Raw genomic sequence first — 60415 nt, 5'->3', positions numbered from 1 at the left:
GTGCTGGGATTACAGGCTTGAGCCACTGTGCCTGGCCCCAAAGTCTTAACGCATTTCAACATTAACCCAAAAGTCCACAGTCCAAAGTCTTATCTGAGACAAGGCAAGCTCCTTCCATCTGTGAGCCTGCAAAATCCAAAGCAAGCTAGTTACTTCCTAGATACAACGGAAGGTATTGGGTAAATACAGCTGTTCCAAATGAGATAAATTGTACAAAATAAAGGGGTTACAGGGCCCATGCAAGTCCAAAATCCATTGGGGCAGTCAGATTTTAAATCTCTAAAATGATCTCCTTTGATTCCAGGTCTCACATCCAGGCCATGCTGATGCAAGAGGTGGGTTTCCATGGTCTTGGGCAGCTCCACCCCTGTGGCTTTGCAGGGTACAACCTCCCTGCCAGCTGCTTTCACAGGCTGGCATTATGTATCTGTGGCTTTTCTAGTCAAACGGTGCAAGCTGTTGGTGGATCTATCATTCTGGGGTCTGGAGGACAAGGGCTGTCTTCTCACAGCTCCATGGGGTGGTGCCCCAGGAGGGACTCCATGTGGGGCTCTGGCCCCACATTTCCCTACTGCACTGCCCTAGCAGAGGTTCTCCATGAGCACCCTGCCCCTGCAGCAAACTTCTGCCTGGGCATCCAGGAATTTCCATACATCTTCTGAAATCTAGGCGGAGGTTCTCAAACCCCAGTTCTGGACTTCTGCACATTCACAGGCTCAACACCACATGGAAGCTGCCAAGCCTTGTGGCTTGCACCCTCTGAAGCCATGGTGCGAGCTCTGTGTTGGCACAATTCAGCCACAGCTGGAGCAGCTGGGATGCAGAGCACCAATTCCCTAGGCTGCACACAGCATGGGGACCCTGGGTCTGGCCTAAGAAACCATTTTCTCCTAGGCCTCCAGGCCTGTGATGGGAAGGGCTGCCATGAAGACCTCTGACATGTCCTGGAGTCATTTTCCCCATCATCTTGGGGATTGACATTCGGCTCCTTGTGACTTATGCAAATTTCTGCAGCAGTCTTGAATTTGTCCTCAGAAAATGGGTTTTTCTTTTCTATCACATTGTCAGGCTGCAATTTTTCTGAACTTTCATGCTCTGCTTCCCTTATAAAACTGAATGCCTTTAACAGCACTGAAGTCACCACTTGAATGCTTTGCTGCTTAGAAATTTCTTCTCCCGGATACCCTAAATCATCTCTCTCAAGTTCAACATCCCACAAATCTCTAAGGCAGGGCAAAATGCTGCCAGTCTCTTTGCTCAGACATAACAAGAGTCCCATTTGCTTCAGCTCCCAACAAGTTCCTCATCTCCATCTGAGACCACCTCAGCCTGTACCTTATTGTCCATATCGCTATCAGGCTTTTGGCCAAAGCCATTCAACAAGTCTCTAGGAAGTTCCAAACATTCCCACATTTTCCTGTCTTGTTCTGAGCTCTTCAGACTGTTCCAGCCTCTGACTGTTACCCATTTCCAAAGTCGCCTTCACATTTTCAGGTATATTTTCAGCAACATCCCACACTAGTGGTACCAATTTACTGTATTAAACTGTATTCCTACCATTGATAAAAACATATTTGAGACTGAGAAGAAAAAGAGTTGTTTTGTATTGTTTTTGTTTTTTGACAGAATTTTGCTTTTGTTCCCCAGGCCAGAGTGCAATGGCATGATCTTGGCTCACTGCAATCTCCACCTCCTGTGTTCAAGCGATTTTCCTGCTTCAGCCTCCCAAGTTGCTAGGATTACAGGCATGCACCACCATGCCTGGCTAATTTTGTATTTTTTTAGTAGAGATGGGGTTTCTCCATGGTGGTCAGGCAGGTCTCAAACTCCCTACCTCAAGTGATCCACCCACTTCAGTCTCCCAAATTGGTGGGATTACAGGCATGAGCCATCGCGCCTGGCCAAAAAAGAGGTTTAATTGGTATTACAGTTCCACATGACTGGGGAGGCCTCAGAATCATGGCAGGAGGTGAAAGGCACTTCTTACACGGTGGCAACATGAGAAAATGAGGAAGACGCAAAAGCAGAAACTCCTGATAAAACCATCAGATCTCATGAGACTTATTCACTACCACGAGAACAGCATGGGGAAATCACCCCATGATTCACATTATCTCTCACTGGATCCCTCCCACAACACATGGGAATTATGGGAGTACAATTCAAGATGAGATTTGGGTGGGGACACAGAGCCAAATCATATCACCAAACACAGGCTGAAGTTTTAATAAAGCAAGCCAGGGAATCAATACTTCTATATAAAAGGTTTTTAAAAAACTTCTCTATTTTGTTAAAACACTTGGTAGGCCAAAAAAACCACATTTGCTAGTGGAGGAGGTCATTCATGACCAATTTTTTATTTTCTGCTCTGTTAATTAAGGCTTTTCTAGAATTCTGTATTTAAAATGAAAATTTCTTGATTGGAAATAATTGTAATACCTTAGTGTGAATGGTGCATTTGATTACTTTCTTTTTAATTGAAGTAAATGTAATTAGTGCTTTTTAAGTCTCTCTTATGGGCTAGGTTACCAGGAAAGTAACTCTTAGCATCCTAGAAAGAAGCAATGCTTTCAGGATGAAAGGGATAAAGTCTGTGAAGCCCTCAGGTAAAGATGGAAAGAAACACTGGAAGGGAAGGAGCAAGTAAGAGGACTCTGGGAGAGGTGCTCTCCTTTTTTTGTGCATTCAATTCCTTTGCAGAGTTGGGGAAAGGGAGATTTTTTAGCAAGGGTCAGTCCTGGCTACTATTCTGGGACAGTAATAAATTAGTTTTCTTTTTCTTTTGTTCATTTAGGAACTACAGTACTGTTATGTCAGTAACATAGATCACAGTCATATGTCTCCAGGCTTTTTATCTTCCTCTGAACCCGACCTAGCTACTGTTTGGTGGATTATAGAAGAAAGGCTGTAATGGGAAAGTAGGTTGGGTGAAGGGATGAGAATAAGGAAAGCATCGTGGAGCACATTAGCAGGCTTTCCCCATGAAGAAGCAGGTATGTGCCCAGTGGAGACTCACAGGAAGGGAACTACAGATCTTCTTTCTCTCTTTCTCTTCCCTTCCTACATGCTTTTTTTCCCTCCTTACCTTTTCCATTTGCTCTCCACTCCTTAAAGGAGACATATACCTCGATGCCCTGGGATGTGAAGGGGTTGGACTGTGAACCAGTCTACCCTGGGCTCTGACATGCTAGCAGAAATGTGTACTTTCCATCAGAACCAAAGCACCAAGCAAACCTTGTCAAAAATTCACAGAGAACCAACCGGGTGAGGTGGCTCATGCGTATAATCCTAGCACTTTGGGAGGCTGAGGTGGGTGGATCACAAGGTCAGGAGATCGAGACCATCCTGGCTAACACGGTGAAACCCCATCTCTACTAAAAATAAAAAATAAAAAAAAATTAGCCAGGCATGGTGGCGGGAGACTGTAGTCCCAGCTACCCGGGAGGTTGAGGCAGGAGAATGGCATGAACCCAGGAGGCAGAGCTTGCAGTGAGCCGAGATTGCCCCACTGCACTCCAGTTTGGGCGACAGAGAGAGACTCTGTCTCAAAAAAAAAAAAAAAAAAATACAGAGAGGACCAAAAAAAGCATGCTATGGACAGATGTGCTACCTGTCTATGCTGACAGACCCTTTAAAAACATTCCACCTACAGTCCCCATAAGTAATAGACCATATACTCTGACTTTTAGTTGTGATCAAAGGCCGGAAGAGTTTTCCTGGTGGCACAATGAGTGTTCAAAAGACTAAAAAAGGAGTATATGGTGTAAATAATGTGTAAATAAATGCTATCATTTCTAGGGTGGACTAGTGTTACTAGGAGAATCAGATGAGTCAATCAGAGAGGAGAGGCAGAATGTCTTCATGGAAGAGAAGTAACTTCACTAGTTATACCATGGTGATTAAGGGATTTCTTTCTCCAAACACTGTTGGGCTCTGCTAGCTGCCAGATTCTTGCAGCCTCTGCCAGAATGACAGGCCTAAAGCATGGATAGTGGCAGTTTATTCCTAGACGTAGGGACGTAATCTTTAGAAGCAGAAAATAGAATTGTCCTTAAGGGTGGGACTACAATATAGGAGGGAACAGACATATATTTAGGGCCTATGCCAAGCACAAGATTGGGAACAGAAACAGGCATTACAGGGTATGTTCATTAGCTGCTTATTCAAGAGGTGGCCTAGCTGTTGTTTCAGTGTCTTAAACAGTCAAACATTTTTAGTCATGCCTGTGGTTTCTTTTGCAATCCAGTTTCCTCAGAAACTTACAAGGCTTCTATACTATTTTCCTCCCAGTGAGTTCTGTTTCCAGGACATACACAATATTCTTAGATATACTTCTTACGTATAGTTTTCAAGCCTGCCTTACTTTTTTGCTTCCCCACCTCTACGCCTCGCTCTGAATTTAATTGCAGCTAATTTGAAGGCCAGTAGGCTCAAGCAGGAAGATATTACATCTTTTTTTTCTCCTCAAATAAGAAATTTAAGGCTGAAGAAAGTTAGAAAATGTTTTCAAAGTTACCAGATTAATAATTGGCAAAGTTGCCAGCTGCGGCAGCTCACGCCTATAATCCCAGCACTTTGGGAGGCTGAGCTGAGGTGCGTGGGTCACCTGAGGTCAGGAGTTCAAGACCAGCCTGGCCAACATGGTGAAACTCTGTCTCTACTAAAAATACAAAAATTAGCCTGGTGTGGTGGCAGGCACCTATAATCCCAGCTACTTGGGAGGCTGAGACAGGAGAATCACTTGAACCTGGGAGGCGGAGGTTGTAGTGATTGGAGATTACACCATTGCACTCCAGCCTGGGCAACAAGAGTGAAACTCCATCTCAAAACAAACAAACAAACGAAAATGGCAGAGTTGAGATTCTATCTTGCATTCCTCAGACTTAGAAATCTGTGCTGTTTATCTTTCATTAAGCCCAGTAGAGAATTCTCAGCATTTCTGACAGTTTGGGAGATAGATACTTAATGGACTATAGCCTCCTCAACAATGTCTGGGAGACCTATGATATAAAGTGGAGTCTGGACATTAAAAAAAGAGAGAAAAGGAGAAGAGAAGGTAGAAAATACGTGTGCCATACAGGCGAAGACAAGAAGTAAATGCATATGTTCCAGTAGAGTGGCCTTGGGCCTCAGTGGAGTTCAAGCAAAGGTGTCCATTCTTGGAATATCCTGCTAAGACTGTGGTCTCTTAATCATGTCTAATTTTACTACCACATTTAAAAACATGGTAACGAATATCTTAGTTCATTTTGTGTTGCTATAAAGGAATGCCTGAGGTTGGGTAATTTATAAAGGAAAAAAGGTTTATTTGGCTCACAATTCTGATTGCTGGAAAGTTCATTATTGGGCACCCACATCTGGTGAGGGCCTTAGGCTGCTTCCACTCATGACAGAAGGTGAAGGGGTGATGATATGTGCAGAGATCACATAGCAACAGAGGAAGCAAGAGAAGGGGGAAGATTCCAGGCTAATTTTAACAACCAGCTTTCTCAGAAACTAATGTAGTGAGAATTCACTCACCTGCAAGGGAGGGCATTAACCTATTCATGAGAAATCTGCCCCCATGACCCAAACACCTCCCATTAGGCCCCACCTCCAACATTAAGGATCAAATTTCAACATGAGATTGAAAAGTGTGACAAAGAACAAGTAAAGGAAAACTGAAAATGTGGGTTATATATATCATACTGTAAAATTCAAGAACTGCATTTATTTAATCCTATTGACCTTTAGTTTTCTCCCCTGTAAAATGTGAATAGTGATACAATATTGTAGATTCATTGCAAATACAAAGCCATATAAGTTGAGTTTATAGCACAGTATCTGGCTCATAAAGAGATAGCAAATGCATCATCTCCTTCCTCTCTCCTTAAAAAATTTTCTGTTTTATTTTGCAGTTATTTTCTAAAATTTGATTCTGTAAAATCTTTTTTGTGTTGACAATTACAAAAGAAACTGATGTCAACGTAATTTTGCAAAGTTGCTTAAAAAGCAGGAGGAAGGCAGAAACATGAAATAGAGATAATTTTCTTTCAGTGATCAAACTCTCATCCCCAAATCCCCAGTAGAATCCTAGATACATGAGTGATACCTGGTGGTGATATGCCCCAGAGATTTGGTGGTGGTGGCTTACAACACAGTCATGGCATTAGATAACTGACACAGTCATCATGGGTGAATTACACAGAGTCAGAGGAAATAGTATCAAATGAAACTGACAAAGTGGCTAGAGGCCAGACTGTTGACCCTCTTACAGATCTTAGCTATCTTTTTTTTTTTTTTTTTTTTTTGAGACGGAGTCTTGCTCTGCCACCCAGGCTGGAGTGCAGTGGCCGGATCTCAGCTCACTGCAAGCTCCGCCTCCCGGGTTTACGCCATTCTCCTGCCTCAGCCTCCGGAGTAGCTGGGACTACAGGCGCCCGCCTCGTCGCCCGGCTAGTTTTTTGTATTTTAAGTAGAGACAGGGTTTCACCGTATTAGCCAGGATGGTCTTGATCTCCTGACCTCGTGATCCGCCCGTCTCGGCCTCCCAAAGTGCTGGGATTACAGGCTTGAGCCACCGCGCCCGGCCGATCTTAGCTATCTTAAGAACAGTGGAAGCCATTGGAGAATATGAGTCAGAGTTACATAACATCATTATTAGAATTTAGAAAGATTATTTGGGTGTGTTGTAAAGAATGGATTGGCAATATTTCAGACAAGCGATGATAATGTCTAGAATAAAGGCAGTAGCAGTAGAGATGCAGAGATGTATATTTTATATTTAGGATGTTACAATAATAAGGCTTTTATCGAAGTCTTATTTCATCAAATGGAAACAAATGGAGAAGTATTATGCATTTCTGCCAGATTTCTGGCTTGTGTGCATGATGGTTAATATTGAGTGTCAACTGGATTGGGTTGAAGAGTGCAAAGTACTGTTCCTGGATATGCTTGTGAGGGTGCTGCCAAAGGAGATTAAAATTTGAATCAGTGGGCTAAGAGAGGCAGACCACCCTCAATCTGAGTGGGCACAATCTAATCAGCTGCCAGCAAGACTAGAATAAAGCAGACAGAAGAAGGTGGGAGAAGCCGACTTGCTGAATCTTCCAGTCTTCATCTTTCTCCCGTGCTGGATTTTTCCTGCCCTTGAACATCGGACACCAAGTTATAAAGCTTAAACTCTTAGACTTACACTGGTGGTTTGTCAGGGTCTCTTGGGTCTTTGGCCACAGACTGAAGGCTGCACTGTCGGCTTCCCTACTTTTGAGGTTTTCGGACTTGGACTGACTTCCCTGCTCCTCAGCTGGCAGACTGCCTATTGTGGGACTTCAACTTGTGATCGTGTGAGTCAATACTTGTTAATAAACTCCTCTTCATGTATACACCTATCCCATTAGTCCTGTCCCTCTAGCCAACCCTGTGCCCAAATGGATGATGACACCATCCCCTGTTGATACAGACAGGAAACAGGGAAACATTGGGTAGAAGAGGGTTGTTCCCTGGCAAAGGCCCCTACCTCAAGCCTGGAGTCCTGTGACCCTAAATAGGGATAGGCATTTCTGTTTTCATGCCAAAAAAGTTGCCTTTTGGCCCACCATGCCCTTTATCCTGTATTCATATAAACCCCAGGCTCCAGAAGCAGATGAGCAGATGAGAAGATGAGGAGACAAGCAGATGAATCACAAAATGGTGCAACAGAGAAAGAGAAAAGAAGAGGAATGTCCAAACACCGAGAGGTTTCCAGCTGAGGTGGTCAGAGAAGAGTTCAGCCACTAGATGGCCAAACTCTGGGGAAGATCTTCTTCCCACTTCATTCCCTGCTTCTGGTTCCCCATCCATCCCACTGAGAGCCACTTCTACCACTCAATAAAACCCCTCATTCAAGCCCGTGTGTGACCTGATTCTTCCGAGATGCTGGACAAGAGCTCAGGATACAGAAAGCTGTCACACTGCCTCTCTGCCCTTGCAGAAAGGCAGAGGGTCCATTGAGCTGGTTAACACTCAAGCCGTTCGTGGATGGCAAGGCTAAAAGGGCACACTGTAACACACTCAACTTAGGCTCCTTCACCTGCCTGTCTGTGTGCTGCCCCTACCACAAGGGTTTCAGGAGTGGTGGTGACTGAACAGGCGAGTCACACCCATCACATGTCCTTCGAGGGGGATCAGGGAGCTCTTCTGTTCCACTGTAATAGAGAAAACTGGAGGAGGACCAGTCATGGGACTGGGAAAGACCAGGAGTTCAGCTTTGGACCTGTTCAGTTTGAATTGCCTGTAAGGTAACAAGTGGAGACATTTGGTAGACAGTTGGATACAAATATCTGGAGCTCAAAGGAGTTAGAAGTAGTAATTTTGGAGTTGTGAGTATATAGACCATAACTGAAGACATGGCATGGATGAGATCACACAGGGAAAGAGTACGCTATGAGGAAACAAGAGAGTCTCTAAGTTTTCAAGAACTGCAAAATTTAAAAATTAAGTACAGGAGGATGGGCTGGAAAGATGAGAGGAAAATCAAGAGCACATCATATTACAGATGACAATGAATTTCAAGAGTCTAATGTGAGACATGTACAGAAGAGGTAAAAAAAAAAAAAGATCATTAAACTTAGTGATATGGAGGTCACTAGAGTCCTTCCAGAAAGCAAAAAGTTGCTTAGAATTTCAAGGGGACTATGGAGTTGTCCCCTTACATGCCCCCGAGCCCAGGTTAAGAACTCCTACCTGTGGATTCTAAACAGTCATCTAAAAAGGTAACCTAACTGGATTCAAAGTGTTAATTCTCTATTCTCTCAATGGCAAGAAAAATTGTTTAGCTGACTTTAATGTCATTTGAAACTATGTGATTTTGTGTCCCAGGCAGGCTAGAGGTTCAAAGAAAGAGGTTATATTAATATAAACAAGGCAGCTTGTTTATTTGTCCATTGGAAAGTCTGTCCGCAACTACAGAAAGCATTAGATAAATTAACTGCAGGAAGATAGCTGCACAGATGCGAAGCTCTGCCAGATGCTTCCAGCCTATTTTCCAGGCATAATCAACAGTGACTTATTCCTTCCCTGGAAACTAATCTTCCTGTTTGGACCTAACTGTATTCTTAGCCCCGCCATAGGTTATGGACAACAGCGTGAGTAAAATCTGGGAATTCCTGAGACGTGATTCCAGAAAACTATGGTCGAGAATATGTAAATCTGATAAAAGAAGAGCATGAGTCTATAAACATTTACAGTTCCACCCAATAAACGCTCTTCCTCCCTTTTTTTAAGAGATAAGATCTAGCCCTGTCACCAGCCTCTCCCTTTTGACCATTCAACCCCTGAACTCCAACTCCAATTACTGAAGCCAACTATTTCATAACTCAGTCTCACACTCTTGAACAGATCCAATAATAAGAAAGTCTATCTTTCACTTTTTCTGTTTTGGTTCTAGTCCTGCTGTCTGGATCTTTGTGTTAGTTTCCTATGGCTTCCATAACAAACGACCACAAATATGGTGGCTGAAAATAATAGGAATTTATTCTCTCACAGTTCTAAAAGCAAGGTGTTGGCAGGACTACATTCCATCCAACGGCTCTAGGGACAGTCTGTTCTTGCCTCCTCCAATTTTTGGTGGCTCCAGATGTTCCTCAGCTTGTGGCCACATCACTCTAATTTTGTGGTCACATTGCCTTCTGTCCTCTGTGTGTCTCGTATAAGGACAGTTTTCACTGGATTTAGGCCATGCCTGGATAATCCAGAATGATCTCATGTCTAGACTCTTAAATTATATCTGCATAGACTCACTTATGAAATAATATCATATTCATAGGTTCTGGGGATTAAGATGTAGACCTATATTGGGGGGACACAATTCAACCCACTACCACTTCCAACGAACACATCTATTTTCTGTTTCATAGAACTTCCTTTTCAATGATTGAAGATAGCTGTTAGATTTCCTCTTGTTTTATTAAGGAGAAAATGGTTCACGTTACAGATATTCCTGGCATGTGCCAAAATAATATTACAATGTTAGCATCTATTTTTCCCTCCTATTCATTACCATTTCCCTTTCGTGCATTGTAACAGGTGGGGTGTTTTTGCTCACTGCCTCAGGAAAAGGATGTGGCAAGGGAAAAAGAATAGTAACCTATTCTTATTTTACAAAATGCTAAAATCTCAAGCTTTTGGGTAAACTGAATCATCACATGTGTGGGGAGAGAGAAGGAACAGATCAGAGACAGGGAGACGGTCTATGGATCCCATAACAAAGGGTGCATGGGTAGATGTGATTGTGCTCAAACTGTCAAATAAGGATGCTGCAGGAGCCTGTGGTAAGTCTGAACAGAAGAATTACAATTTGGCTGGCGTGGTGGCTCAGACTTGTAATCCCAGCACTTTGGGAGGCCGAGGTGGGTGGATCACCTGGGGTCAGGAGTTTGAGAACGGCCTGGTCAACGTGGTGAAACCCTGTCTCTACTAAAAATACAAAAAAAATTACCTGGGTGTGTTGGTGGGCACCTGTAATCCCAGCTACTTGGGAGGCTGAGGAAGGATAATTGCTTGAACCCGGGAGGTGGAGGTTGTGGTGAGCCAAGATTGTGCCACTGCACTCCAGCCTGGGAAACAGAGCAAGATTCCGTCTCAAAAAATAAATAAATAAATAAAATAAAAAAGAGAGAGAGAAGAATTACAATTCAAAGCTCCTTGATTTTGGAGCAAAGACGTACACATTTTCAGAAAAACGAAACTATTTCCTCTGGAGAAACAGCTCTTGGCTTGCAATTGAGCCCTGGAAGTGCTTGATCATTGGGATACCAAGTTACTTTTGGCCTGTAATTATGAACTGTGTGATTGATCCACCCACCCATAAAGTCAGGCGTTCCCAACGACAGTATATCATCAAACAGAATTGGTATATATAAACCTAGGCTTGAGAAAGGCCTGAAGATACTGGTCCTGTGGATTAAATGAAGTTGTATGGGCAACTGACCATTCTTTCGGTGTATGTAGTCCTGTTGCATAGTCACCTCTCTCTCAACTACTTCAACTGCCTCAGTGGGAATTCCCATGAGCAGCTGAATAAGGAACACAACAATCTGGACTGATTTATGAAGCAATGAAACTCAATATTCCACCTCACACTCTTTCAGAATTTTTGCTTCCTTTCCTGTGAAGACCTTTCAGCCAAAACCAAAGTTGCATCATTATCTGTGTGTGTAATCTTGAGTAAAATATATTTCTTCATCTGTAAAATATAGGGGTCAGACATGATAGTTCTGAGGCCTCTTAGCTCAATGATTTTACTATTATCTGATGGGGTCCCATATACAATTCAATGTGGAAAAAAATAACAGGAAATCCACTATTTGGATAATGGGTACACTAGAAGTCCAGTCCCCAACAGTACGTAATATATTCGTGTATCAAACATGCATATGTACCCCTGAGTATAAAATATAAAAAAATAAGTAAATAAATATATAACAAAAATAAAATAAACAAAAAAATAAAATAAAACAAATAAAAATTACAGAAACTGAATATATCACCTAATTCCTCTGTCCCCTTTGTGCTATGAAACAATGGCAAAACCAAGAAATTTCCTTGTTTATTCCTTTGATATAGCCTGCCATTGACCAGAATGAAATATATCAAATTTCTGTCTTTAGAATAACCCTGAGTCTACAGAGTCAGGTGTCTGACTGAGGGAAATATTCACCAATTCAACTGAATTCATCTAACATTAGATCGCACATCCTTTTAGTGTCAGGGTCAACATGCAAAGGCACACTTCCTATACTGGAAGAGCCTTCTGTGGTGTGAACCCAGCCTATGTTTCCAGTTCATTGCATGCTCCTTTCTCCACTGCCCACCCTAACCTCCAGCCTAATGCTTCCCTTCTTTAGCCTCACTTGGTGTTCCACACCTCCTGCCTCTGCATATTCTGGTCTGTCTGCCTGGAATATTTGTCATCCTGTAGTCCAACATTGTCACAGTTTATATGACAACTTCCCACAGCATCTCTAGAGAAAGAATCTTGTCTCATTTATTTTATATCAATAGAGCCAAGCAGAATACCTTTCTCATAATTGATGCTCAATAAATATTAGTTGAAACGAATGCTCGACCATGTGATGAAACCAGGAGTTCTTACCTCCTGACCCTATCTCAGGTTAGAAGCAGCTCTCTTTTCACTCCATTCCCTCCTTCTTCAGTTCCCTGAAGTGGATTCTTCATTTATTCTCTGTGCTTCATTGCTTTCCATCGAACTTTTGAATAGATCAGTTAGGTGTCTTTCTCACTTTTATTTGTTTCTTCTAATAGAGGAATGATATTTCTACATAGCTATACTAACCCCAAACATGACCTCAATCTACTCTTTCATTACCTTACAAACTAGTGAAGTGGACTGTTTAATGACTAAAGGCTGGACTTTAGGTCTTACTTCCTGGAGACATTCTTAAAGAGGTTTTAACTAAAATCACTTCAAAAATCTCTAACACATCAAAATTCTTTTCATCTAGTAATATCTGGCTTTATAACTGAAGAAATTACTTAGCCTTCCCGAGCCTCTAGGGTTTGCTATTGCCATTTCTTTGTAAATGAAATAAGGGTACCTTTTTATAGAGATGTTGTGAATATTAATTGACATGGTATGAACAGCAATCAACACTGTGTCTGGTGAAAGAGTAAAGTGATAATTAATGTTAGCTCCTTTATTATTATTTTATAGCACTTTACAGTTTTCTACGTGTAACCAGGCACTCATCTGATGAATCCTCACAATCACATAGTTGGGTAGATTATTATTATTATTATTATATTATTATTATTTTTGAGACGGAGTCTCGCTGTATCGCCCAGGCTGGAGTGCAGTGGCCGGATCTCAGCTCACTGCAAGCTCCGCCTCCCAGGTTTACGCCATTCTCCTGGCTCAGCCTCTGGAGTAGCTGGGACTACAGGCGCCCGCCACCTCGCCCGGCTAGTTTTTTGTATTTTTTAGTAGAGGCGGGGTTTCACGGTGTTAGCCAGGATGGTCTCCAACTCCTGACCTCGTGATCCACCTGTCTCGGCCTCCCAAAGTGCTGGGATTACAGGCTTGAGCCACCGCACCTGGCCAGTTGGGTAGATTATTATGCCAGGAAACCCAGACTTGGAAATGCTTGCCTCATATTTTCCACCATATTTGTTTATTTAAGGGTTAATTTTGATTGCCCCTTATTTTCAGCATAGTAACTTGAAGCAGTTTCAAAATACGTATACTTAAAAAGTTGTAAACTGGGAATATTAGTACCAAGAAAAGGTGAGCAATCATCTGTCAACCATAATGGTAAATACAATTCCATCGATTGAGTACCATATTTGGCTCTTAAAAGAAATTAATAGTGACTTTTCTGGATGGTGGGTAATGGACTAATATTTTTTATGTCTCTACTTCCCTTAATTTTATTCTTCTGTGCTTAACAATTTTTATAATGAGCGTGTATTATTTTAAATAATCAGCAAGAAGCATCTTAATCGGATCTTGGCTTCTTGATGGTCAAGGCAAGAAGGAAAAATCAGTCATTTATAGTCACACATTACTTAACATTGGAGATGTGCTCTGAGAAATGTGTCATTAGGTGATTTTGTCATTGTGCAAACATCATAAAGTATACTTACACAAACCAAATAGTATAACCTACTACACACCCAGGTTATCTGGTATAGCCTATTGCTTCTAAGCTACAACCCCATGCAGCGTATTATTGTTCTGAATCCTGGAGGCAACGGTAACATCATGGTAAGTATTTGTGTATCTAAACAATATCTAAACAGAAAGTGTACAATAAGAATATGATAGAAAAGATTGAGAAATAGTACATCTGTATAGGGCACTTACCATGAATGGAGCTTGCAGGACTAGAAGTTGCTCTGGGTGTCTGTGAGTGAGTGGTGAGTGAATAGGAAGGCCTAGGATCTTACTGTAGACTACTGTAGACTAAAAAATACTGTACACCTAGGATACACTATATTTATAAAAATAATTTTTTTCTTCACTGATAAATTAACCTTACTTACTATAACTTTTTTACTTTATAAACTTTTTAATTTGTTTTAACTTTGTGACTCTTGTGGCAACACTTACCTTAAAACACAAGCACATTATATAGCTATACTAAAATATTGTCTTTCTTCATATTCTTACTGCATAAACACTTTGTATTTAAAAAATTTTTTTTTACTCTTTCAATTTTTTTTATTAAAAATGAAGACACAAACATACACATTAGCCTAGACCTACACAAGGTCAGGATCATCAATATCACTCTCTTCCACCTCCACATCTCGTCCCACTGAAAGATCTTCAGAGGCAATAACATCTAAAGAATTGTCATCTCCTGTGATAACAATGCTTTCTCCTGGAATACTTCCTGAAGAATTTTCCTGAGGTTGTTTTACAATTAACTATATATTTAAAAGTAGGATGAGTGCACTCTAAAAACAATGAAAAGTATACTATAGTAAATTCACAAACCTGTAACTTAATCATTTATTATCAAGTATTATGTGCTATACATAATTGTATGTATTATACTTTCATATAAGTGGTAGCACAATAGGTTTGTATACACTAATATCACCACAAATGTTATGAGTAATGCATTGCACTACGACCTTAAGATGGCTATGACATCACTAGGTGATAGGATTTTTTCAGCCTATATAATAGGATTCACTATATAATCTTATGGGACCATTGTTGAATGTGTAGTCTGTCATTGACAGAAACATCATTACACAACTCATGATTGCGTATAGTTAGAATAAAAAAGGAGACGCAGGGAGGGGAACAACACACACTGGGGCCTGTCAGCGGAGGGTTGGGTGGAGGGGAGAGAGCATTAGGAAAAAAAGCTAATGCATGCTGGGCTTAATACCTAGGGGATAGGTTGATAGGTGCAGCAAACCCCAGTGGGACATGTTTACCTATATAACAAACCTGTATATGCTGCACATGTACTCCAGAACTTAAAAAAATTTTTTTAAAGGAGAGAGTGTGCCAATTCCTTCAGGAAAATCGTTTTTCTAGTTTTGGTTTTCACTTGGAACACTAAGAAGTATAATGTACTTTAACTTCAGAATAATTTTTCAGCAAATACGTTGACAATGCCTGAAAATGCTTGTTGTAGCATTGTTCCAGAAATGCAAGGAGTATAAGCAGTTCTGTAATGGGCTAAGATTATGTGGTTCAAGAATAAATGCCCATTAAATGGATTTTGTGTTTTCATCAATTGTCCCTTAGGATCCCTGTCAAATGAGCCAAGGAGTGAGTGTAAAGGCATGACTACTACATCTGATTTAATAGTACAGAATTTGAAAATGTGTTAGGAACAGGCTATAATAGCTTGGAGTTTCTAAGGATAATAAAACATGTGTTAAAAGATTTACAATTACGTGGTGTATAGTATAACTCCAGAAATTATGAGGCACCTGCCCAGATGGGTGACCTCCCACTTGCATGCTGTTCAAGTTATGAGCAGGAATAGTCTGGTCATAGAGGAAGAAGTGATGCTGCCAGAGGCATAAAGAAAGTATCATTTCAACTTGATTGTCTGCAATAGTGTATCCTCTGATAACTCATTGGTGGTCAAGAGAGTCACACCAATTGGTAAGAGAAACTATTGGAACCTCTGTGCTATGTATCCTGGCCACATTTATTGTTTTTCTAAATTCAAAACTATATTCCGTTTGCTTATCCAAACTGCATCAGTACCTGGACTTTCTGTCAGCTCTTTCCTACTATGATACTTCTCAAGATAATGGTTGTATACTCATTTTAACACCCACGCTTTGATGAATGATTGAGTGCAGAGTGTTTGGAGTTCTATTTTCATTGATAGAAGTCTATAGTAATGGAATTCCAGGTTGTTGAGAAAATATTTTATTTGGAAACCACATGAAAATTTGGCAGAGTTGAATATATTGTGAAAAAAGAGGAGATACTAGTGTTCTCGCTTAGCAAAGTAAGACGAGTACTTTTTTAAACTTTGGATCATAAGATTTTCAAACACACACCAAAATAAAGAGGAGACTATAAGGGCATCAATTTCAACAACGATCAACATATGCCCATTTTATTCCCTATTATCCATATCCAAAATATCACAGCATTCATTACATCTGGAATTATGTGGAATCAAAGTATAAACTGAATTATAATAAACATATTTCTGGTTGGGCACAGCGGCTCACACCTGTAATCCCAGCACTTTGGGAGGCCGAGGCAGGTAGACCACCTGAGGTCAGGAGTTCAAGACCAGCCTGGCTAACACGGCAAAACCCCGTCTCTACTAAAAATACAAAAATTAACCGGGTGCGGTGGCACACACCTGTAATCCCAGCTGCCCTGGAAGGCTGAGGCAGGAGAATCGCTTGAGCCCGAAAGAGAGAGGTTGCAGTGAGCTCAGATCGTGCCACTGCACTCCAGCCTGGGCAACAAGAGCGAGGCTCTGTGAAAAGGAAGGGAGAAGGAAGGAAAGAGGGAAAGGGAAAGGGAAGGAAGAGAAAGAGAAAGAAAGAGAAAGCAAGAAACAAAGAAAGGAAAAAGAACAAATGACATATTTCTGAAAGTCATTTTCTATTCATCATAGTATTTCATGAATACGTGCAGGAAGATTTATTTCATCCTTTATTAAATATTTAATTTCTCCAGAACCAAGATTTTTAGTAGTGTCTTCCTCTGCAAATACTTCTCAGGACCCAGTACAGTGAGATGTCTAAAACGGTGCTTGATAAATGCCATTTGTGAGACACATGCTGTTGTTCTGCTCAACATAAACGCTAATGGCAGAAACACATAATCTAATGAGGAGGAATGCAGTATCACTTTCTAACGAAAACTATTCATTAAAACATAAAGTTAATTATATATCTATTTAGTATAAAATTATCACAACCTCCACCTAATAATACTGTATCCAGTATTTTTCAAGAATGAAGCCACGGACCCTCACGGTGAGTGTTAATAGTTCTTAAAGATGGTGTGTCTGGAGTTTGTTCTTTCAGATGTTCAGATGTGTCTGGAGTTTCTTCCTTCTGGTGGGTTTGTGGTCTCGCTGGCCTCAAGAATGAAGCTGCAGACCTTTGCAGTCACCATTAGGGCTCACAAAGGCAGGGCGGACCCAAACAGTGACCAGCAGTAGGATTTATTGTGAAGAGCAGAAACGCAAACCTTCCACACAGTGGAAGGCGACCCAAGCGAGTTAACCCCACTAGCTCAGGCAGCCTGCTTTTATTCCCTTATCTGTCCCCACCCACATCCTGCTGATTGGTCCATTTTACAGAGAGCTGATTGGTCTGTTTTACAGAGAGTTGATTGGTCCACTTTGACCCAGTGCTGATTGGTGTGTTTACAATCCCTGAGCTAGACACAGAGTGCTTATTGGTGCATTTACAATCCCTTCAGCTAGACACAAACGTTTTCCAAGTCCCTGCTGGATTAGCTAGACACAGCACAGAGCACTGATTGGTGCGTTCACAAACTTGGAGCTAGACACAGAGTGCTGATTGGTGCGTTTACAATCCTTTGGCTAGACATAAAAGTTCTCCAAGTCCCCCTGCGGCTTCACCTTGTGGTTCAGGCAGGGAGCCTGGGTGGGGAGCCGCCTGCCAGTCCCATGCTGTGCACCCGCACTCCTCAGCGCTTGTGCAGTGCCCGTCAGGGAGGCTTGGCTGTGCGGGAACCCACGGGGTGGGGTGGTGGTTGGGGGGAGTTGGGCATGGCAGGCTGCAGGTCCTGAGCCCTGCCCCATGGGGAGGCGCCTGAGGCCCCGCGAGAATTCGAGTGCCTGGCAGGCCAGCAAGCAGTGCTGGGAGACCCAGCGCACCCTTTGCAGCTGCTGGCCCGGATGCTAAGCCCCTCACTGCACCAGCCGGCTGCTCCGAGTGCGGCCCAGGGAGCCCACACTCACCCGGAACTCGCGCTGGCCCGTGAGCCCCCGCGCTCAGCCCCAGTTCCCGCCCCGGCCTCTCCCTCGACACCTCTCTGCAAGCAGAGGGAGCTGGCTCTGGCCTGGCCCAGCCCAGAGAGGGGCTCCCACAGTGCAGTGGCAAGCTGAAGGGCTCCTTAAGCATGGCCAGAGTGGACTCGGAGGCCGAGGAGGCACCCAGAGCTAGCAAGGGCTGCTAGCACTTTGTCACCTCTCAGTATCAGCACCTGTATTCCATCTCTTGGTTAAATAAATAAAACAAAAACTGTGATCCAATTATATAAAATTACTTGTTTTCTTTCTCTTCATCTTTTCACTGCTATTGAAATAGTCTCTCCAATATGTTTAGCTTTTGAAACTTCGTGAGAGTGAATGGAAATTCATTCAAGTCTGGCTTTGTAATGAGTGGTTCATGGTTTTTTATTTGTTATTTTTAACCTGATGTATCTGGAAACGTTTTCCTCCCCAGGCAAAAATACTCTCTTACTTGTTTATGGGCTCTCTCACTCTCTCTCCTCAAGATCCAAAACTGAAAAACAAGCTGTTGAAAACAAAACAACTTCAGTCAAGGGAAATCTATGCAACGGAAAAGGGATTCTCTAGAATAAAGTGTAATGTCGAAACTGCGCATATTATCTCTCAAACAGGATGAGTACCTTCTCACTGCTAAAGTAGTTGGAAGGACATCAAACACCAGTGATGGGAACATTGAACCTCACATAAGGTAAAGTGATTCAGGAAAGTTTTGGGTTCCAGTAAGCTCTCAGGTCTTGAATATAGATACATAAACTTAGGAAATGGTTTTCTCAGCTGAGTCAGGGCACCAAACCAGATCTGTCTTTGTAAAAACAATGAGTGGTACTGCTTTCTGGTTCTCTCATCTGTCTGGTGAAGATGTGAGGCTTCTGTGATCTGAGTAAGTTATTTGGTTTTGTAGGCCTCAGTTTCTTCATTTCTGAAATCTCTTCTAGTGCTTCTATGAGTCTTTTTCTTTTGTTTTTTTTTTTTTTGAGATAGAGTCTCGCTCTGTCACCCAGGCTGGAGTGTGGTGGCATGATCTCAGCTCACTGCTCACTGCAAGATCTCAGCTCCACCTCCCGGGTTCAAGCGCTTCTCCTGCCTCAGCCTCCTGAGTAGCTGGGATTACAGGCATGTGCCACCATGCCCGGCTAATTTAATTTGTATTTTTAGTAGAGACGGGGTTTCTCCATGTTGGTCAAGCTGGTCTCGAACTCGTGACCTCAGGAGATCCACCCGCCTCGGCTTCCCAAAGTGCTGGGATTACAGATGTGAGCCACCGCACCCGGCCTGCTTCCGTGATTCTTATTCAGTTTCTTCCTCAGAGATTCATAGGATGTTATTTGGTTTCTATCAAGAGTTTCGGTTTACCTAGGGGCATTTGTGCTAGTCAAATCTTGTGACACTAGGTCTCAAACTGTTATTTAACCTTTGTTTATACAAATGGTGGTTTCTGATGACACTTCAAAGATAGGACATGGTCAAATAAATACGATATCAATTTGTTAGGCCCGGAGTTCTCTCAAGGAATACATTCTCTCTTTCCAAGTTCTCTGGAAATTAAAGTTAGCTCCAAGATGAAGTAGGTAAAACATCTCCTTTCCTAGAGTAACTGCAGCAACATTTAGGTAGTTACAGCCCTGGCCCACTGAGACAAGTGAAAAGGGGAAATAATCTACAAGATATCATTAGGCTATGTTGCACAAACACAGGCCAATTCTACCCACCCTTCAAGGTACACAGTAAAATCGATGTGTTTCCATCGGACTGCTCACTGTTTTTCCAATTCATTGCTGAAATTTTAGTGCTTCCTGATGTTTTTTTGCCTAAGAGTCATCTGTCCTATTAATCAATATACAATTTAAGATCATTTAATTAAAGCCATCACCTGACTTTTTAAAAAATGTGATGCAGTTGTCCTGTGGAATTCTCAGGAGATTGGTTCCAGAACCTCCATGGATGCCTAAATCTGCAGATGCTCAAGTTCCTGATATAAAATGGCCTAGTATATTCATATCACCTATGCACATTTTCCCACATACTTTAAATCATCTCTAGATTACTTATAAACCTATTACAATGTAAATAATATACATATAGTTGTTATACTGTATTGTTTTAAATTGTTTTATTTTATTCTTGTATTTTTTTTTTTCAGATATTTTTTATCCGTGATTGGTTGACTCCACGAATATGGAACCCACAGATAGGGAGGGCTGACTGTATTTACAATATTGTCTCTGATTTATTAGAAAATAAACTAACATGTATACAAGTTAAGGAAATTACTAGATACTGAGCTAAACACAACCAGATCCAGAATCATGTGGTAATTGAAATGCTTCACCTGAGCGGCTGGGCTTCAGTGCCTCTCTAATTGCACTGGAACATAAAAGCTACTTCCAGAAACACCCAACTCTCTCTCTTTATGAGTTCCAACTTTCTGAGATGAGTGTCCCACTATCTAGACTAATATGAGTCCAGTTAAAAGTATTAAAGTATCTTTAGGGTATCTACGGAGTATTTTTCAGGGGAAAAGGCATATGAGTCATGAAGGTACCAGCAGGAAAAACATTCCAGGCAGAGAGACGAGGAAATGCCAAGGCTCTGAGATAGAAACTCTGAATTCTATCTCAGAGAATGTCTGAAATGTTGGTGAAATAGCAGGGAGACTAGTGATCAGGAGAGAGAATAGTAGAAGGTGATTTCAGAGAGTATCAGCGAGCCCCATTGTCTAGAGCCTTATAGCCCATGTGAAAAAGACTTTGGCTTCTATTCTAGGTGAGATGGGAAGCACTTGGAAATTTTAGGCAGGAGAATTATGTGATTTGACTTGACATATTTTAGAACAGTTATGTTTCAAATAGACTGAAAGGGGAAGAACACAGAAGCATGAAGATTAATTAGAAAGCAATAACAATGATCTAGGAAAAAAGTAATAATGGTTTGGGCCCGGTGGAAGACTGGAGGTAGGAGCTGGATTCTGAACATAATGACAGAACAAACAGGATATGCTGGCAAGTAAGACTGAGATAAATCACTGCAGGTGGGGAGAAAAGAGAGTTCACTAGACAGGAAGCCGGGATTTCCGAGTTGGAGTTTCAGCCAAAAACACATTTACAATGCTACCAGAAGAAAGTCACTGAAAAGTATGAAGGCTCATTTTTCACACCTACAAAAATGGGGTTAATTACCTTCAGGACCTCACAAGACAAATGATTATGACGTCTGTGTGAATGCTGGCTTGCTTGGATTGAATCATTGCTCTATGTAATTTTGTGCAAGTGAATTAGCCTGGGCAACTGTGGAGGGGAGGATGAAATCAAATCTGGAATATGTTGAGAATGAACAAAAATAAAAATATTACTGCTGCGAAGAAGTAATTTAAGAAGTTTATTTTATTTTATTTTTATTTTTATTATTTTTTTTTGAGACGGAGACTCACTCTGTCACCCAGGCCAGAGTGCAGTGGCGTGATCTCGGCTCATTGCAAGCTCCACCTCCTGGATTCACGCCATTCTCCTGTCTCAACCTCCCGAGTAGCTGGGACTACAGGCATCTGCCACTGCGCCCGGCTAATTTTTTGTATTTTTAGTAGAGACGGGGTTTCCCCATGTTGGCCAGGATGGTCTCTATCTCCTGATCTCGTGATCCGCCCACCTTGGCCTCTCAAAGTGCTGGGATTACAGGTGTGAGCCACCATGCCCGGCCAAGAAGCTTTATTTTAAAATGCAAAGGCTGAGCAAAGTCACTCACCTCTTTAATCCCAGCTAAGGCCAAGACAGGAGGATTGCTTGAGGCCAGGAGTTTGAGACCAGCCTGGGCATCATAGTAAGACCTTATCTCAATAAAAAATAAAAAAATAGCTAGGCATGGTGGTGCGTGCCTGTAGTCCTAGCTACTCAGGAGGCTGAGGCAGGAGGATTGCTTGAGGCCAGGAGTTTGAGACCAGCCAGGGCATCATAGTAAGACCTTATCTCAATAAAAAATAAAAAAATAGCTAGGCATGATGGTGCGTGCCTGTAGTCCTAGCTACTCAGGAGGCTGAGGCAGGAGAATTGCTTGAATCCAGGATTTCAAGGCTGCAGTGAGCTATGATGGCACCACTGCACTCCAGCCTGGGTGACACAGTGAGACCCTGTCTCTACAACAAAAATTAAATAAAATACTCTAAGCTCAGAATAGCCATAGAAGAAAGTTCAAAAAAAATTATTTAATCAAATCCTTATGATTCCTAGTAGAAATATGGATTTTGTACTCTTTGAACCTAGATTTATGAATTGTTAACAAGTCATAGATAGAGGAATACAAACCACCAAAAAGAAAATATAAAATGACAAAAAACGCTTCATTTGCAGTTTCCATTTCAGTTAAGCACAACAGACTTCTGTTTTCTTCTCTCTCTAAGCAGGTTTGCACTACCCTGGAATTTTCTAAATTTTACAGATAAGAGAAATACATGATTGAATTATTCTAAGGGACTCAAAAGTTTATAACTTTCCCAGACTGCTTAACTACGCAAAGCCCAAGTTACCTCTTTCTAATTCACAAATACAAAAAAGCACCCGTAGTTGAAAGTTTAGGGTAAGTATGGGAGGGCTGGTGAGCAGCCTCCCACTGTGAGAGGGCAGGAGACATGGAGGAGAAAGCAAGGCTGTGGTGTTCTACATGGAGCCACCTTCTCAGCATGCTCTCAATTACCCTTTCCTTCTCCTCTTTATCTCTCTATAACCTCCCAAGTCTTCCCCATCAAACATACCTGTCCTAAGTCCAAGTATCTCAACATCCTGAAAAGTAACTGAAAAGCCATTTAATAGGCCAATTTAAATTGAATTATTAACAATAGATAAAAATTAGTCTTTGAGCTGTCTCTGCGTTTTGAGGAGGAGCTCTCAGTAATGCAATGGCCTAAAGTCCTGGTTAAAAGGTGAAATGCTTAGGTACCATGAAGATAGATGTTTAGCAAGGAGTTCCTTTGAAAAAGACTCATGAAATATTGCCATAAGGTGGTTTTCTTCTTTGCTTATACTTTAAATCAGCAGTCTTTAGCACTGTCCCTGAGGCCATCTCAGGGGGTCCACATAATCAAAAAATTATTGTCAAGATAACACCAATAAATTATTTGACTTTTTCGCTCTTATTCTCTAATAAATGTGCTCCCGAAGTCTTCCAGAAGTTGTATGATGTATGATGTTGGCATCACTCTGATAGCTAGTAGGATATATGGGTATGTACTTTTGTATTTAAATTTTATCAGTTTTAATTTCAAATATGATAAATATCAACAGATACAATTCACATTACAGAAAAAGCTCTTTGGGATCCTCAATGATGTTTTTAAATGTGTAAAGGGGTCCTAAGACCAAAATGTTTGAGAACTGTTGCGTTAAGTCATTCTGCCTGATCTAGTACCAATTTAGCAGAGATACTAGAAATACAGAAAAATACAAGGGGATGATTCCCACTAAATTCAAACCTATGTGAGCTAATCTGTTTGCAAAGGTTGGTATTTAAAAGCAAAATCAAAAGAACATATATAAGGAAGTGCTGCAGAGCTGATAGGGTCATGTCAAAAGGACATAGGCACCAACTCAAAGGAGCTCACACCGGCCAGACATCTGATTTGTGTTTTTGTGATTAGTCAGAAGCATCAACTCATCTTTCAGGAGGCGGAAGATAGAGAGGAGGGGAGGGTTTTACATATCATGGGAAAAGACAAGGATTATCATTCATTTCCACATTTCCCAAGAGAGTATCATAAGCCAAATATTTGGATCCAACACTTTTAATTGTTCAATATTTTACTACAAATATAAGAAACAATACAGAATTAAATAACACATGAAAATCTTGCTCTCTCTCTCTATATATAAATATCCAATTTAACAGTGAAAACAACTTACACTTTAATTCCTAGGCCACTGGATAGACACAGACAAAGCAAAAGATACTGAAAAAGCAACTAATTTGGACTTATGGTTTGCTGGAACAATATCTTTAGAACAAAGGGATTGTATGCTCATATTTGCCTCCTCTGCTATTGTGAAAAGTTAATGCATGGCAAAAGAAGTCAGCAGAGACAAAGCATATGAATTGGCTGACTGCTATACAGAAAATCTCCTAAACATCTGTTTTCATAATGTATTTTCATTATATGAGGCTGAATTTAGAATGAGTTAAAATGGGGCTGGGTCATGTTATAAGACAAATGGACAGGGAAAGCATGCTTCTCAAAAAATGTGAGCTATTCTAAGACTAACAATATTTATCCAGCTATAAAAATAGGTAAGTTAAATGAATAAGTTAAGATTGCCAATGTTACTTCACAATAAATTCAGTCCTATTTTTGTTGGAGTAAATCTCATAGAAGCACATGAAGAACAGCAGTGAAACCAATGATTCTAGCAAGGCCAGCTATTAGCAAAGCAGTAAGCAGGAAGTGGACTAGATACCAAATGATGGGGAAACAGACTCATAGACCTAAGAACATGGGAAGAAGGGATATAACATCAACAGAAAGGCAAAAGGTCATCTCTCTGTATTCTTTCTTCTCTCTCTCTTTCACTTCTTTCCCCTTTGCTTATTCCCTTTTTTTTTTTTTCTGGAATTACATTTTAAATTAAGTTTTAGAGCTATGTGGTAAATTATTTGGTCCAATTCCTTTATACTTTGGATGAGGTAAAGTGACTAACAGAGGTCCCCACCAGTAGGAGTCCAAGTCAGTCTGAGAGCTCAGTGCTCCTGATACTAAGTCCAGTGCTCTTTCAACCACATAACATGGCATTGCTTTACAAAATCAAGTCCTACAACAGACCTGAGAGGTAAAATGACTTCCTCTTGGGATTCAAACACTGAGTAGCTCAGATGGCAGTAAAAAGTCGTGGGATCCTTAAGGCTTTCGCTCCCACCTCTTTTGCTCTTTCAGGTCCTTTGGAGAATGGCCCCTTTTCCTCCTGCTTTTCTCTCATGTCAAATTCAAGTAGACCAGGGAATCACTTTCAGGGTGCTGTGTGACTCATTTAGGGCTCTGGATAAAAGAGAAACAAGGTATTAACTTTGGACACTTATAAATTCTATCATAATATATTTTAAGAAGATAAATAAGAGAAAGATTAAGAAACACAGAATTATTCTAGTGTATATTCATTGGCAAAGATAAAGAAGTAGACATTTCTGACCCAGTATGAGGTGAGGGGACTATGACTATTTACAAGAACAAAAGTAGACTGGATGCGGTGGCTCATGGCTGTAAGTCCAGTGTTTTGGGAGGCCGACGTGGGAGGATCATTTGAGCCCAGTTCAAGACCAGTCTGGGCAACATAGTAAGACCTTGTATCTACAAAACATAAAAATAAAAATAAATAGCTGGACATGGTGGCATGCACCTGTAGTCCTAGCTACTCAGGAGGCTGAGGCATGAGGATAACTTGAGCCCAGGAGATTGGTGCTGTGGTGAGTTATGATTTCACCACTGCACTCCAGCCCCAGGCAATATAGCCAGATGCTATCTCCAAAAAACAAAAAACAAAACAGAACCAAAACAAAAATAAAAGGACATACGTAATCCTAGGAAATAATGGTTTAGCCAATCACCGAAGACTACAAGTAAAGGAACATGTTCAAAAATTCCAAATGATCAAAATGTATTCCATTTGTAAGCTTTGCTTCTGATGGATAATAACTCACTGGATGTCAGGGTAGAAATGGTCATGAAGTAGAGGCCTTTCTGAGGGCTAATGGCTTTCTGGCACATACTGGGAGCCTGGGAGCCTCTCAAGGCACGTAGATGATGACATGAAAGACTTGGCATTTTATCTTGTCACCACCTCTCACTTTCTGTGTCATCTTAGGTAATTATTTACCAGAACGTGCAAAGCTCTGCACATTTTAGATCCTGCCAATATTTCTAACATCAGATATCAATGGACCATGGAAAGACCATCTTTCCCCAACATGGCTCAATACTTTTCAATTTAAATAGTAAAATGAATTACTAGAAAATGACATAAAATAATAAACATAATATAATTCATTTTTAAATTATTAGATTTAACAGATGTAAAATTACTGTCAAATTCTTATCATAAAGTGTAAGCATTTATTCTCAATTATGTACTTATTTTGCTTCTGACTAGTAAAGAACACTTCTTGGATGGGCAACCATCCTCAGACCATATTTGGAGTAACACTGCTCTAAAATATATCTATAGATAGACATAGATATAGATAAAAGCTATATATATTTTTTGAGATGAAGTCTCGCTGTGTCAACCAAGCTAGAGTGCAGTGGCGCAATCTCTCCTCACTGCAACCTCCACCTCCTGGGTTTAAGTGATTCTCCTGCCTCAGCCTCCTGAGTAGCTGGGAGTACAGGCACATGCCACTATGCCTGGCTAATTTTCATACTTTCAGTAGAGCTGGGGTTTCACTATGTTGGCCAGGCTGGTACCAAACTCCTGACCTCAGGTGATCTGCCCACCTCGGCCTCCCAAAATGCTGGGATTACAGATGTGCGCCACTGCGCCCTGTAAAATATTAACGACTTTTCTGCCTTAGAGCTTTCACATTTGCAATTAATTTGCTAAAAGCCACTCTTCGCTTGTCTCCTCCATAGCTGGCTTATTCTCTCCTTGCAGGTCTCTGATTAAAAGTCACCACCTCAGCGAAGCCTTCCCTAACAAATTCCAAGTAACTGTTATCCTTTTCAAGTTATCCTCTTTCATTGCATGCTATATTTTATATTATTCTATATTATTTCCTTGTGCAAAATCTCATGTTTGAATAGTATCCTTATTTGTTGATTCACTTGTCATTTCTCTGCCTGTCCCCCTAACCAGTCATCTCCATTAAAATGGCAAGGTCTTGTTTTGTTCATTATAGTATAATAACCAGTGCTAATTACAATGCCAAGCATATTAAAAATTATTAATAAATTCTTATAAAATGAATGAATTGAACTTCTGTGAATTTGGTTTTGTCATCTATCAGATGGAAATACTTTCCTTATCAATTTGCTGTGAGAATTAAATGAAATAACTTCTAGGTCTAGTCCTTTTGTTTCATGAACATCCATTTAAATATTTAAGCACACCCTCCATACCCTCCTTTCATCCCAATTACAAAGTTTTATCTTCTGAAATCTAAGTACTGTTCTCCCTGAGTGGTAAGACTATGCATTTTGAAGTAACCATTACCAATAACAGAATTTATAATTCTTATATGACCTAACTACTGACTGGAATCCAGAATAATAATCCAAATGATAGCATGGTTTCCTTTAAAGATCAGTAGTATACATTTTTTGTTGTTGTTGTTGTTTGTTTGTTTTTTTAAGAAAAGCTCTTAAATTAAGCCTGACTTTGAATGGTTGATTACTTGATTTTGTATCTGGTCTGAAGAAGTTTTTCCTTTCTCTAAAATAAAGTTTCTATATATCTACCTTTATCTCCCTGCGTCACCTCAAAGGCCATGCTTTACTCACAGCCCTTACCAGAGCAAAACCTTTTAGGATTCTTCTAAACTCCAGAATACCTAAGGACTACCTGAAGTACTGGTTAATTTGCAAATACACAGGACACTTGTAGAGAATGTGATTCTTTGTGTTTTCATGTGGTTCAGGAATATACTTTCATTTTCTTTCTTTCTTTCTTTCTTTCTTTCTTTCTTTCTTTCTTTCTTTCTTTCTTTCTTTCTTTCTTTCTTTCTTTCTTTCTTTCTTTCTTTCTTTCTTTCTTTCTTTCTTTCTTTCTTTCTTTCTTTCTTTCTTTCTTTTCTTTCTTTCTTTCTCTCTCTCTCTCTCTCTCTCTCTCTCTCTCTTTCTCTCTTTTCTTTCTTTCTCTGTTTTCTTTCTGTTTGGATTGGGTAATCTATGAAGCAATGTATGAGGGAACAAAAATAATAAGACAAGTTTAAAAGATATGGAATAGAGAGTGAAGAAATTGTTTAGTGCAGAGAAGACAGAGCAGCCAAGTTGTGGTAAGAATAGGAGAAACTAGATGCAAAACTCATGAATCAGTGCTGATAGGGAACCTAGGGCAGCTTTGGATCTACAAGTACCTTCAGGCAGCTGCTATTCTTGACATGTGGCAGTTTAGTTTCCTGGAAATCCATTTATACACATCCTTACAGGAACTGTCCTCCCTCTACCCCTGACTTGCACTAGCTTCAGTGAGTACTTTTTCTTCTCACACTCCTACAAAAAAAATTTTCTAACCAAAACAGTTTCTCTTCTTCAAAAAGAGATACGATTGCACTAGCAGGAAATCAGTTTTTGGCATCACAAGTTCATCTAGGCATCACAAGCTCATTTAGACATCCCAAGCTCATTTAGGCATCACAAGTTCATTTCAGTACCCGCATGTTTTTAGTGCACACATTTTCTGATTCTGTCTCCCCACTGGGTCCCCACAAATTTCTCCCAAGACTACTACTGAAATGACTTATATAGCAGGTTCTCCAACAACATCCTTTCATTCCACAACATCTTGTTATAATGTTGCTGAGAAAAACAATAGATTCCCGTCCAGGGCCACTGTGTGGAGTTAGCACATTCTCCCTAAGTTTGCAAGGGTTTTCTCTGGATACTCCGGTTCCCTCCACATCCCAGACATGTACTGCATGTTATGTAAACTGGCATGTCCAAATGGTCCCAGTCTGAGTAACTCTGTGTGTGTGTGTGTCTGTGTGTGTGTCTGAATGCCCCCTGCTGTGGGATGACATCCTGTCTGGTGTCAGTTTCTGCCTTGCATCCTGAGCTGCCAGGATAGGCTCTGGCCACCCATGCCCTTGAACTGAAATCACTGAGTAAATAATTATCTCACTTGTTTTTGTTACTCTTTCTTAAATATATGCATAGCTCACATTTATTTCAGTGTTTAATATTAGAAACGTTTTGGTCTTTATTAAAAGTTTGGTGATGTTTTTGAGACCAGAAATATGCCATAGGAACTTAAGTCTTGTTTCTATCACGTAGCCTGTGGTAAAATTGGTTTTGTTACATGCCATTTTGCTTAAACCTGCAGTTTCCAAGAACCTATTGATGACATTAAGACTTACTATATGTGTTCTTCTGCCTTCCAAATATTCATGCCCATGTGTCCAAACAGGTTCAGATAACTTCTGAAATCTTCCTCAAAGCTTTCCTAACTGCTACAATTCCTAAGTTTTTCCCTCCATTTCTCTCTCTAAACTCGTCCCTCCTTGAACATTTGTACAATTCATGAAAATAAACATCGATAAAACGAAAAAGGACCTTAGATTTAGTAATGATAAAAATGAACATTTGTTAGAAAGTTACTCTGCCACATTGGTGTGCCAGAGCTTTATTGGCTCATGCTGATGATTAAATTGTTAGTAGCTTGAAATTTGCTGCAGTGGGAACATTTACTTCACAGAAGCTGGCGAAAGCTACAAATAAGCACTCCACCCCTCTCCTCCCAAGCCAGTGTTCATTCGTCTTAGGCGCTTTTCTAAGCACTTGTATGTATTCCCCTTTAAATCTTCACAACATTCTTATGAGATACAGTTACAATTATTATCCCCAACTTACTCAATGAGGAAAGGGAGGCACTGGGAAGTTAAATGGCTTGTCCAAAGGTACTCAGCTAATTTGTAAGGGACAGGATTTGATCAAAATCACTAAGTAATTGTTCATTATTGCAAATAAAAATGACTAACTAGAAAACAACCAATTTTATATGTCATTGGCTATCATCCTTGCCAGAATTAACAGTTGAAAACTTTAAACTCTTGAAGGAGAAATATTGTAGAAATAAATATCACACTCATTTTCTCAAGTATTTCATGTGGCCTTGGTTAAGATGAAAAGAATTCCAGTTAGATAGGAGTAATAACTTCAAGAGATCTATTGTACAACATGGTGACTATGGTTAATAACAATGTATTGTAGACTTGAATATTACTGACAGAGTAGATTTTATGTGTTCATACCACAAAAAAATAAGTATGTGAGGCAATGCACATGTTAAGTAGCTTGATTTAGCCATTCTACAATGTATACGTATATACAAATATCATGTTGTACACCATAAATACATACAATTTCTATTTTCAATTAAAAAATAAAAACCAAAATTCATAATAATAGTTTAATAAAGATTAAAAGAAAATTGTGTACACAATCCCAAAGGTATTTAACAAGAACTCTTTAAAGGACTTTCAAAATGCAAGGCTAGCATTTCTTTTATTGTATAAAATGGGAGAAGTTTGGAGAATTTATAAACTAGTTGTCAGGCCTCTGAGCCCAAGCCAAGTCATCACATTCCCTGTGACTTGCACATATACACCCAGATGGCCTGAAGTAAATGAAGAATCACAAAAGAAGTGAAAATGCCCTGCCCCTGCCTTGACTGATGACATTCCACCACAAGAGAAGTGAAAATGGCCGGCCCTTGCCTTAAGTGATGACAATACCTTGTGAAAGTCCTTTTCCTGGCTCATCCTGACTCAAAAAGCTCCCCCACTGAGCACCGTGCGACCCCCCACTCCTGCCCACCAGAGAACAACCCCCCTTTGACTGTAATTTTCCTTTACTTACCCAAATCCTATAAAATAGCCCCACCCTTATCTCCCTTCGCTGACCCCGCCTGCCTGCACCCAGGTGATTAAAAAGCTTTATTGTGGCGGGGCGCGGTGGCTCAAGCCTGTAATCCCAGCACTTTGGGAGGCCGAGACGGGCGGATCACGAGGTCAGGAGATCGTAGACCATCCTGGCTAACACGGTGAAACCCCATCTCTACTAAAAAAATACAAAAAACGAGCCGGGCAAGGTGGCGGGCACCTGTAGTCCCAGCTACTTGGGAGGCTGAGGCCGGAGAATGGCGTAAACCCGGGGGGGTGGAGCTTGCAGTGAGCTGAGATCCCGCCACTGCACTCCAGCCCGGGCGACAGAGCGAGACTCCGTCTCAAAAAAAAAAAAAAAAAAAAAAAAAAAAAAGCTTTATTGCTCACACAAAGCCTGTTTGGTGGTCTCTTCACACGGACGCGTGTGACACTAGTATCCACAGAGATTAGAGCTAGCAGCATTGGTCAGTCATCATGAAATTCTATCTAGTTTGAATACTGATAAGGGCAAGAGGCTCTCTTTTAATAGTCTCTCGTTTATAAATTTCCATAATTGTGCCTCATGAAATGCGGAATTTAACACTGAAGTTGTGATTTTTGCAAAATGTGTCTTGCGTGTTTGTAGTACAAAATCTCATTTGTTCTTTATTTACTAGAAGAAATTGTATTTTTTTTACAATATGGTTATTTTTAGAGATTAAAATTATTCAAATTAAATTTTACTGAACACACGTTTATTTCTTAATTTTTTTCCTGATATTTCTAACTTTTTTTCTACTTAGTATGCTTCATCAAATATATATATATATATATTTAGCTCTGTCTTTAAAACAATTGTTAGTGGAAGAACTGCTCTACTGCATATGGGCTGCTGAAATCAATTAGGGCCTATAAATGGGAATTTTGAAGAATTCTGAAAATGAAATGAAAAGCATTGAGGCTCCTAAAATCTATAATGACCTCATAACGTGACTGCAAGTATTAGGGACTGAGAAATTCCCAGTTGAATAAGTTATGAGAAATGGGGAAAGACCAATTTGGTTATATGCCTACTATCACTACACAGAGTGAGGAATAGAATTTTCCCACTTTGAACTTTCACAGTTCCCTGTGAACTTGTGTTTACGGGATGCTTATGGCTAAGACAAAGGAAGTCAGAATTGCTTCCTCTATGAAAAGGTGGAAATAGGGAGAAGCAGGAAATATGCAAGAACTGAGATTCTAAGGAAAAAAAGTTTTTGTGATATTACAGTTAGTGATAGATTTTGTAATATTACAGTTAGTGATAGAAAACAAGGGAAAGCAGAAGGGATGCTTTTGCGTTACAGATTTGAGAGAAAAAATATAATCTTGGAAAATAAAGTCTTGCCTCATCAGAGGTTCTGACCAGGTTTTGAAGTTATTTGACAGAGAGTTGCCAAGAGCAGAGCCAAGGCTACGGAATTACAGAGAGAGAATGCTTCCACTGGGAGGTCAGCAAACAGCTGTCCCTCTAAGCAACTCACTCCCACACCCTCTTAGCATTTGTGGTAGGCATAATAATAGTACCCCAAAGACATCCATATTCTAATTCCAGGAATCTGTGAATATGTTACTTTACATGGCAAAAGGAATTTTGCGGATGTGATTAAATTAAGGACCCTGAGATGGATTATGCAGTAGGACCCAATGTAATCACAAGGATCCTTATAAGAGAAACAGGAGACAAACATATCAGATTTAGAGTGATTCCATGTGAAAAAGACTCAACTGGACCTTGTTGGCTTTGAAGATGCAAGGCAAGGAACGTGGGCAGTCTCTAAAAGCAGGAAAAGAGAGAGAGGGAAAAAAAGGATTCTCCCCTAGAGCCTCCAGAAAGGAATGTGTCCCTGCAGACACCTTGTTTTAAACCCAATGAGACCCATGTTGGACTTTTAAACCCAATGGACCCATGACCTCAGAACTGCAGTAAAATACATGTGTGTTGTTTTAAGCCACTACATTTGTAATAATTTGGTAAAGGAGCAATAGAAAATTAATACAGCATTTATGATGTTTTCCCCTCTGTAAGCCATGTTGAGTACTTTCATTAAGTGGCCCAGTCTTTTCCAGTTTAAATAGCATACAGTTGGTTTCTTTTGTTAGTAGAGGCTAGGGTCTTGGATCTGTTTAGAGGCAAGCTTAGTATATGGGTGTGACCATACTACTGAAATGCAAGATGATTCCAAAGAAAACAAGCTGGTAATAAACACTAGGTAAAGGATATATGCAAGCTAAAATGCAAAAGGAGCAGAGATGTTAGAAGATTTTTCAGCTGGGGATTTTCTCATTCTTTCTGTTTTCATTAATTAATCTAACAGGTACTGATAGCTAATCTCCTTAAAGCAGCCCCATGGCCAAAAATCCAAGGGAATGAGTATGCCATTTGAGGACTGAACACGCATTTAATTATTGTGCAGGTGACTGAGATGTCTTGATTCCTAGAGATATTCCCCACATATAGACTGAAACTTAAAATTTGAGTCACCTACGCCCATGTGGGTTTAGGTGTTAGAGAGAACAGCAAAGAACAGCTCCAGGCAAGAATGTCCAGGCATTAACAATCTGTTTGCTAAGGGTTTTGTGATAAGATTATGTATGTCATCTTGGCATGATAGGTAAATCATGCAAGATTTGTAAAATTTTTGCAGAAAAATAGCCTTGGAATTCAAGATTTCTCCCAGCAATACTAATCTAAGCGGTTCAATGAAGATTCTCTATTGCTTTTCTCATGTAAAGCATCACATTCCTTCCTCCTGGAACTATGAGGATAGTGGGGTGGGGGTGGGTAGTGCCATTCGTGCAGTACTTTTTGAGCAAAGCGAAGATTCTTATTTCATACATCCTGGACAGAGGGCTACCCATTCATACAGCCTTTGTATATGAAGCAAAAGTGCTTTCTGAGCAAAGCAAAGGTTGCTATTTCAGGAGGGGGGGAATAGATATTCTTTGCTTTCCCCTTTCAACTAATGACCAGTTACACCATCACAAATTGTTTATTGAACATCTTTGTTGTTTATATTAAGTATTAAGGTTTAAATGGGAGAAAGTAACATTCTGTTGCCTGGGAAATGACGTTATATTAACTTTGCCATTGTTACTATACATTGCCAGGAACCCATTCATAGGTTAGGTTATTGTGAAGAGAAGCAAATCAAGATAAATATACAGCTCATGGAGATGAAAAATATACTTCTACATGGATTAGCTAGTACTTGAAAAAAAGTGAAGTTTGGCATATACATTTTACAGGATTGTCTAAATTTTCTATTGTTCTCCAAAGCAGCCTTCACTCAAACAAACCAAAGCAAATAAAACCAAACCAAACAAAATAAAGCTGCCTAAAAACTGGGTGATTGTCTACGATGATCTGCCCCAAAGTGAAGTTTCTTTTATTGTTTCTGAGAACCACGTAATTGTTGGTGGGTTGACTAATGAGAAATAAAAGATTATTCTCAACCCCAAATTTAACTACATTGTCATATATGTGAAAGGGACAACTTTATGAAATCACTGGGTTTTAGTAGAAAGAACTATTTCGAGATGGTGGAAAATTTCCCTAGGAAATTTTAATTTTTTCTCACTGTTTTAAAGTACTGGATTCATGAAAGACAAAACAATATTCTTTGAAATCTTATTAGTCTTACTGTGGTAGTCTCCTGGGAAGTAACTGTGATAATTCTATCAGGAATGGTGCAGAGAAATGGCCTGTGCTGCTTTACAGTTGGAAAAAACCAACATCATGCTCTCTGGCATTATACAGGATCACAAGAAAAGTAATGGTAGTCTAACTTCTATGTAAAAATAACATCAGTAACTATAAGTTTGCTTACACATTTGTGAGCAATGAGTACTGATTATCACCTAAAATAAACTTTTCTTTTGGTCATTTACCCAACACAGAATTGACCTTACTTAACAGACTTACCTTACTTACCAGATTTTTATTATTGGCTACTAGACAGCTACATAAAGATAACTATTTGTCTGCTCACACTCAATAAATTCAAGAACTAATTCATTTGTCTCCTTTGCTTTTCTACAAACTCTAAACACACACACATACTCTCTCTCTCTCTCAGTTCTACCTCTTCCCTTTCCTTTTCTGTTCACATCACCATTTTTGAGGTCACCAAGTTCAAAACCTTTGTATTATTTTGGACCAATCGTGTTTTCCTGCCCATTCAGAAATGTTATGATTTCAGAAGATGATGGAAAGAAAAAGAGAAAGAAAAGTAAGAATGAAAACAAATGGAAGGCAAATGTGTAGGACTATTCCCCTTCCTCACAAAATATCAACCAGAATTTGTTAATTGTAGAAATAAAAAGTGTCGCCATCTTCTGTGATTTTCTCTCCTTTCTCTTTTCTTTGTCCCAGTTTTTTGTATAACCTGAAGTTCGGTCTAAATGAACCAGTATTTGCTTAGCCCTGAGCACTGAAGCTTCAGCATAATGGACACTTGGTTTTACTAGCTGTTTAAGTATATGAAGCCAAATTATCTGGCTGTTAAACTTTTCTAAATCAGTTGTTATAGTTTGGATACTTGACCCTGCAAACCTCATGCTGAAATCTGATCCCCAGTGTTAGAGGCAGGGCTTAATGGGAGGTGTTTAAGGGGGAAGATCCCTTGGGAATTGATTAATGCCCTTGGTGCGAGTGAGTTCTCTGTTAGTTCCCATGAGAGCTGGTAAAGCAGCCTGGCAGCACCCTCTTTTGTTTCCCCGTCTCACCATCTGATCTCTGCACACACTGGCTCCCCTTTGCCTTCTGCTATGAGTGGAGGCAGCTTGAGGCCCTCACCAGAAGCAGATGTTGGCACTGTGCTTGTATAGGCTTCAGAAGCCAAATAAACCTCTTTTCTTTATGAATTACCCAGCCTCAGGTATCTTTTATAAGCAATACAAATGGAAAAGAAATGAGTCAAAAATCCAGTCATTGAAAATATGCCACTGAACATTCAGAGGAATTAATTCAATTGGCCATATGTCATGAAGACATCATCAGTCAATGGCAATCCTGATGCGTACAGGACTCAACATAGGTTCAGGTATTTATGTCATAAGTGAGGAAAAACGTGGGCAGAGAAATAAGCTGACTCTTTTTGCTTCAAGAATCGGATATTGGCATTGAATGACTCTATTTCCCAGAAAATCCAAGACATGCTTAATGAACAAGGGTAATAATTTTGCATGTCTCTTTCCAGTAGAATTTACCTCGGGCTTGAGAAGACTGCATTATAAGACTTTTGCCCAAGAGGGACTTTTAAAAATGAATTTAAATACTTTATACTTTTCTGTTTGCACTTTCCAAAAGAAAAGGGTATTGACAGTAAGCACAGATTAAGTGAATGCAGCTGATGACAATAGCGCCTTTCAAGTCAAGACACTGGGGCATCAGTAATGACAGGAAGAACATTTGGCAGAGGTCAGGGCACCAGGGTGTAGTCCCAGTCTGCTCTTAAAAACCTGAATGAACTTATGGAAGGAAGTCAGCTTTCCTCTCTGAGCTTCAGTTTCCTAATTGGAAAAGAAAAATATCCGGATAAAGTAGAATCAAACAGACTTCTGTCTTTGATTTTTTTTCTGTGGAGAATTTACGATTTCCATGGGCTAATAATTATGTGCAATAAGATTAACTGATTTGTTATCTTCTCTCCTGGACAGAATAAATACCTTTACCTACTTTTGCAAAGGGGCCACTGACACTGAAGGCTTTTTGTGTGTTTTATAAATTACAAGAATTAATCTGGAGGATTATGTAAAATAAAGTGGTCAAAACTTGAAACACGAACAAAACATAAAATATAAGCATAAAACTAAAGGAAACATTTCTATAAAACATAAAATGAAAGGAAAAAATGAGTGAGAGTTTTAATCAAAGTCTAAAATAGCAATCAAAGCCAACTCTTTTTCTTTCCTGACCCCTATCCTTCAGCCATCTGAAATGGAGGGAACTCCCATATTACCCTTTCACGCTAGCAAATTCCCACTACACAAAACATAAACTGCAGCTTTGTATTCGCTTCAATAGATTATGCACTGTCTTCAGAAACCAAAGACATTTCATTCTTGTCTCTAGCTCACTCCTCCTGCTTTATAGTGTCTCTTGCTTTATAATTTCTTGCAATATCTTAGACTGACATTTATGAGGTACTGAATTTACAATAGAAGAAAAGGAATTGAAAAAAAATCACCTTAAAAATCCTCTCTGTCGTCAGTCAGTTCATTCTGTAAATTAACATTTATTCAGCCCCTGGTATATATGAGATGCTGTGGTAGTTGTGAAAGATAAAGAGAAATTTATAGTCTAGAAGGGCAGAACGACACGACACAGTTACTGTAAGCATGGATCACTTGCATGATGCTGATAGTGTTTGAGGCATCGTGGGAGTAAAACACAGAAAGTGCTACTTAATGAGTGACCATAATTGGACAATTTCAGTCTCTTAAATGCGCAGATGGCCTGTGAAGTGCTATAAAAAGAGAAGAGATTGTCCTTCTCATTAATGAGTGGAAAGGGCCTTGCGTGGGTGCCAGACTTCATTCTTTGATTCTATCACCATTGTTTGATTTAATTAGCTTTTAAGTTATCTTAGCAAACAAAAAGCAGAAATGTCCAATTTAATGTCCAATTGCAAGAAAATGCCCTGACGCATTTTAAAACAGTATCAACATTTCTGTATCTTGGAAACAACAAACAAAATACATTGTTGCCATTCCCTTATTTATATCTTCAAATGACTCACTAAATGTCATTAAAAATAAAATTTAATTTATGTCATTTTTTGAACTCCCCATGACGACTCACCTCGGTCCTGATTCCGGTGACGTTTCCAGTACAGTAAGATTGAGATTAGGACCAGGAGAATTACCAGGGAAACAATGCTTAACAATAGTGGAACTGAAAACCAATAGCCTACAGATATTGAAGAAAGAAAAAGGAAAATGATGTCATGGAGGAAATTGATGAGTCAAAAAGTGATAAAGCAATAGAGTTGAGCTTTTAGTTAAAATTATCCTTAAATACATACATATGTAGGTTTTTACGCATGACTTCATATTATTTTAATAATATTTAGATATTAGTAATAGCTAACATGTTTTATCTGGCTACTATGTAATAAGAGCTTTAAACTTATTTAATCCTCAAAACATCCCAAGAGTTATTATTTTCTAACAGATTTAAAGAAAACTGAGGCTTTGAGACTTTAACTGAGATCAAAATCAGAATAACAAATGGGATAGCCAAGGCTGTTTGCCTCTAAAGCACATATTCTTTGCCATACTGTCTCTTAAAAGAATATATGTTTATTGAGGACATTGTGGAAAATACAGAGAAGTATAAAGAAAAAAACATGAATCTCATGATTTCAACCCCCAGAGATAACTGATCTCTAAGTTTTTATTAAATTTATTCTTATCTATGTCTTTAATGCAACTCAGCCTAAATATCAGTTCCTCAGTGTCATGTTGCAATGCAAAGGCAAATGAGGAACTCCTTGATTTGGGAGTCTCTAGCATCTTCTCCATACCTCCATAATGGGATTCGTCACATCATTATTTAACTGAACACCTCAGACCTCAGACAGGGATTTGTCTGATTTCTACAGTTCCAGTGCTTGACATAATGGTTTGAGCATGGAAGATTTTTCGTCAATGTTCACAGAATAAACAAACATTATAGAGGTGGTATATAAACACTGTAAGTGATACAAGTCAAATCTGGCATTCTTGGGGAAAAAAAAAAAAGACATTCTTTTTTAGGTTCTTGTTTTTCTGGGAAATATACCCTTGGCCATGGCTGAATCTGAGGATCTCTTCACAAATATCCAAATCCAACACTGCAAGTCTTTTTAACCAAATTTACCTAAATATCCAATTTCTGATTAGTCTGGGTTTTCAGGGACTCCAAAGGCCACTGCACTAAAGAGGTGGGTGTAGAAAGCTTTTCCAGTTTATTGCTCATAATTTCTCCAAAAAAGAGGAGTAATATTTTTTAGGAGGCTTATTACTGACTGCTTCATCCAGAGTCAGTGCTTCAAAACTACACAGAGAAAAGACATGGCTACCATTGCTAAAACTTTTTGTCTTTATAATCTCTGCTCCCTTTATTCTCTCCTCTATCATTCTCACCTCTTGTATCTATGAGGCCCAGAGACAGCAGTTTAGACAAAAACACAAGAAAGCAAAAGGGGACTCGGATAGGAGGTAGTTTGCTAAATGGGTGATGAAAGCACTTCAGAGAGGTCCCTTTTTCACAACGTAGATTATACAGTGATTTCATCACAGATGTCACTTCTTCCTGGAAACCTTCCAAATCTCCCCCAGATTGAGCCCCTCCTTCCCAACCTCTAGTGCTCCCATGGTGCATCACAGCTTTCTCACTGGAGAATGTAATGCACAGTTTTACAATTGCCCATCCATTTATCTCTATTCCCTAGTAGACTAGAAGCTTAGGGACTGAGTCTTGTTCATTGTTGCATTTTTCATGTTCAACACAAAGTCTGGCCCAGAACAGACCTAATTACATGTTAGTAGAATGGAAGAAATAAATAAATGAATGGATCTCAGCAACAGTATTTGGTATGTGGGCAATGAACCACATTTATGAAAGCAAAACTTGCTTTGTTTCCTCAACTGTTTTTCTTTTTTCCTTATTTGCCCCATTCTTTCTCCAAAGAGCTCTTGTGCTAAGAGGCTGAAACCTCTGCAGGACATTCACTGCCTTCCAGGTGTGTGCACACAGACACAACCACAGCCACCTTGCTCACTTTCTCTTACCTTTGTTGACGGTTTGCCTAAAGTCAGTCACAGTCCCCAGGTGCAGCACCTGGCAGATCACCTCCTTCCCCACCTGATTCTTAGGGTCTTTGACCTGGAGGATGCTGGTAACAGACGTGGTCCCATTTGGGTGAGACAGCGTCACTGTACTATTTTCAATCCCTGACCGAGGGACCTTCCAGAAGATCATGGGGGCTGGGCGGGCAGTGGCAGAGCAAGTGATGTTTAGGTGGTCTTCAGAGTATTTGTAGTGAAGGGATACTATGGGCTGTACTGGGACAAAAAATAAATACAATCTGTTATTAGTTAAGCACCTGGTCTGAGCACTGCAGTCTCTTCAGAGAGATGAGGGAAATATGCTTATAGAAAGATAATGGAGGCTGGAAAGATAGCGTGGCATATCCTACCCAAACTGGGGACTTTCCAGTTCCTCTTGTGTCTAATTTTCTGATCTGCAGGATGGAGACTGGCCTAGTACAAACCTGTGATGAGAAAGACCCTTTCTATAATTTTTCTGTAGCAGAATTAGTCGGATGGACATAGAGTATTGAGAAGTCAGATGATACTTTTCTCTCCCAAACAGTCCTAATTACTCTGTTCTCTTCCAGGGGCAATGCAGCATCTCTGCCTTCTTTTAGGTATTCCTCTTAAATGTCTTGACAATAGCTACCAATCAGCACCGCCATACATGTGTCCTGTACCTATTAGAGGCACTAGGGCAGTTTCGGAACAGAGAGCCCATAGAAAGGCTACTGCTTAGAGATAGTCATTTTCTTCTTGGAGCTGGACCAGTGAATTAGACGCATGGAGGAGAGCTGGAAAATCCCTTTTTGGAAGAGCTACGCAAAATGCGAATTTGGAATTCATAGTTAAGAACCATAAAAATTTAGAAATGACTGTTGTAAGAGCATTGGAAATCACCTGATTAAGTTAAGAAAAAATAACTAGCTCATGAGAGAATTGTTTTCAGGCCAGCTGTAGCCTGTACCCTTTTGAAAATCCCCTGACCAGTGAGTTCATTTTTGTTAGACTATAGAATTTTTCTTTTCTAAGCAAATGTAAACTTGTCTTTCTGTGGTTGGCTTTGGAGCCCAGAAGATAATTAAATGGCAGTGCTAACTGAAAGCCTGGGCTGTGCTTATAGGTTCAAGAGGCAGGTAGATGACAGTGGGTTGGGGGAAGTAGGGCTATGGAACTGTGGCTCTGGCTAAGATTACTAATGTCTGTGAGCACTGGAGGAAGGGAAATAAAAGTGAAAAAATATGAATATGACTGATGGGCCAGATTGAGTTTTGAGGTCCTATGGTGTATCAAAGAATGGCTTACATGAAAGGTATAAGGTGTGGCTGGAAAAGGTCAGTGTGGAAGAGAACAGAATTACTAGCTTTAAAGCTCAGAGGCATCTGGTTTTCAGGAAAAAAAAATACAAAAGTCTATGAGTGAAGGAAGGAGACTAAAAGAAAGAAAGATGAGAGGAAAAGAGGAAGAGAAGAAAAGGGAACAAAAGTGATAAAAATATGACATAAGAAAAGAAGAAGAAAAATTAGGAGGAAGGAAAGAAGAAAGGAAGGCAGAGAGAGAGGAAAGGAAGGAAGGAGACAGGGAGGAGAAACAGAAAAAGAGAGAATGAAAGAAGTGGAAATCAAGAAAGCAATGACATAAGATTCTACAGAGAGGACTCATTATAGGCAAAATAAGTAAAAGAGATTTCTTTTAGCATTCCTATCTCCCTTGCCTTCTCATCTACTAATCTTTTTCTTCCCTGCGGACAATATCCTTGGCATGATTAAACTCTCACTTTAATATTCCTAATAACCGTAAGTTTGTCCTCTACTCCCTAAAACTACTGCCATGTGTGCCATGCTCCAAAGTAATCTCTTATTCCCACTTCCTAATCTTTCATCTCAGCTGTCTGTCAGTTAAGAAGAAAGGAATCTCATCAAACTAAGCCTCTTGGATTTTAAAAGAACGCTATTGCCAAGTTATATCTTTAGTTGGCATCATTTCTGGTATGAAAAGACTCTGCTCCTCCATGTGCCCTTATCAATCCTGAAAGAGCTATCCTCCCAAGCAAAATGAGAAAGACAATCATAACTGCCTCAAGGCTAGTCCAATCTGTCTCTGTCCTTAGATCCAGAAAGTTGAAGTTGTAAGTGATCCTAGAAATGATCTATTTCACACTTATTGTCTGGACAATGGAACCCCAGAGGAGAGTGGATAGGACCCTTCTAGGGTCACATGATTGCTAGTGGCAAGCCAAGTCTGAATCATATCACTGCTTACCGAGAACTTATTGCCCTCACCATTGTTCTCAAATTTCTCCTTTGATAGCAGGATCCCTCAGAGAAAAGATAGCTCCAGCCGAAGAACTCAGTGTATCCCCATGAACTCTCCAAATAATCATAAACACAGCTATACTAGACATGAAAGACTATCTTCTCATGACCCTTTCTGTGGTTAAAATCCTGAAAAACTGGGCACTATGGCTATGTTCCAAACATTCTTGGAAATAGTATTTCCAGACACAGACAATGATTCTTAGAGACTCTCACCATAGACAGTGAGGCAGGCTGTTCCTGAGATCTTCCCAGAACCAAAGGTATTGAAGAGACACATGTAACACCCTTCATCCTCCAGGGTGATATTCCAGAAGGTGATGGTTGAGTTTTGGAGTCCCAGCTGGGTAATGTTTATCTTGTCCTTATAGGCAGGCTGGATCACCACCCCATGGTTCTCGCTGAAGGTGACCATGTTTTCTGGGCTTACAGCTTTCTTTTTCTGCCATGTCACAATCAGGACTTCCTGGGCATTTTGCAGAGAGCATCTTAAGGAAGCAGGAGTGTACAGCTGCTCTCTTTCATCCTGGGTCAGCACTTGCACTATGGAATCATAAAAGAACATTATATTTAAAGATTGTAATACGCATACACTTTTCCTTTTATTTTATTTATAAATAAAAGTATATTCAATGTCAAATATAGAAAAGATAGAGAAAATGCAAAGAAGAAAACATCTATTTACATTTTTACATGATGCCAGAGAAATATATAGGTTCAAATATGCTTGTTCAATCTTTAAAGAATAGTAGCAGAGTAGAAAAACAAGAAAGCAACTCTCAGTTACAAGAAATTGTGAATAATCTCTGTAAATTGCGAAGCAGGTACAATGAGATTGAAGATGTAAACTGCCAGGTAGGATAGCAGCTTCAACAATCTTGTCCGTGCTTGCAGAAGTAGAAGCAAAGAGCAGGAAAAGGCCAAAGGATAACAGGCAGAGTGACCACTTTAAGTAAAGAAGATGGAGCAGCCCTATGCATTCCACACAAACATACACACATAACACATTCTACAAAGGAAGTGGGTGGAACAGAGGTGTCTGCCTCCAGGAAGCAAGAGTGTATATAGGAACATAGGTAAAGAGACGTATGGGACAATGTTCTGGAGGATCTTGAAGCTTTGGCACACAAATAATAATTTACACACCCTCTGCTTTCACTAAATGCTATGGTGATCATTTCTTCCCTTCCTCAATATTAGCAACTCATACGATAATATATTATTTGATGGAAAATCTCAACATAAAAACAAATAGCCAAACTTTTGAGAAAGACAATATAAGGAAAGAGAAATAATAAACTTTACAAACCCAATAACTCATACAAAATAAATGAAGATATCGTAAGAAAATAAATACTTTGACATGAATACATGTGATATCGTAAGTGTAATAAAAGTGTAATAAAAGCATTATGAATAGTAGAAATTAGAGATATAGAAAATGAGAAATATAAAATTGCAACAGCTTGGCTGACTTAGCAAAATGGATGCTACTGAAGAGTAAATTAGTAAACAGTAAGAACAGGCTGTGAAATTATTCTAGAATGTAGCACAAAGAGATAACAATATGGAAGGGATTAAGGAAAAATTCAATGAGTAGACTTAAATGTTCCAAAATCAGTTCAATAAGACTTCTAAAAGGAGAGGAAAAAAAAAGGAAGACAAAAGCACTGTAAGAGGGAAAAAAAGTATTTTTCAAAATTTTGAAAGGAACAATCTAAAATCAGATCTATTACATTAATCATAAATCTTTATGCACCTAACAACATAACTCTGAAATATATAAAGCAAAACTAATATAATTACAAAGAAAAAAAATTTAAATCCACAATCATACTGATGAACCTTCAATTTAGTATATTTAAACAATTATTAAAGCAAAAAAGTTAAATAGGAAATTTGAAAAACTGCCAGGTATAGTGGCTGATGCCTGTAATCCCAGTGCTTTGGGAAGCCAAAGCAGAAGACTCACTTGAGGCCAGGAGTTCAAGATCAGCCTGGGCAAGAGATGAGACCCTTATCTCTATAAGAAATGTAAAAATAAGCAAGCCGTAGTGGCATGTACTTGTAGTCCCAGCTACTCAGGAGCATAGGACAGGAAGATTGCTTAAGGCCAGGAGTTCAAGGTTGTAGTGAGCAATGATCACACCACTGTACTCCAGCCTGGGTGACAAGGTAAGTCCATGTCACAAAGAAAATAAAAGTTGAAAAACAATATATATTTATATATACACTTTAGGTATTTAATATTATCAATGTTTTATATGTTTATATTATATACACGATATACTTTATATATGTAGATCTCTAGGTGTGTGTGTGTGTGTATAAATATAAATTTCTACCCTTCTCCAATATTAGCAACTCATACTGATAGACTATTTGATGGAAAATCTCAACATAATAACAAATAGGCAAACTTTTGAGAAAGTCAATACAATGAAAGAGAAATAATAAACTTTACAAACCCAGTAACTCATACTAAATGAATAAAAATAAGACACACACAGACACACACACACAAACACTTTACTCAAAAAAAGGATGTATAATCTTTTCAAAAAAACATAAAACATGCCTCCAAATTGAACTCAAAATAGGCTACAAAAAAGTTGCTACCCTATGTATGGCCTTGAACACTTTTCGTAATACAATAAAATTAGAAATTTACATACTTCTTTTAAGTCTTAGGTACACCAGAAAGCATAGAAAAAATCATAAATTATAATAACTGAATGGCAATGAGAACATAATATGTTAAAATTCTATAGAAATGGGTAAGATAGGCAGGGTGCAGTGGCTCACGCCTGTAATCCCAGCACTTTGGGAGGCTGAGGTGAGTGGATCACTTGAGGTCAGAAGTTTGAGACCAACCTGGTTAACAGAGTGAAATTCTGTTTGTACTAAAAATACATAAATTGACCAGGTGTGGTGGTGGGCATCTGTAATCCCAGCTATTCAGGAGGCTGAGGCAGGAGAATGCTTGAACCTGAGAGGCAGAGGTTGTAGTGAGCTGAGATTGTGCCACTGCACTCCAGCCTGGGTGACAGAGTGAAATTTCGTAGAAAGAAAGAAACAAAGAAAGAGAAAGAGAGAGAGAGAGAGAGAGAGAGAGAGAGAGAGAGGGAGGGAGGGAGGGAGGGAGGGAGGGAAGGAAGGAAGGAAGGAAGGAAGGAAGGAAGGAAGGAAGGAAGGAAGGAAGGAAGGAAGGAAGGAGACAGTTCTCAGAGAAACATATTTAATTCTAGCAACATTTAATAGAAAAGAAGAGATATTGAAAAATGAATACACTTACTTCCAAACCTCCTACCCTCCCTTTCAAATATCGCAGTGAATTAATAAAGATAAAGACACTAATAAAATGTTACACAAAATGTAAACTTGATCAAAAGCATCCAAACTTGTTTTTGAAGACTGATAATATGGATAAAATGTTGCCAAGTATGAGTAGAAAAAAAAAGAAGACTGAGCAAACAAACAACTCCCCAACAATATCAGGGAATGAAAGATGGGTATAACAAATACAGGCTGGACCCCTGAGTATTGCATAATTCAAAACTAAATGATATGTACTCTTGGAAGATGTGAAAAGTTCTGGGAAACTATCTGTTGCTAGGATTGAGGTTTCTTCAAAGTTTGTTGAGATTTTGCAGACCAGAGATTTGAAGAAATTATTACTTTTAGAAGGCAGAGTGAAAGGGGACTCAAAGCTAGAGTTCAACTCTTAGATGAGTTCTTTTCTTTTGATTATGGAAGAAATCATTTAGAGGAAGTTCACAATTCTTTGCTACTTCTATGGAATCTAATTTAGATTCCTCTGGTCAGTTGATAAGTCCTGTGATGAACGTTGTGGACCAGAGCTGGAGATGGGCATGAAGCCCACCTGATCTTCACCAGCATCACCAGCATCACCCACATCTGCGGAGGCTGATGCTGAGCAACATCACACTGCAAGTGATGAAAAGGCCAGTCATAAAGTGAGTGTGGCCTCCCGAGGAACCGAGGAGGAAGAGCTAGGAACTTTGGTAGATAAATAGATGGCACAGCCAAATTCGTTATACAACAGGTAATATGAGCCTATATAACTTCTATATTTCAATGTTTTCTACATTTTTCTGTAAAAAGGTAACACACCCAATTTTAAGGTTTACTGCCAGATTACTTTCCAAAAGATTGAATTCAAGCATTCCTATATCTCTAAAACACAGGAAATCACTTTTTGTAATTCAGTTCAGTAAGTGGAAAATGACATTTTAAAATAGAGGATATTTTTCATGAGTCTGTTTCATCTACTATGGAAATGGCTTCTAAATATCAAAGTGTGCTTCGACATTGAAGACAAAAATGTGGAAAGCAGAAAGAACCACTTCCACTCCTCCAGGCAGATTACATGTTTAAATAATTCATGCAGACAAATGGAACCAGCACAGCACAAACAATAGTGGCTAAATGTCTTCACCCCAGAAATTGTGTCTGCTGGGCTCCAAGCAGGGGAACTGAGCTTCTTTACCTTGTGCTGCGCACAGCACCACTGCTGCCATGCCCCAAACCAGGCTGTAGGTAGACAGATGACAGAAGGGCATCCTGATCACCTGAAGACAGAAAGCAAAGTACAGAAATGGGGGTTTGGATTTGGACAAAGCCAAAGAAGCTTCAAGCTAATCGCTATTTCAGGGAATGGTGTAGCTACGTTTTTACCCCCCAGAGAACTTTGGTACTGTGGGAGCAGAACTAGAGGTTATAAATGGAGGAAATAACAAAGCATGCTCAAGATAAGAGGAGGGAAAAGCAGCAGCGTGGCTCCAACACAATAGCAATCCCTGGCGATTTGGGGCCTTGCTCCTAAAGCCACCATTATCAAGAGCAAGGTCTCAAAGACATAGGATCACTTACAAACTGCCTTAAATAAATACAGAAAATGCTGAGAATACAAATGTTTGATAGCATCCACTTCCCAAAAAATCCACAGCTGTTAATATTAAAAATGTAACTCAGCAGGTAACCACTTTTCAGGAACATTATTTGACTGCCTTGAATTTTGTTGAGGTTGATTTTAATTCTGCAAGTCTTATACATAAACTGCATGGTTTAAAAACCAGCACTGGCTTTAATTTTTTCCATCATTGCCTTACGTTCATGTGTCTGGGCAGAAATCCTTGACCTTCTTACAAATCATGAGAGTATTTAAGAGAATGTTATTCTGGGCATCACCCTTCTATAAAACAGTAAGTCAGGACAGAGGCAGTTGAACTTTTCTCTGCAATAGTGCCATGGATCCTTTCATTTGGTCTGTATGTATGCTCATACTAAGGGGCAGAGGCAAGAAATGTAACTTTTTCCTATATTTTTTCTATATTTCTATTTTTCATAATAGAAATGAGTAAAAAATATAACTTTATCTGTTTTTAACTGAACTTCATTTTTATTTCATGTTACTATTCCAAACTAGAGGTAAGAATTTACTTCCAATCAATGTCGCATAATCTCTGTCAATTCAGTCTCTCACCACCACAACACCTCATAATTGTCCCAATCTCCAGCATTGCATCTACATTCCTGGGGGTTCACAAAATGCCAAGCTATAAGACAGGACTACTAATCACTAATTACAACCGTTTATTATGCTAGCATTTGCTAAAATGGCTGTGTTCCCCTCAAGTCATCACTGTCATTAGTTTGTGCAATTATTGCTCACAAGGTGAGCTGGTGCTTGCTCATCTTCTTCCAGGCTGTCCCTGGGTTCCCCTTGTGCTGGATGAAAGGAAATTCTACGAGGCTTTCTGCCTAAATGCCCATTGAACATGTCTTACTGTTCACTTGCCATGATGGACAAGCAAGCTGCTTCCTACAGTCTCTTTAGGGGACTGTGAGACACAGGCATTACTTTTTTCTTGGATCTCAACAACTACTTGCAGGTTCTATTTTCCAGTGTCCTGAACTTCCCTTGTCTGGGGCCTGGGCCCAGGGCCTTATTTTGGGAATGCAAACTGGTATCTGAGCATAGACATCAATCAGTCCCATTTTGCTGTCCCAGCCTAGAAAATATTTATCTCCCTGAACCAGAAAAGCTGGTTGCTCCATCACGCTGCATTCATCCAATCAACCCTTTCTAGCATGAACATTATATCTTTGGTCTTTTAGCATTTAGTGATTTGAAACTAGAATGCCAAGACTCTTGGTATTGCAAAATTTTGGCTTTTGAAACTAAAATTTATTTTCTGCTTAGTATTCCTCCTGTAAGGCAATGAATGCTTAACTGTCTGATTTGAAAGACCAGAGGACAAAAATAAAGTACTGGAATAAAAAACCACACCAGATGATACATTAAAATAATACTCCAACTTATATTTTGCATAAGGTTACTAAACCACTAATACTAACATTTATTGAACATTTATTATGTACTAGACACTGTTCTTAGCACTTGAGACAAAGTATTTCATCCAATATTTCATATAAATCTATATAGGAAGCACTATTATTATCATCATTTTCAAAATAAAGAATATGAGGCAGAGAGAAGTTAAGTAACTTGCCCAAGGTCACACAGCTATGAAGTGACAGAGAAGGGGTTTAAGCCCAGGCAGTCTGGTTTCAGAGTTCATAACCATAATTACCACACCATCTTGCCTCCCCTATACATAAAGTTTTGTTGGTTTAAAAATTTTGACATGGCTGGGCGCGGTGGCTCACGCCTGTAATGCCAGCACTTTCGGAGGTCGAGGCAGGTGGATCATGAGGTCAGGAGATGGAGACCATCCTGGCTAACACACTGAAACCCCATCTCTACTAAAAATACAAAAAATTAGCCGAGTGTGGTGGCGGGTGCCTGTAGTCCCAGCTACTTGGGAGGCTGAGGCAGGAGAATGGCGTGAACCCGGGAGGTGGAGGCTGCAGTGAGCAGAGATCACGCCACTGCACTTCACTTCAGCCTGAGCGACAGAGTGAGACTCCGTCTCAAAAAAAAAAAAAAAAAAAAAAAAAAAATTGACACATCATCACAAAAGTACATTGTTATTGCTGTGACTGAATGATTGTTGTGATGAATGACCAAAGATATTCACACAGCAGTCCCTGCTTCATTGCCCTGCAACAGTATGTTAAATTCAATTTTGAAGCTGTATTTAAAAAGCATTTAAACAGGTGTCCACAGAGCCAAGGAATCTCTGAAAGCCTTTGAGTCATTGTCTAGAAGCTCTGCTAGTAATAAAGCATGACCCCATCCGTCATTACCTGCAGCTCAGCACCTACAAACATGCTACCCAATCTCATGTCACTGTACTTTCCATCTTGCACACCAAGCTCCATTTCACCATTCTTTCAGTAACTTGAAATTACCAAGCTATTTCCTACATTAGTTCTTTTATCTTTTCTTCTGCCTAAGATGCTGTCAGTTGAATAAAAAAATGAACGAATGATGAATAATTAAATTTATGAATAACATCAAATTAATCATCATTTTACCGAAAAACAGCTACTCTTTTGGACTTTTATCTCCCAGGCACTCAAGTCATCCAGGATGCTTCATTTTCCCCCTACTTAGATATGTCATTAGTCACTATGCACATTACATTCTCGCATGTGAAGTGTCTGTTCCTTACCACCCTAGTCTCAGCTCATAACACTGGGTGTTTTGTGCAGTAGTCTTGTCTTCTATTGGAACTGAACTTTTGCCAATGTAGTTGGCCCACTGTATCTGTGGGTTGTATATCCATGGATTCAGGGTAACCACAGATGAAAAATGTATTTTTAAAAAAAGCATCTGCACTGAACATATAAAGATGCTTGTCATTATTGCCTAAATAATACAGTATAAGAACTATTTATATAGAATCTATATTGCATTAGGAATTATAAATAATTAAGAGATGAGTTTATAAATATGGGAAGATATGCATAGTTATATGCAAATATTACAGCATTTCATATAAGGGACTTGCACCATCCACCAATTGGTATCTGTGAGGGTCTTGGAACGAAGCCCCATGGATACCAAGGGACGACTGTACTTCTTTCATTTATTCTATTATCAATCATCTCTATTGAGTCTGACTTCATGCCAGGCACTATGGTAGGTGCTTTGGAGACAATGGTGGATAAGGCAGATATAGTCCCTAACTTAGTTTACTATCCAGCTAATGTATTTACACACTATCAACAGATTGATTTTCCTTAAATTCCTCTTTCCACAAGATGCCATCCTCTTCTACAGCTCCTAGCTATCTAGAGAAAATTGTTCAAAGTTCTTAGCCTATTTTAATTCCTGCAATTTCATTTCCATTGCGTTCCTATGCATCCCCTCCCTGCCAGCTAGCCTTTTCTACTTCTAAATGCACCACGCAATTTCCCGCCTTGGTATTTTTGCTTGAGCCATTCCTCCTACATGAAATGTCTTCCCCCTCACTTGTGTTTATGTAAGGTCTTACTTTTATGAGCCTGATTACAGTCATCTTGCTATACAGATCCTCCTCTTCTGAAGCACTTTCTGTTTAGGTCTTTTGGAACTTTTAGTGCTCCAAAAAAATTCATGTCTCTTCCTCCAGGGCCAAAGGGGTCCTATCTCCCTTTGTCCCCCACGCCACAGCTTCCAGATCTTGTCTGAACACACCCATCTGCTTTCCAGTTTGAGAGAAGACAACTACTTCCCAAATATACCCACCATATACCCCACACCCTGAGACGCTATTTCCAGCATGCTTACTACCTGCCAACACCCCTCACCTACCGCCACTCTCCCAGCTATCAATCTTTCATTCTCTCTTGTCAGTGAAAAAAATATATAATACTAAAGCAGACTTGACAATTTTGAAACTACTATTCTTTCTCAGACTGAGTTAAATTCCTGAGGTTGGGACATCGGCTGCTTGTTTCACTAGAAACAGTCTCTTATTTGGCTCTGTGTATTCTCTCATGGTATTTAGCAGTATGATCACAGTCTTCCATAAAGTAGTAGTCTCTCTGCACCTGTCTCATTGGCCCCAAGAACCTCAATATCTACTGAATCCTGTTGCCTTAATGGGATGTCCTGACCACTTTTTCCTTAATAAACCCATCATGGGCATCCCTTTCTCAACTTATGTGTTCTTATCGGCTCCTGTTTAGCCCCATCTGTTGCTACTATAATTTGAGGCTTATTTCTAGACTATTGGACCATAATCACTTAAATGATCTTGCTTTAGAGTCAGGATGATTGCTAAAGGGTGGTATTCCACCTGTGGGAATCCCATCCCCTCATTCTCAGTGTTTGCCTTAACTAAGCCCTGTTTTTGGCATTCCTTTTAGATACAATGACTTCCCTGCTGGAATTCATTTTCCTTATCACTCCAAGCTGTGTCTTTCTGTTTGCCTTTCAATTTCTTTGGGATTTTTATTGTCTTGTGATAGCCTTCTTCCTGTGGGCTTAGGAGCAGCGGGTGGGGGAACAGAGTTCTCAAGGATCTAAATAGCTCCTTCTTTACCTACCACAAGGATTTCTCTTCCTTTTCCTGTCCAACAGGCACCACTCAATTCTAATATCCTACTCAATGGATTTGTTAATTTTAATTCTGGTCAATCATGCCCTTTTCTTTCCTTATGAAACAGCCATGACCTAAACTTAATGAGGGAAATTTCAAAAGGAAGTACCAAACCAATTCCAAATAACAGGTGTTTCACAAACATTAATCTTATATAATAAGCTTCATTTTTTCCTCTAGCAAGAGAAGTTACTAACCAAGTCCCTTCATGGGTCGGGGTAGAAAATTACCTGGTAATCATTAATGGTGGTCTTTCCTAGGAGTGGAGCTATAGGGAGAGGGCCCTCAATTGTCCTGGTCAGGGTCTGTGGTTGGAGATCAATCAGACGATAAAAATTGGAGCCAATATTGTCTCAGCTCTCTTGGGGACAACTTGTACCCTGGAGGTGCTTGTGTGTGTTGAGCACCAGAGCTGTCATCATCTGGGTGAAGAGCCAGCATCATGTTAGGGACTGGCATGCTAGAAAAAGGTTCTTCTTCAGCACTCACTCTAATTGCCAGAGACAGCGAGTCTCCATCACTATCGTGTTCCTGTGATGGATCTTTCAGGATAGATGTCTTGGAAGGAATGATGTTTCACCTCCCCATGGCCTATCCCAAGTGCTACCACGTACCTGAGTGTCTTCTTGTCTTCAGCTAGAGAGAACCAGTCACTTAGACTCTCATCCTAGACCCCATGCAGTGGCATCATAGTACACAGTGATACTGATCTTTGTGACGTAAATTGCTTTTTCTTTACATCTCTAAGGCTACAGAGAATTCAAGATTATATCATCTGAAGGTGCCATTAGGACAAATTATTCTTCACAGATATATTTTATTATTCGATACTCAAGCATACCATAAGCATGCTATGCCTTCCTTGTGACTTCTCTTCCTATCTTCACAGGTCTAAGACTAATAACATAGTTACTGCTCTTTGGGAAATCCAAGATGATTCAGCTGCCTGAACACATACTCACAGTCTACAAAGATCTGCTCACCCTGCCCATTCACTGCTCTGGGCATTATACTCACAAAGGCTTTGGTTTGAAGTGAGCAGAGATAACTCGACAATTTTCTCAGTATTACTGAGACTGTTCCATCCTATGTAATTATCTAGGGAAGTCAGAAAAAATCAGGCCAAATGTTTCCCCAGGCTCCATTGCCAGTGCCCACCCAACACATTTAGTTTTATTTTCAGCTACGGCAATGGTGGAGACAGATACTGGCATTCCAATTCTATGTGATATTTTTTTCAACCATTAGGCTTCTCTCTGACGTAGAAATCCAGGCTCCAGCAGAGGCCATGATGAAGAATGCAGAATGCACAAGCTCTCATAGAGAAAATCTGTGTTTTAGGACAAGAGAGAAAGCAGATACATACCAAACCACATATCGTGGACTGGGAGCCAGCAATGTTAAGAAACGAAAACACAGTGATTGAGGCAAAGGAAATCAGAAGGAAAGCCTTACTCTTAAATAGATACGTATTTTTATTTTACAGTTTTTTTTTCTCGAGTCCATGCAGAATAACTGAAAAGATGACCAATCCGAAAACAACAGTATTTATATATTTACAGGGAGGTGACCTGGGCTAAAACAAATACTAGATTTGTGAGCAAAACAAATCATTTTACCTCTCTGAGACTCCGGAAGAGTAACAGTACCAATCTAATGGTTAAAAAGACTAAATGAAGCAGTATATAAAGCTCCTAGAATACTGCCAGTACAAATAAGCACTAAATAAATGTTGTTCTTATCTCAGAGTTATTATGAGAATTAGGCAATTAAAGCACTTAGTATAGAGCCTAGGTTATAGTAAATGCCAATACGTGTTAGATAGCCAAAAAATATTAATCGATCAAATAATATAGGCGGAACTACAGTCCTGAAAACAAAGAAGCCCACTTATAACCCTTGCCATGCAGTCCAGGGTTCACAAAAACCTGGGTCTTAGCAGACAGCTGCCCATCTGGCAGCTACATTACCCCTATTCATGCCTCTTCCTCAGCAAGTTTCTATATCCAAATCCACATGACCCCACATGTAGTCACAAGGACTTGGAAATATTAGCCTTTCTGCCTGTTTATGTGTAAAACCAGGTAATAATTCATTTCTAGAAGGATAGTTATAAAGAAGATTAACAGCACCTAGCTTGCAGTAGAGCGTAGCCAACAGACCACCATTCTCCTTTGTTAAGAAAGACAGTGAAATCATTGGCTATGTGGTCTTGCCAACAAACCATACATGAAAAAATTGTCTTGAGGCATTCATTGTATTTGGATTTTTATACCAATACCATTGTATTTGGATTTCATATACCAATAGGGTATATGAAAACCTTCTCCGTTTTTTGTCTTGTAAGCTGGTTCCGAATAAACAAAATGTCTGTTTCTCTAGATACCCGGGGTTAACCCTTCAAAGCATCATGATCACAGAGCAGCATTTCAGCTCTCTCAAGTGTAGCTTCAGCTTTAACGGATCCTTCATGGCTTCCCCCAGGCAAGGGCTAGGAGGGAGAAAGGGGCTAACAAAGAGACGCTGGAACTCTCCCGCGAGCCTGAAAATCTGTATCTCCGCCACGGCTTTTGGTGCCAACATGGAATCAATACAGCATTTCTCATTCCCTTTTGGGGGCATTTTAAAATAGGCTGTGCCTCCCCAGCTTTGGGAGCTGGAGCCAGTGAGCCGAGCCGAGCCTGCCCAGAGGATGCGCCAGCCTCGCCAGCGCGGATCAAGCGCCCCCGGAGCCCCGGCCTGGTGCATCTTTTTTTCAGGGAATTGGAGTGGAGAATCCGGACGCCAGCAGCGGGCTGTAAACCACCCTTTGAGGCAAAATCCGCTACTCAGCAAGGTAAAGCGCTTAGAGAAAAGCGCTGCCATCAACACCACTGATAAAGTCCCCGGACCGGATTGTGGCGAGAGCCGAAGCTCCGCGTCTACCACTCGCCGCCCGCCCCAGGGCCACCGGTTCGACATCGCCCACCCTGCGCCCTCCTTCCCAAGCCCCGGTCCCGCTCACCAGCCTCTCCATCCTGGCTCCTGGAGGCGCACGCGAGGTGGCTGACTGCGGATGTGCGCCTGGAGCTCTGCTTGAGAGGCGGGAGGAGCGTCACCTGTGCCCCCGCCGCACCTCCCGCCTCTTCCTCCTCCACTCTTCCTCTCCCTTCCCCCCAGGCTCCCACAGGAGCGGAGGCTGAACTAAGTGTTTTATATTCAGCTTTGCCTATTTTCACACATTTTTCGCTTTTCAAAGGTGACCCCTGGGGAAACTGAGAAAGTGTTTGGAAAAAAAAAAATAACTGTTACCTGGACTGAGAAAGGAAATGAGGTGGGAGGTTGTGAGATCAATTGTTGAACTGTTAGCTCTTGATGTAGTGGCAAAGGATTCAAGCTGAATTTAACCAATGGACTTTCTTTTCTTTTTTTTAAAGAAAAAACTTACATTTATTATTTTTAAATCCAGATTCAAATTATATATTTAAGCAATCAATTCCGTAATGATTTCACCTTTCGTGATGTGATCAATTCCTTGGTGAAGAGTTTCCTTCTACTTGCATTAATGATGAGGATTCTTTTTTATCTTCTGCTTCTCCTTCTCCTTCTCCTTCTCCTTCTCCTTCTCCTTCTCCTTCTCCTTCTCCTTCTCCGTCTCCGTCTCCGTCTCCTCCTTCTCCTTCTTCTTCTCCTTCTTCTTCTTCTTCTTCCAGAGTTCTTGGCTCTTAAAAAAAAAAAAAGGACAAAGAAAGCATCAAATGTTCACCTCCTGAAGCCTTTTGTTTTACTACTGCCACCCTCTCATAAGGAGCTGGGACAAAGCTTTGGGATTTTGTTTTGCTTCTTTTACAGACAAAGTCTCGCTCTGTTGTCCAAGCTGGAATGCAGTGGTGTGAGATCATAACTCACTCCTGGGCTCAAGGGATCCTCTCACTTCAGCCTCTAAGGAGCTAGAATGATAGATGTGCAGCCACTATGCCCAGTTTTTGTTTTTTTTTTCCCCAGACATGGGGTCTTGTGTTGCCCAGGCTGGCCTGAAATTCCTAGTCTCAGATGATCCTTCTGCCTCCACCTCCCAAAGCAGTGGGATTACAGGCATGAACCACCGCACCTGACCTATTCTCCTACTTCTAACACCATAGACTAGGCTCACCTGATTTTGAATTTTATATGAATGGCATCATAGCATATGTCTTCACTTGTGTCTGGGTTTTTTACTCAACAGTAGATTTTAAAAATCCATCTATGTTATTGCCTGTAGTGTGGCTTATTCATTCTCATTGATGTATAGTATCCTATTCTATAAATACTGTATATTACAATTTATTTATCTATTCTTCTATTAATGAACATTTCTTTGTTTTTCAAATTGGAGGCATTTTTCACAGTGGTGCTATAAACATTCTTATACATGTCTTTTCATAAGCATATGTACATCATTCTATTACATGTATTTTTCCCATATATTTTCCTATCACTTTATTTTTAACCTTCCTCTATTAGAGAAATATTAACTGCACACTTGGAAAAAAACTTCTCCCACCTTGGTCTCCCAAAGTACTGGGATTACAGATGTGAGTCACTGCACCCAGACTTAACCTATTTGTGTGTTGTAATTATTGATATAATAGGACTTTTAAATTGTTTATATTTCATTTTAGTATATTTTCTTCTGTCTTATCTTTTATTAGGCTAAATATTCTTTTGCTACATTAAGAGTTATATTTTATTATTCTGCTGTTTTCTCCTAACTTACTAAGGACAATACATATGTATTTTTTAAATCAATTTCTTAAATTTCCCAACACATATACCTTAGCATAATTCTCCTCACCTCTCGTTATCTTATTTTCTAATTTTTTTAAATAAAATCTTACATTTATTATTTTAAAATCCAGATTCAAATTATGTAGTTAAGCAATCAATTTCAGGAGTTCAATTTCTTGAACTCCTGGTTGAGGCCAGGAATTCAAGATCATACTGGGCAACATAGTGAGACCCCGTCTCTACCAAAAAATAAAAATAAATTACCTGGACATGGTGGCACATGCCTGTAGTCTCAGCTAATCAGGAGGCTGAGATGGGAGGACTGCTTAAGCTCAGGAGGTTGAGGCTGAAGTGAGCCATGATCGAGACACTGCACTCTAGAAAAAAAAAATCCAAAAGCTTAAAACAACATTTTAGGTTAAAAGAGACTTGGGACACAGAAAGGTGAACAAAAGGGGAAAAACTCCCAGCCATAATGAAACATAAACATTGTATTAAAGAAATTTGCTTACATAATTTAAAATTATTGGACAGATTTAAAGGAGCACTTAGAATTAATATATCACCTTAACTATATCAGATGTCAATATTGAGCAAAAGAAGTAAACAAGGAACTCAACAAAACGAGAAGGAGAATATAATAAAACTAAAGGCAGAAATCAATAAAAAGGAACACAAATAGAATTCATATAAATTTTTTTCTAGAGATTAATTGATCAAACATGTAACACTCAGAAAATTATTTCTGTAATACTCAGAAAATTATTTCTGTAATACAGAGTAACAATATAGAATGAAAAGGGAAAACTAATACTGATGCAACAAATAGCAAAAATAACAAAACAATACTGTGAACAGTCATATGAAAACTTATACAAAATGAATAAAGTTCTGAAAGTGGCAAATTGGCCACAAAACTTTAAAAATTAAATAGGCCAATAACTTAGTAAGCAAATAAATCCAAATCAAAGACTTGCTTTGCTAAATAAATAAATAAATAAATAAATAAATAAATAACAGACCTACAGGATTGTTGAGGAATAGATCTATCTTATTCATGTCCAAAAGGGAGAACTATAACATTACTGAGATCTTTCTTTGAGGCTAGTGTTATTTTAATTTTAAAGCCAGGAAAGGATAATACAAGAAAATAAAATTACAGCCTTCTTTTACTTATAAATATAGAGCAGAACAATTTCCAAAATGGCTTAACATTAGAAAACTGTCAATATAATTTATCATATTAGTAAATTGCTATGAAAAATTCATGATTATCTCAACAAGTACCAATAAATTATTTCTTAAGTTCAATAACATATTTATCATAAAATCAAAGAAGATAGGAATAAGAAAATATTTCCTAACCTTGACAATATGCTTAGCGATCAAACTGCAGCAAATATCATATTTACCTGTAAGGAAATTTTAGACATGGTCTTTTAAATCGGAAACAAGAAAAAGATAACTGTTATTGCAGGTATTAAATATAAAAAGAGGTGTCGATTGGAAAGAAAGAAGCAAAACTGTCATTAGTTGTAAGAAAGATAATCAACTTCATGAAAACAATCAAAATCAACAGAAAACTTAAATACAGAGTTTAGCACAGTTTCCAAATATTGGTTAACTTAAAAAATCTGAAAATGTTCCTAAACAACTAATAACCGGCTAGAAATGTTTTTAAATATCATTAATTATAGTGAACAAATTAAAAGCACCTAAGAATTAACCTAGCAAAAATTGCACTTACATTGAGAAAATTGTAAAACCTTCCTAAAAGACGTTTAGAAAGACTTGAATAAATGGATAATATATTTATGGCTGAAGGAAATTTCACTATAAAGACATCAGTGCCCCAAACTCAAACTTATTAACAATTTATAGTTTGATTTAACATTGTTAAATCCATCCACTTTTATCCATAAAAGTGGACTTTTGGTTTTCCCTTAAAGACTTCTGTTCCCCTAATGGTATAACTGAAAAATGTAACAGACTGATGCCAAACAGGGAGAAGTAATCAATATCTAGTATGTAAAGAATTTAAGATATAAAAAATTTCTGGCCTGATGCAGAGGCTCACCCCTGCAATTCCAGCACTTTGGGAGGCCGAAGCAGAAGGATTATTTGAGGTTAGGAGTTTGAAAGCAGCTCAGCCAACATGGTGAAACCCCATCTCTACTAAAAACACAAAAAATTGTCAGGGCGCAATGGCTCACGCCTGTAATCCCAGCACTTTGGGAGGCCGAAGCAGGTGGATCACCTGAGGTCAGGAGTTTGAGACCAGCCTGGAAACATGACGTAACCCCTTCTCTACTAAAAAATAACAAAAATTAGCTAGGCGTGGTCGTGGGTGCCTGCAATACTAGTGACTTGGGAAGCTGAGGCAGGAGAATCACTTGAACCCAGGAGGCAGAGGTTGCAGTGAGCCAAGATCACACCTTTGCACTCCAGCCTGGGCAACGAGTGAAACTCCATCTCAAAAACAAAGAAAATGCAAAAAATCAGCCAGGCGTGGTGGTGGGCACCTGTAATCCCAGCTACTTAGGAGGCTGAGGCAGGAGAATCGCTTGAGCCCCAGCGGCGGAGGTTGCAGTGAGCAGAGATCGTGCCATTGCACTTCAGCTCTCGGTGACAGAGCGACACTCTGTCTCAAAAATAAATAAATAAATAAATAAATAAAATTTGCAAATATAAACAGCCAACCAGACATTACTTGAAAATGTAGACAAGAACCTCACAGAAGGGGAAACTTGAATGGCTAACAAATATATGAATACATGCTCATACTTATCAATAATCTGAAAAAATGCAAATCAAAGCAGTCATTCAATTGGTGATGTTGGGAGGGGATCTGAATCAGGGAATGAATAGAAATATTCAAAGACATTAATATTAATATAACCTCATTGGAAACCAGTAATTCATGAAATTGGATTATATATTTAACCAAATCATTGTTTTCATTTATTTCTAAAATAATTGTTGCTACCAAATGCATGTTTTAATTTGGAAGGTTAAATCTTAAATTTGAAGTGTACAAAATAACAGTACAAATTCACAAACCTGCCAATTACCTGTATGTGAGAAGAGAATGGCTCATTACATTCTCCATGTGAGACTGTCTCAAATGAGGTATTGGTTCACACATATTCTGTGACCTAGAGATATAGCGACATTAATGTATCCATAAGAGGAATACAGCCCAAACACTCCCCCTCATGGCAGTACATTGTAAGAGTATGCTATGAGTAAAAAATGTGGAGATTCAGATTCAAATTCTCTTGAGATTGACCAAAGTATATTTTCAAATGCTTCGTTGGGCATAAAAATACTCGAATTACAGAACTTGCATATTGTTTCCACTCTATAATAGTGAGAGTCATAACCTATGATTTGTCCCCTTGCAGAGTCTATTCATTATACTCTAAAACTTAAACCACTGGTCCTTATGTGTTCCATATATTTCAGATTCATATATAGAGATAATTAACCTATTCCCTTGGATGTAAAATAGGCATTTCAAAATTAACTTGTTCAAAATTGAACTCTGGATTCTCTTTCCAAAGTTTGCTCTTCCTCTAATCTTTCCCATATTTGTAAAAGTTTTACTCATCTAACACCAAAAAACAAACAATCATCAGGACAATTCTTACATTTTGCTCTTTTACCACAGCTGTTCCTTCAGCAAATCTTGCCATCCCAAACTTGTCCTTAATCCCTCAGTCCCCTTTGCTGCTACTCTAGTCCAGACCACCATCAACTCTCATCTTGACTACTGCAATAGTCTCTTTGAAAAATCTCCTTCCAATCTCTACCTTTTTTACCTCTCAATGAGCTTCCTCCCCACCAGTTGTCTGTGATCCATATTCTCTCGTGCAAAAATCTGTCCTCAGTAAAGACTCTTAAACTCAATTTACCATAAGTATTAATGATAACTAACAGCCTACCTTTGTAATATTCCAGAGTAAACTATCACTTTAACAAAGATACATCCTTCAGTGAGGGAATTACCAAGCATGTGGAAAAAAGATTTTTCATAACAACTGTTTTCATGACGGATCTTGCCAGAGCCCTTGGAATTTCTTTTTTTTAATGATTGAAACTAGCCCTGTTTCACTCATCCTTTTTTTCACAAACAGGTAACATCTTCTTTCTCAGAGCAATACAGAGGATAACGATGACAACACATGAAATAAATTTAAAATGTTACGAGTGCACCTATAGGTAGATAAATAGAAGAACTAGATTTACCTGAAAAACACAAATCAGAAACGTTCTTTGTGACTATACTTCTTTTCTACACACTGTATTGCCCTCTTGATACCCTTAATCTGTAATGCTCTTTTGATTTGCCACTGCCTCTTTGACATTAAAATTAATACTACATGAGATTTGCCATATTCCACTTTATTAAAAAAACTAATGAATATTCAAACTCCTACATGTTTTTCAAAGATATATAACATCTAATATACTCTTAACATTCTCAAGA

At 39.4% G+C, this 60415-nt stretch overlaps 1 protein-coding gene across 9 annotated transcripts; it reads right to left on the bottom strand.

The window, feature by feature from the left end:
• Positions 1 to 23717: 23717 nt before the first annotated feature.
• CD200 (CD200 molecule) lies at positions 23718 to 54438 on the bottom strand. 9 transcript variants are annotated; one of them, XM_017858592.1, is made up of 7 exons: positions 54185 to 54334; positions 46176 to 46257; positions 41882 to 42208; positions 39330 to 39597; positions 37357 to 37464; positions 36743 to 36818; positions 23718 to 24975 (listed from the first exon to the last, which is right to left on the bottom strand). In XM_017858592.1, the coding sequence occupies exons 3-6, from the start codon at positions 41957 to 41959 to the stop codon at positions 36784 to 36786; spliced, it is 489 nt and encodes a 162-aa protein (XP_017714081.1). In that variant the 5' UTR covers positions 41960 to 42208; positions 46176 to 46257; positions 54185 to 54334; the 3' UTR covers positions 23718 to 24975; positions 36743 to 36783. The 9 variants fall into 9 exon arrangements, with proteins under 9 accessions (XP_017714081.1, XP_017714076.1, XP_017714078.1 ...); XM_017858587.1 differs by having other exon boundaries at positions 39330 to 39602; positions 54185 to 54329; XM_017858589.1 differs by lacking the exon at positions 36743 to 36818 and having other exon boundaries at positions 39330 to 39602; positions 54185 to 54438.
• Between the last annotated feature and the right edge of the window lie 5977 nt (positions 54439 to 60415).

This window comes from Rhinopithecus bieti, unplaced genomic scaffold (assembly GCF_001698545.2).
Source record: "Rhinopithecus bieti isolate Rb0 unplaced genomic scaffold, ASM169854v2 scaffold_45617, whole genome shotgun sequence".
In the NCBI taxonomy this organism is placed as follows: Eukaryota; Metazoa; Chordata; class Mammalia; order Primates; family Cercopithecidae; genus Rhinopithecus; species Rhinopithecus bieti.
The sequence above is the reverse complement of the archived record's forward strand: the minus strand, read 5'-3'. Positions and strand labels throughout refer to the sequence as shown.

Excerpts from the sequence above, each read along its gene's own strand:
- CD200 (XM_017858588.1), bottom strand. Across the intron at positions 42,209-46,175 it reads GGTGCTGTGCGCAGCACAAG|TGCAAGTGCTGACCCAGGAT; the intron begins GTAAAGAAGCTC and ends ATGATTCCATAG. Across the intron at positions 39,603-41,881 it reads AGCCTGCCTCACTGTCTATG|TACAGCCCATAGTATCCCTT; the intron begins GTGAGAGTCTCT and ends TTTTTGTCCCAG.